Source organism: Plectropomus leopardus, chromosome 12 (assembly GCF_026936395.1).
Source record: "Plectropomus leopardus strain MGB_pleo_1.0 chromosome 12, ASM2693639v1, whole genome shotgun sequence".
NCBI classification, from domain to species: Eukaryota; Metazoa; Chordata; class Actinopteri; order Perciformes; family Serranidae; genus Plectropomus; species Plectropomus leopardus.
In genome coordinates this window covers 21406415-21477582 of record NC_142187.1, presented here as the reverse complement: position 1 = coordinate 21477582, position 71168 = coordinate 21406415, and the positions used below count along the sequence as shown (strand labels likewise).

At 39.2% G+C, this 71168-nt stretch overlaps 5 protein-coding genes across 8 annotated transcripts; all 5 read left to right on the top strand.

Moving 5' to 3' along the window:
• The first annotated feature begins 471 nt into the window (after positions 1–471).
• On the top strand, positions 472–9169 carry LOC121951659 (angiomotin-like 2a). Of its 2 annotated transcripts, none has more exons than XM_088085477.1 (10): positions 472–650; positions 1214–2018; positions 2525–2693; positions 4145–4289; positions 5015–5104; positions 5755–6050; positions 6157–6332; positions 6480–6730; positions 7320–7451; positions 7899–9169. In XM_088085477.1, the coding sequence occupies exons 2-10, from the start codon at positions 1300–1302 to the stop codon at positions 7982–7984; spliced, it is 2064 nt and encodes a 687-aa protein (XP_087941603.1). In that variant the 5' UTR covers positions 472–650; positions 1214–1299; the 3' UTR covers positions 7985–9169. The 2 variants fall into 2 exon arrangements, with proteins under 2 accessions (XP_087941603.1, XP_042354017.2); XM_042498083.2 differs by having other exon boundaries at positions 480–650; positions 6432–6730.
• A 6046-nt stretch (positions 9170–15215) lies between these two features.
• LOC121951841 (uncharacterized) lies at positions 15216–18887 on the top strand. The gene is made up of 2 exons (XM_042498328.2): positions 15216–16095; positions 16843–18887. The coding sequence occupies exons 1-2, from the start codon at positions 15781–15783 to the stop codon at positions 18151–18153; spliced, it is 1626 nt and encodes a 541-aa protein (XP_042354262.2). The 5' UTR covers positions 15216–15780; the 3' UTR covers positions 18154–18887.
• A 169-nt stretch (positions 18888–19056) lies between these two features.
• Positions 19057–24247, top strand: LOC121951700 (uncharacterized). The gene is made up of 5 exons (XM_042498141.2): positions 19057–19476; positions 20919–21018; positions 21118–21217; positions 21304–21568; positions 22675–24247. Exons 1-5 carry the CDS (start codon positions 19204–19206, stop codon positions 23890–23892), a joined length of 1956 nt encoding a protein of 651 aa, XP_042354075.2. The 5' UTR covers positions 19057–19203; the 3' UTR covers positions 23893–24247.
• Positions 24248–24789: 542 nt separating this feature from the next.
• Positions 24790–36216, top strand: LOC121950890 (uncharacterized). The gene is given in 10 exon segments (XM_042496979.2): positions 24790–26393; positions 29351–29546; positions 29665–29869; positions 29952–30079; positions 30735–31033; positions 32313–32412; positions 32504–32606; positions 32703–32967; positions 34196–35482; positions 35484–36216. Coding segments are annotated over 10 exon segments (2925 nt in total). The 5' UTR covers positions 24790–26126; the 3' UTR covers positions 35559–36216.
• Positions 36217–36354: 138 nt separating this feature from the next.
• On the top strand, positions 36355–53670 carry LOC121952003 (uncharacterized). Of its 3 annotated transcripts, none has more exons than XM_088085475.1 (6): positions 36355–37374; positions 43585–43899; positions 45063–45153; positions 45251–45377; positions 45467–45725; positions 46956–53670. In XM_088085475.1, the coding sequence occupies exons 1-6, from the start codon at positions 37060–37062 to the stop codon at positions 48363–48365; spliced, it is 2517 nt and encodes an 838-aa protein (XP_087941601.1). In that variant the 5' UTR covers positions 36355–37059; the 3' UTR covers positions 48366–53670. The 3 variants fall into 3 exon arrangements, with proteins under 3 accessions (XP_087941601.1, XP_042354442.1, XP_042354440.1); XM_042498508.2 differs by lacking the exon at positions 36355–37374 and adding an exon at positions 39247–39592; XM_042498506.2 differs by lacking the exon at positions 36355–37374 and adding an exon at positions 39615–40901.
• Positions 53671–71168: the final 17498 nt, after the last annotated feature.

Genomic DNA, 71168 nt, shown 5'->3' with positions numbered 1-71168 from the left:
GGGCCATTTTGCATAACGAGGACTATGACCTCGCGTGTTTTTAGTCATACTTTGGTACTTTTACGTCAGTTAAATTCAGAGTGCATGTATTTTACTTGTTATGGAGTATATTTTTATGGTGTGGTATTCAAACTTTCACTTAATTAAATGATCTGAATACTTCTGTCACCAATGGATAAGCTCATCAGACAAACAACCTCCAACGCTGAGACTTTTTTAAAGTCTCATAGTGAGGAGATCTTGCGCCAGAAAACAAGACAGATACCTCACAATTCACTGAGCATTAATGCATTTATCCTTGAAGCTCAAATGCCCTATGCTAAACTTCTTTTTAACTCCTCATTGGTAATGCTAAAGCGCATTGCAGCTTCCCTCCTCTCCCTCCCGTGTGGTTTTACGCTTTTGATCCCAGAGGGACCTCGCGTTTTACATTCCTGGCATTCCGACCTCAGTCCCTCCTCGGTTACTTATTATCGCCGCCTGCTCTCTCCACAATCATTTCACAGCGAGAGAGGACCGCGGCAGCCCGTCCGGGGGGAGGAACATGAGACACGTTTGACTCGAGAAAAACTCATGGAAACAGCGGAATTACTCTGAATTTTCACTTCGAGATCGAGATCAACGTTGCGTTATGATGAGAGCGTGAGCTGGTAAGAAGAGCGTCTTTTTTCTTTGCTTTCGCTCAACAGAAGAAAAAAAAAAACGATAACAAACATGATTGAAGTCGCTACATTGTAACTTTTTGCTTTAACTTTTGAGAATGTAAATTAGTTTTGATGGCATTAAAATGTATTTGTAGTGTTTAAAGTCGATAATTGTGCTATGAGATGAAGCTTTTTTTACAATGCGGTTTTGTGCGCTTTTGCTCCCCCGTGAGATTGGAATTTTTGGCGCATGCACTTTTTGCCTGCTGTGGAAAATGTCTCCACATCTCTGTGTTGTCGCTGTTGTTGAAGTATAGACTCAAGGCTACAGTGTTTTCATATTATGCTCTAGCTGAAACTTAATATAGACAGCTTTTATTTGTATTATGTGAAAAGAAATATGTGTACATGATATTAAAGTCTGTGTTGCAAGTGTTTTTGTAAATGCAAAGGCCTACATACCTTAAAAACAGCTATTCCTCTCTTTATAACTTAATCAATAGTATATATTTCAGATATTTAAGTTGTCTGGTGTTTGACTTTCTTCCCTCTATTCTGCCCTGTTTCAGGTTCACAACTACTTTATTTAAATATTTTCACAAATAAGAGAGAGCTTCACTGTCTTTAGAGAAGATAACAGCATACACAAAGCATCATGTCGTCCACTGAAGAGCCGTCTGGCACGGTCCTGCACCGGCTTATCCAGGAGCAGCTGCGTTATGGAAACCCCACAGACACCCGCACCTTATTGGCCATCCAGCAGCAGGCCCTGCGTGGAGGCAGTGGAAGCAACAGTGTACCCAGCAGCGGAGGCGACATGGGCAGGAGCCCACGGTCCTCTTTGGAGAGTCTCACCCAGGAGGACCCTCCATTCCCTCAACTCTCTGCCAGGCAGGAGCCCCAGGGCCAGGAGCATCAGGGCGATTATCACCACTCAGAGAGTGGCTACCAGCTGTACCAGCTGCATGGGGAGGAGCTGCCAACGTATGAGCAGGCCAAGGCGCATTCTCAGTATCTGGCCTCTCACTGGGCCCCTACAGGCCCCATCAGGCAGCTCCACGAGGGGCTCCTGCATGAGGGGGCCTTCCACGAAGAGGCAGATCTGATGGAGATGAAGTGCAGCCATGTGCGGTCGCTCAGTGAGCATCGCATGCAGATATCTCTGGAGAGGAATGATGCAGCTGCAAAAGCAGAGGCCATCAAAAGCACCTCCCACAGCTACCCCGAGCTTCCCTACTACACACAGCCAGGCCCCCAGAGCACCAGACAGAGCCTGGACAAACGCAGCCCGCCTCCAGAGTACTCAGCACCCATCCAGGGCCAAGGATTTATCCCCCACCAGGTCCAGGAGCCAGCACAGGCACAGCAGCACAGGTACAAAGCCAAATTCGAACATCATGTGTGTCATTGTGTGTGCATATTTTTTTTACTTTAAGCATTACATCATATTCTTTGGCATAGTTTTTGTACTACAGCCAGACTTGCAATCATTCTCCAGGACTCGTCATTGTGTTTCACACACGTAAAAACATACTTATTGATGTGAGTCACACCGTAGCCTGCGCACCGATTCGCTTCTTGAAATACTTCGAAAACAAGTCCAGCCCTGTAGGTGTTTGTAATGCCTGGCATAGTGGAACAGGATCGTTTCACATGCTTCTGTTGCCTTGGATGCTTTTACACAAGTATGTTCCTCATATAGGCCTTTACATTCTTCTCAGCCACTTGGAGTCAGCCTGTCTGCTCGCAGATAGATGGGAATAGAGTGATATTTCAGAGCTCAAAAATAAAGTGCACACAGCTTTAACTTAATCTGGACATGTCAAATGACACAAATTCAACTGCACAATTAAGATACAAGTTTGTTTTTTAACTTGTAGGTATGTCCAGTCTGGTCAGCCAGCTGAAGTCCCTTGCTATAGCACATTCACCAGCTTGCCACCTGCTGGTTTGGAGGAGCCCAACCAGGTGGAACTGCTGCTGATGGAGAATGAGAGGCTGAGGCAAGAGCTGGAGGCACACAGGGAGAAAACTGGCCGAATTCAGAAGGTAAGAAGAGGAATCCATGAGAGAAAATGTATTTATTGCAGCAGACATCACTCAAAGGTCTTATTAAAGGAGTACAAACACCCAAACATCCACTTTACCTAAAATCAATACAAGATAAGGGGTCGTCACAACATCCGGCACTCAATTTCAGGGAGAATGATTCCAAACTAATTTAGTTGCTGAGCAGCTAGACATTACCCTCCATCCCAGCCACCTGTCTGTGAAACACAACCCCAGTCAACAGTTGTCTCACCGACGTCCAACTCCAGGCACGCTCCCTCATCTGGACAGGACAGATGAGATCAGCAGCTGCTACCTTCCATACCACAGAGGCACAAACAGAGGTCACAGCCTGCTACTGTGTTTACACACTCCTTTCATTGTGGAGCTGACCTTGTGGAGGCCAGAGAGAATGTGTGTGTGTGTGTGTGTGTGTGTGTGTGTGTGTGTGTGTGTGTGTGTGTGTGTGTGTGCGCGCTTTAGTTCCAGAGAGGCCATAGATTTTGAGCGTAATCTAGGGCTTGTCAGACAGCAGTCGATCGGGTTGCGACCCGCACACACAGCTGATGGGGGTTGGGGTCCATGGCAGGTGGTGGGCTGCTGGTTTAAAAAGTGAAAGGTCTCTTTTGTTTTTCCACCTTCTCTCCTTTTTTTATTGCGTCTTTCACCAAACAGGCCTCAAATAAGCTGATTTTGTTAATTTTTATTTTTTTGTTCAACACGGTTGAAAGGCAGCTTCACAGACATTTGACACCTCAGCCACTCTTTGTAAAATCCACTCTGCTCTCTGCTGGAGTTATGTCACATGGTCCTTGCCTTGTCTCAGCCTTAAAGAATGATAATTGCCGGGGTTGGAAAGTTTTTTCTCCGTCAGGCCGCAGCCCTGAGTAAACATGCCTGTGTGACTGCTATAATGGTGGGTTTCTCTTTGCCGTTTCCACAACCCAGGCACAGGCATGCACACCTTCCCTCCGCTGGCAGCCTTCCCAGACCTCTGTGTGTGTGTGTGTGTGTGTGTGTGTGTGTGTGTGTGTGTGTGTGTTTGTGTGTGTGTGTGAGAGAGTCTTTGTGTGCATGTGCATTGCGGTGTGGTGTATACGTGCACACTCCTGTGCGCTCACACACCTGGAACTAGAGCTATCAGCGCTCAGGAATGTAGATATAAATCAGTCTCACAGGGAGTGGTGCGGGCTTGAATTCCTTCTCAGAATTATACCGCACACACACACACACACACACACACACAGTGAGTGTACTGTACACACATATGTACCCATATTGTACATATCTGTGCTGTAATAACATGAATAAACATTCCAGCTCCTCCCTGGCATGTGAAGTAGGTTAACCAAAAATTCCTCGTCTCCACCTTCTCCTTCCCTGTGCTCCTTTCCTCCAATCCTCCCCCATCCCCTCGCCTTCTTTTCTTCCATTTTCCTCACTTTTTTCAGTTGGAGCAGGAGATCCAGCGTATTTCAGAGGCCTATGAGACACTGATGCAGGGCAGCTGTAAGAGGGAAAACCTGGAGCAGACACTGAGGAAGAGGCTGGTGTCTGAGATCAGGAGGCTGCAAGATTTCAACAGAGACCTTAGAGGTACGGATGTCTGCCACACAGACACACAATAGGTGTAGATTTTGAGGGACAGGGACACAGAAAATCTGTCACTCTTAATATTTAGAACCAGGGTTCCCACAGATCCTTAAAAATGTCTTAAAAGGCATTAAATTCATCAATCTAAAAAAAGGCCTTAATTGACATGAAAATGTCTTAAATTCACCTTTCGAAAGTCTTGAAAATGCAGAAGTATTATATGAATTGTTCTTTCTGACATTGCATTGTAAAATCTCAAGCAATTCGTGAAATTGGTCTTTTCAGCTCAGATTAAAAACAAACAGACAAATAAATAGAATAATAGTAATAAAGAAGAAGAAGTAAATTGGTCTTAACTTTGATTCCGAGTGGCATTAAAAAAATCGTCTTAAAAAGTCTTAAATCCCACTTGCCTTAAGCTGCAGGAACCCTGTAGAACAATAAAAACATGGGAATAGCAGAGGACTTTCAATATGACAAAATTAAAGACATTTATACTTCAAATTGATGCAGAAAAGGCAAAAATTGTGCAAAAAAATCACAAGAATGCAGCAGGTCAAATTTTCCTGGGGAGGACCCAAAACACTAAGGTTCATATGTGAAAAGTTGAAAGCAACATAGACTCTTTGACACACATTATATCATTTTCAAAGTATTCTACCATAATATCAGATCCATACAAAGTTTACAGTGTATTCTAAAAGTTCTGAAACTTTGTCGCATTACAGAAAACTTGGAAAATGCCAGAACGCATGTTGCAAAAGAAGTCGAGGCAGCTGACCACAACCAGCACATCATGGCAAAACTCCTTGAACAAAGTAAGTATGTCATTTAGTTTTAGCCAGACTCCTCTCCCCTGCTCACTGTTTCCCCCTCCTTTGTAATCAACGTGCTCGATTGGATCAGATCGTAGCATAGCAGGGGGCCCTTTTTGTAGCTAAGGCCATCCTGCATGCAGGAATTTCACTTGCATAACCTCAGCTTATTTGGCGAGAAGGCTTAATAATAGGGAATTCAATCCATGCACCTCTTTGCAGAGGGAAACGAGCGGGCTCTAAATCACAGAGCAGTAGTGGAAGCGGTAGAAATGAGGTTCCCCCACCTGTTGTTAGTGTGATTTATGTTGTCTGTTTAAGGGACTGGACTCAAGCAGAGTGGTGGTGTTTGTATGGCCTTGATGAGGAATGCTCTGTGCTATGTGGGTCAAAGGGATAGGGCGGCTTTCTCCCCCTTCCTCCTCCTCCTTCCTCCTCTCAGCATTCCAGGAGTGCTTCGCTAAATGAAGAACACTGGCCACCATGTAGCAACTCTGGTACTTATTACTGTGGTCCAACTCAGGAGGGAGAAATGTGAGAACGAATCTGAGGCAGAGTTGGAATGGTTTCATTTTTAATTTCATAGCACTTGTGTCAAAACTACTATAAAGCTCGAGTCCACATTTTTTAAAACAACTTTTCTTTTCCTTTAGATGAGGAGCAGAACTTTGAGCGGGAACGCGTTGAGCGAGAACTGGAGCGATTGCGATCCACGGCGGAGGAGCAAAGCCTCAAGGCGAAGCGACTGGAGGAGGCCCTGGATGCAGCTCGTGGACGAGGTCGCCAGCTCGAGGAAGAGTTGAGGAGGAAGAGGGCGTACGTGGAGAAGGTGGAGAGGCTGCAGAGCGCACTGGCTCAGCTACAGTCCACCTGTGAGAAGAGGGAGAGTTTGGAGATGAAGTTGAGGACGCGGCTAGAGCAGGAGCTGAGGAGTCTGAGGGCACAACAGGTAAATATTCCTTGAGAAAACTATCAAGAAAGCCTGATTTCTGTACTGTATCATAAGTTGTTCTATGTGCTATGTGTTTCAAATCCTCTCTCTCGCTCCACCACAGAGGCAGTCGCAGCCACCAGGAGTGACCATGAACTCTCTTCAAGAGCGTCTGCGTGAGCGCGAGGAGCGAATCCTGGCCCTTGAGGCCGACATGGTGCGCTGGGAGCAGAAGTACCTGGAAGAGAGCACCATGAGGCAGTTTGCAATGGAGGTGGCTGCCACTGCCGCTGCACAGAGGTAAAGACTGTTGACTTTTGCATGACATCTTACATGCTCGTTTTTTCATCTCATTTTGACTTTGAGTTAAGCCCAGAATGTTGTCTTTTCCTTTTGCAGAGATACCACCATCATTAACCACTCACCTTGCCACTCCTCTAACAACAGTTTCAACGAGGATCTGCCGGTCGCCGACTACAGGAATCAGGAGATGGAGAACAGAATCCGTGCTCTGTACGCTCAGATCCTGGAGAAGGACGCAGTGATCAAGATCCTCAACCAGCGGCTGCATCAGGACCAAGGGCGGAAGGATGAGCAAATTCCCCGCACAAACCTCGTGAACACAGCAGGGGCGCCTCTCAGACCTGCCTCCTCCACCCCCTCCATCAGCACCGCCAAGAACAACACAAGAAGTAGAGGTGAGAAGCGTAATGTTGCCTTTTTAATCAATAATTTAGGTAAAGATGAAGCAGCTGACTTCTTAGATGACAAACACACTGTATATCCCATTCAAATGTAATTCTGATCTCGTGTGAGATGTTTTGGTACATAAAAATGGGGTTTATTTATTTGTTGGTGATAGGTGATTTTTTTTCTTTAAATTGTTTTGGCAATTTCTTTTCTTATAAAAGTAATTAAAGAAAAGAAAAAAAAAATCTTTTTTCCCTTTATTTATTTTTTAAAGAAAACCACAGGTTTGGAAAGCATGTTTAAAAAAAAAAACACCATTGATCCAACCAGAAACTGTAAAAACAGAAATTATTGTTGGATTTTCACATTTCCAACAGTCCTTGAACACATCATTGGGGACATTGAAATTAGGTTTGAATCGAGTTTAAATCCTACATGTTTTTACAACAACAATGCTGGGCAAGTGGGGCGAGAAAAAAAATATTGTGGGTCCTGAAAAGTCATGGCAAAGTTTTGAATAAACACGAAGATGTGTGGGAACCCTGTAAAAATGTCCTTATTTGATGAGAGTTGCTGACTGATGCTGTTCACTTTCAGGTAAAAGTCTCTCAGATGATCAGACTTTGCCAAACCGCCAGTTCTCCGCTCAGTCTGAACCTGGAACGCTAGAGCGGCAGGTGGAGGGAATGAAAGCCAAAGAGGCCATCAGCACAACTAATCTCAAGAGTGGTGAGTGATCTATCAAACATGCATGAGTGTGTTTGTTTACGAGGGCGAGTAATCCATCCCATAATGCTCTCCATATAAAACTTGAATGACAAATTTTGCACACATGGTTAATTTCAGGAGCACAAAACACACACATTTAAGTACACTCTTCATGAGAGGAATTTTGGGCCTTCACGGATGTTCAGATTGATTAACCATGCTGCTGCTTAACTGGCCAATCAGATAGCATCTGTCCAGGTCATGGTTCATAATGTGAGCTTTGAGGAATGTGCATGGTTAGGAAATAATGCGGATCTGTTGACTGAGCATATTTACCAGAGTGGTTTGTTTGAGAGCGGAAAATCTCTGTTAACCTTTAGTCACTGATAGCTGAGCTCTATCTGGGACATTTTTCCACTGTTTTACCCTTAAAGCATTTATATAATTATTCTTTTTTTTTTTCCCCAGACAAGGCAGTGCCTAAGAAGTTGCTATTAAACCCGTTCAGAGGCCTGGATGAGCTGGAGTCAGAGGCAGTGGAAATCTTCATTTAAAGAAGCAAGATTTTGAATGAGGAGAAGAAAAAAAATCTGTGAAGAGTGCAAGTATTTTATTAGAGAGTGGATTAAATATTGGATGCAAGAATGTTGTGGAAAGAGGCCAAAGCATGAAAAAAGAGGACTGTTTTCACATTTTTTAGAGACAGAGCTGTGCTCCGACTCACTTGCTCTCAATAAGCTGGACAGCTGCAGGCAGTCTGCCCAGCCGGGAGAGAAAAGATGAATCTTCTGAGGTACTTGGACAGTATTGTGGATTGTAATAGGGCAACATGTTCTCAGAGAGTGTATGCCAAAATATTTATATAAAAAATATATATAATAATTGCTGCTTTTCCCCCTTTATCTCCTCTCCCAACCCAGTGAATTAAGAAGCTACATATTTATCTTATCTGGTTTCCACATTCCCCAAATATTAACTTATGCTCTTCTAGATAAATATTCAGTAAAAGGTTATCTATCTGACCCTCCTTTCCCAAAAATATGAGTAACCTCATTCCCATCACATGGATCTTATCTGTTTGGAAGACTTCCCTTTGTTCAGTAATTTATAACACATGAAACACTGCTGATTTAAATGCTCTCGCTGTCCGTATCTCTGCAGCCCGAGCAGCCGGCTCTGCAGAGGCTCAAAGGTGTGTGACCAGTGAGATGCATAATATATAAAAGACAAGCTAACCCAGATCTGGAGTTGTTTGTAATTTTGGAAGGGCGTTGCATCTTGGTGTTGATTTCATCTGTTTTTTTTTTTTCTGATGACTTTTTTCTCCTCAAAGTGCGTTTGCATGTGTGATTACAGTATGTGAGTGTGTGTCCTGATGTGGTGAATCCGCTGGTTCGGTCACCACTGTCGGCAGAGTTGAGAACTGTGTGTTTTGTTTGTTTGTTTGTTTACTGTGAGCTTTGAACTAACAAACAGGTTAATTATGATTATTATTATTATTATATATTTTATACAGATGTTTGTATTGTTATTTTAGATAGCGCTTTGAGCAGGACGCCAAAGAGGTTTATGTATGTTTGTTGTAAGTTATGTGCCGACAATCACGGTCATGTCAAGCTGTACACAACCAACCAAGTGTTGACTTCAAACCGACATTTCTGTGAACTTCAAAACAATATGAAGGTTTTTACAGTTGAATTCATGCAACATTTCATAAAGCAATAAAATATTCTAATATACATCAACTGTCTCTTTGACCTTATTTTGCTCTTGGCAAAACAATATCAGTCTATTTTCTCTATTTGCTGATAGAAAGATAATCTCAAATGTGTTGAAAAAAGTCCTCTGGTAAATGTATGCTTCCTGTTTCGCTCCCTCCTCTCTCACATTGTCACTCTATCTCCTCATTCCTGTGCTCTCATTCCACCACAGAGAAGAGTGCTCTTCATTAATGAATACCAGAGCTGCATTCTTTTGGGTTCAACTTTCTCGGGTGGCCTGCTCTCTTGTTCTACTCTTGCCGTGAAGAGCATGCTTGACATAGATCACATTCTCATAGGGACACGTAACCCTGTAAGTGACAAAGACAGGTTTCTCCCAGATTAGCCTCTAATGCCTTTTGAAATTCCTGCACGCCTCTGTCCACCTTTGCAAACATGTGCCGCATTCAAAATGCTTTTATTGCCTCTGACTGAACTCCCACCCCAGAGGTGTTTATGAACTATTTCAGGACGTGCTGTTGGATACGAAGATCAGAGAATGGAGAGCTCTGTTGTGTGGTGTCTGTTTCAAGATGGAGCTTTTCTCTTCCTCAACACACATAAATGTGCACGAACACTCACACACAGCAGAGCCAAAGATATAGTCTTGTACCAGTTAGGGGCGGTTAAGCACCGCTGACAATGAGACTTCACAATACAGCAGGACGAGAATGACAATGAATGTTATGGTGTCATCAGTGTCCACTCACATGTCTCACTGGTCGTTTTACTGCATGCAACATGTGTGAAATTTAAAATATGGCTGTGGTAGAGATGATTTCACACAGTCTAGCTGATAAATGTGGAGATGAGTAGAGCAATTGTGAGACTCCTTAAACCTGGAGGAGCTGCATTACATGTTTGTTTGTTTTTTTTACTTTTGCTTGTTTGCTAATGCTTACAACAGATAACATAAGGGATAGCATCAGTACCTTAAGTATCAAAGGAGCTGTATGTGATATTTTATTTATGATTCAGAGTTGGAACTCATCAGGATAGTCAGGCCTTTCAATATAGAGGTGGCTGAGCCACAGCTAGCAGCTAACAGCTAACGATGCTAGAAGTGCTATCACTGCCAAAAAGACAAGTGCAGACAATCTCTGAATCATTAGCCTCTTTCTAACTTTCTGTCCAAAGCGTAATATTGCGGCATTCTGTATATAAGGTTCAACTGCAGAATTGGGGGACAGAGTTGTCTCTCCTTTAAACAGGTAATAGAGGTAGAAACAGCACCAAATTAGGGTCTATGTGAAAGGGAAAACTGGCAGGATGAGGTCATGGGCAGGACCAGTGTGACATTTTGATGCCGTGTTGTGCATGTGACACACTGCGGGAGATTTCCTAGCATCAGGTAGCTATATTAAAGAAGAAGGACAAATGTAAATGTCCGCAAATTGGCAAAACAATGAGATTCAGGAGCTTCTGTGTTCACACTGGATGCTGAAGTGCCCCCAGTATGTTAATTGTTGCTCCTTTCTAATCACAGAGAGAGCTGTGTCCCTATCTCGCTGTCCCTACTTGCTTGTGCGTCTCTGGCTGTGTCTGTGTCTATGTGAAATGCGTGTTTGCGTCTCTGTGTACCTGTCTCTGTGTGTCTGCTTTTTGCTCTCCCTCTCTGTTTAGACACAACTGACAAACTCTGTTGAAGCATTGGATGCATATTTTATCATTTATCATAATCAGATCATGTATATCATATCTAATGCCCTTTATATTGTTCCTAATAGAGTATTTAGTGTGTTATCCTACCAGACTTGCTTGCAGCTCACAAAAAAAAAAAAATAGACACCGTAACTGTCACAGCAGATCGTCAGCCTGCAGCGTGTGCAGTGTGAATGGTCTGACTGCTCAACAAAAGCACTGAGGGCAAGTGGCCGGTGCACCATAGAAAATCGGCGCGCTTCGTGGCCGTTCCCCATCCAGTGTGATCCCAGTGTTACCCTCTGAGTAGAGAACAAGATCAGCCGCCACATAACAGAAACGATAACAAATTGCTATTGCCGTGTTATGCCTTTGTTATGGTTTCTGCTGATGCTGTTTCATGTCACACTAGAGGCAGACGCTGTTGTGCTCATCATGTTTCTTTTGCTTCTGGGATGTTGGCATGATGTCATGATACTGCTCTCGCTTGCAAAAATGCTAAGGCGGCATAAAGCAGGGACTCTGTGGCGGCTCTATAGTTTGAGCTCTGTAAAAAGAGCTATGGATAGATAGAGCTTAACATTCTTAAAGTCATCTGAAGGCTTATGATTTAAAATAGGCTAACTGGGAGGTATTGTGGTGCCAACAAACGGTCTTTTAAAGTTACCCATTAACATCAGTTTTCTGTGCCAGCTTTGAAACACTTTTCTATTTTTATTCACACCTGAACAAGCAAAAGCTGAGTGCATCCTGTCATAGTGTGGTTTGATAATTGGATGGGGAATATTTTAAAACACCTAAGCATGCCTGGACTTGGGCAGAGAGGATATGAGCTGGTGAGATAGTGCGGATGCTTTTGACAGAGAAGCTTGTATGGGAAAACACAGGGCAGGAACTGGCGGTATGCGCGATGCCATCAATCTTATTTATGAACTGAGAGCTCTTATCTGGCGCACTGACTGACAACATTGTGAAGACTCGCCAACATTCCTCAGCGAATGTGAAAGGCAGCTGACATGTTTCGACTGCAGCTCGCTCTCTTTCCCAGAATTGATATGATGGAGGAGGATAGCACGTAAATGGGAGTCAGGGGTCAAATTCCGTTGTGCTCCAAGAAAATTACATTTTCTGCACTTTTTGGAACAGTTTTCCCTCCTTTCTTTGGTTTGGTCACATGGGAACTTCACATTGGCTGCGGTGGCCATGAAAGGGATGGGTTTGTTGCTGTGTAAACCATGGAAATGATCTTCTCACACTGGGTGTTTGTGTTCACTGACGGGTTTATTGCCACATCATCATGTTTACAGTTTAACATCACATTCCTCCCAAGCTTCAGCCTTTAAAGTTTTAGCACATTCAGCAAACATGCTCATGGTGAATGATGATATCAGAGTAAGCAAGTGTATGGAGAGATGTTATAGTAATGCAGATTGTCCTCGACTCACATTGGTATGGAAATTAATCTGGTCTTATTCTACTTCTGAATAAGGTCAAACACTCATTAAGAAGAAAAACTCTAATTCATATTTCTGTGGACTAAATGACAGCTACTGCTCACACATGATGGAACGAAACACAAGGATGTGAATGTTTAGGCAGTGTGATGAGATATTGATCGACTGGCCTCTTCAGGGCAGATTTAGCTCTGATTAATGGACACATGGAATAACTTGTCAGATATGCAGGAAGCAGACATCCTCCCAACGCCCAGCGGGAAAGTAAGTCAATCCACAAAGAGCATATCATCTCTTTCTCCTGTCGTAAAAGCCCTAGCATGTTTTGGACATCGGTGATACATGTGTCATGCCCAGAGGAACACAGGAGAGTAACTTGTCACCACCTGCTACATAAGCCTGCTGCAAAAGGCTGCAGTTGTGATTGGCGTTCCTGTTTGTTCAGCGGCTGTGTGTTTAAACCCACAGACATGACCCAGAGCACATATTTCAGCCACACGTCCCTGCTATGGGCTTTAGTGAAAAGAATGTATTATAGGATGTAATGGGAGGCTAGGATGTCAACTGAGTTTTAATTTTTTTTTTTAGTCATTAGCAGTTTTATTTATTTCTCTAAACATAATGCAAAATAGAATTTATCACTAAATAAATCACAAAGTAGTCATACTTACAAACCCCCACGCTAACCACAGAATTTAAAAAAACAAAACTAAATATATAAACCATTGCAAAACAAGGAAATACAAAACAAATACCTATTTGTCATTGCATAGATTACAGTAAGACACTAGACGCACAAGTGTGACTCACCAAAACGCGTGGTACTTCTCAGGAAGTTTAAGCATTTGCCCCAGTTTTTAATAATACTGATTTTCTTTTTAAGCAGTTCTGACAGTGGTACTAAATTCAGAATATTATTTCAGGAGTTTAAAATTAGGCCAAATGACATTTGTATGCTTCACAGTGTGATTTGTCGGCTAACTTCTGGGATTCCTAACAAGTTGAAAGAGGGTAGTTATACGCACATCACATAGGTGCAAGGCTATCAAAAAACAGCTTACACAAGGAAAAAGGTAACACCTGCACACTTAATCTATGCCACACATGTTTATTGAAGACAACATTTTGATCCTGTTCAGATCTTTGTCAGGTGAAATGTTTAAAAAGATGAAACCCCACCTATATTTATACATAAAGCAACCCAAAAGGCTGACGAGCTCTACGATTGCAGGTGTGGTTAACCATCTGAACCACTCAGGATAGTAAAACAGCTGACAATCAACAATCAAATAAATTACATAGGAATTACATAGAAAAATTACATAGAGAAGGAAAACAGTGATGTCAAGGCTATATTACAAAACATCAAACACATCTCAACTGATAAAACCTTGATATCAAGAATTCTTTATGTAAAAAATCCTCTTAATATCAAAATACTTTTGCTGAAATATAAATCTTAACTAGTTGAAAATCATCTACATCAAAACATTTAAGAAACCTGCATGACTGGACACATAGGCTACAAAACGTGTCAGTCAACAGAAATGTTTTCTGACCCCTGACAAATGGCCCTACAGACATTAAATAGCTAAAAGACAGAATTCAATGACTCTCTACAGTTACAGATCCCCTGAGACAGATAACATGAGGCATGCACTGTAGCTACAGTATGTGATCCACCTCCTGGAAAACATGTGTTCTTTGACTTGGGGGATTAGATCTGTTAACTGCTTTACAAAGCTGCACACACACACACACACACACACACACACACACACACACACACACACACACACACACACACACATTCAGGTCATCTTTTGGGAATGTGTGACTGAGGAGCTGGGGGGTGGGGGGTAGATTGTTGTGTATTTTAACAGAGTAGCACACTGGAGATTGCAAGCGTCTGCTTCTGTAGTTAGGTGATAGCCATGTAACTCAAAGAGCAGTGAAGTCAATGCAGTGTTAAGACTGTTATATGATGTCAACATTACTGAGGCAATAATTTCTATTTTCACTTTTATTTTATTTGCCAAAATTATATTTAGTGTTCAGTTTAAAATGATGTTTTGGTAGGCGTAGACAGAGAGATGGTAAGATCTCTTGCAACTGAGATCTGACTCTCAGTGAAACTTCCATAACAGGTATTGAAGTGGTAAAACCTTTCATATATGCATATGATTCATAACGTAATAAAATAAATAATCCTAACAAAAGTACACAAAGAAGAAAGCCTTCAAGTTACCCCAATGTTTTGTATCCAAACGATTTTGTTTGTAACTGAGAAGTGATTTTTATTATCACTGTAATATTGACAATAACTGGCTAGTCAAAACTTTTAAAGCTGCACAGCGCCATCTGCGGGAGAATTTGCACATCTGCCTTTGGATATTATCTGTCGTGAAACTTTTCAGGACCAACTTTAGACTCTGGTTTATTTATTACATACTCACTCGTAAACAGCAACTGCCGAAACAGTGAGCAGGCAATAAATTTATATTGAAAGTTGATTCTTTTACTTTCTTTACTGTGCACGTGTTCACTGGCAGATATACAAACAGAGAAATAGACAACAACACGTAAAATGAGACAAGAAAAAATCAAACAAACAAAAAAATAATAAAAATAATAATGTTATAATGCCAGAGTTTGTGTTATATGCGTCATATTGTCTTGTTTAATAACTTAAAGGTCTTAATAACTTTTTTATATTAGATAAGATGGTATTATATTTTTGTATTTTACTAATTGTAGAAAAATCGCTTTAATTTCTGACAACTTTTTATTTTAATTTCATAAATATAGAATTTTCAAAATAATTAAAATACAAAAGTAGAATTCATAATCGGCGCCCCACAAAGTAGCTATAGAGTTACATCACTTGTAGTTATGCCAACATTTATCTTAAGTTTCTTTTATAGGAAGATGGCAACATGGATCCAAAACATTCAAGTGTAAACCAGCAACTTGTGCCCACACATGGAAAAATAAGTGAGAAACACTCTCTTTTTCCAGTTCACAGAAATCACACTTACAATACTTAGCTCTAATATTTCGAACACTAACTTTACCTGGTAAATTATATGTAATATCTTGAAAGATATTCCTTAACACTGTTATTTGTAGAAAAGCCTGTTTATCCCAGTTTTCTTATGCTGGAAGGTTTGTCATGCTAGTTTAGAATGTTAGAATGTAATTTTCTCCGTAACTAGGCAACCGTCACCTTGGGTCTGCTTGGTTTTCAGAGCTCCTTCTTTTCTTCATACATGTGACTCTCACAGTAAAATAGGCTTACCTTCGCCGGTGTACGCCAGACAACAAACCGTGCGTACCTGTCCACAAAACCCCGCCCACTTCACGTAGCCGCAACGGCTAACTACATTAGCTCAGTGCTGTAGTTGAGGTAGTAAGATGGCCAAACCCATCTTGACTCGACTTTTTGTGAACAGTCCGAGCACGTTAAGAGCTGCAGGGACGTAACTTTAACCCACAATGTGCTCCGTCGTCGGCTGTGATTCGGGTCGTCGCGATGCGCAGCGGTTCAAGTTACCTGAGGACCCTGAGAGGAGACTGGAGTGGGTCCAGTTTCTCGCTACAGTCAATAAGCAGCGATTTAAAGAGTCGTCCTGGACAGACATTACAATCTGCAGCGAACACTTCAAATGTGACTGTTTTGACGACTTGACACCGAGCGGTTCAGATTTGGCTGACACGGTCCAGCTAATGCTGAAACCCTCTGCTGTCCCATCACTGAGTGTCCAGTCAGAGTCAGGGGGACCTGAGACAAATCTGAAGAGCCCAGAGGAGGTGAGTCTGCTTTGACAGCTGTAACCGCTGCCACCATCTGTCACAGTTACACATTGCATCCCACATGGGACACTGTGCATGAGTTGTTTGTTTTTATAGTCTCACTTTTCATGAAGCCCAAACTAAGTTCACTCAATTATTTAATTCTATTCAGTTCAGTTCAAATCAGTTAAATTAACTCCAATCAATTTATTTGTCACCTGAAATCAGTGACATACATCAACAAATGAAGCGATATGTCAGAGTTGCAGATCTGGTCAAAGGTGACCGTGACCTCGCAAAACATGTTTTTGACCATAACTCAAGAATTTGTTGCTAATTGTGACAACATTTTGCAGAAATGTCTAAAATGATAAAAATGATGAACTGATTACTTGTTATATCCAAAAGGTTAAAGGTCACTGTCAGTGTGACATAATGTTCTGCAAAAACACTTTAGTGGCCGTTACTCAATGTCATAACTAAAGTACAGAAGGGAAGACGTTTGGTCGGATACTGAATTGGTGACACTAATCTGAGGCTTTTAAAGTGTGATGATTGTATAGATTTTCTGTGCGACTGGAGGAAAAATGTTTGTGAAGCATCGATGTTTTCACAGACGTTGATGTAAACTGTAAGTGCAACTTGACGGATTTGTGAAGGCGTACAACTGCGAGGCGGTAGTGCTAGTTTGGTTGTAATGTTTAGATCAGTCTGCTGTGCAGGTTTTAAAATAGCTTCATACCAATTCTTGTCATTGTATCACAGGCAGCATCAACAGATGGCACCCGCATCACAGGGGTCTCTGTGGCTGATGTTGTTATTGATGACGAAAGTGATTTCTTGGATGAATCGAGTGAGCAGGATGACATGGACTCAGATGAGGACTGGAAGCCAGCAAAGCATTTTTTGCATAAAAAGACTCCCAATGACAAAACCAAAGATGAAGATGGTGATCATCCTCCACCTGGCCCCAAAAACAGTGACCTCTGCACAGAGTGTGGAGCATTTTTTAATAAACAGAAGCCTCACACATGTGAGCACAAAATCAAACCCTACTCTTGCAGTATTTGTGGTAAGAGGTGTGTTACTGAGACCGCTTTAAATACTCACAGCAGAATCCACAATGAAAACTATGAATTTAAATGCAAATTTTGCCACGCTACGTTCAAAACAAAGGCTGGAAAAATCACACACGAGCAGATTCACGTAACTGAAGGAAAACCCTATAAATGTCCCGACTGTTTAGAGACGTTTGCCTCAAATAAGGAGCGCAGAATCCACCTGGAGGATCACAGAGGCCGCCCACAGTTAAAATGTCACATCTGTGGGATTGAGTTCCTCTGGCCACTTTCTCTCCAGAGACACTTAGCTGTGCACACAGGAGAGAAGCCGTTTAAGTGTCCCGAGTGCCAGCGTGGCTTCAACCAGGCGAGCCACCTGAAATCCCACATGCGTCTCCACACAGGAGAGAGACCGTACAAGTGTCCGCATTGTGACAAATGCTTCAATCACAACGTGAGCTTGAAGAGTCACGTCCAACGTTACCATACGTCCAAATCTGGACTTGAACAGAAGAAGGGTGAAACTGGTGATGCTTGGGATAATGGGAGCAAGAGAGGTGCAGATTCGGGGCTTGACAATGTAGAAGAAGAGCAGGACACAGAAGAGGAAGTACAGGAGAGAATATATAGATCTAAAAGTAAAAGGAAAAGTACTGGTAGACCCATTGGAAGACCTAAGAGCCATGAATCAGGCAACTTAGTGGAAAGCCATTGTTCAAATGCCAATACTGGAAATCTACAAGTGCAAAAGAGAACACCATGCAGTGATGAAGAAAGTGAGGACAAGCCAAGTGACAGTGGCACGGCCTTTGATTCAGCAGAGGCAGAAGAGGAGAGCAGCAAGAAGGTGAGGAAGAGCACAGCAAGATCAAGGGGAAAACCTAAAAAATCTGATAGTGACTCTGATATTGACCCTGAGGAAGGAAAGAAAAAGAGGTACAGCAGCCAGAGCAGTGATAAAAGCTCTGGGAAACGTAGGGGACGACCACATATAAGTGTTACGGACAAGTCTTAAAAGGAGCAAAAGAATCTTTTTTTAGACAATTGTGGAAACATATATAGATATAAAATTGATGTGGATACAGAGCTGGACTGATTTTCTAGAAAATCACATAATATGACAAAGAATGTACACTTAGGCCAAAATGTAAGTCACATTTCACTGTCTTTTACCGTCAAGTGAAGCTTGATTTCAGTGGTGTTGGGAAGGTTGCTTTTGAAATGTAGTAGTTACAAATTACCCTGTAAAAATGTTATAAGTACTGTTACCATTTTAATTACTTTATCAAAGGTAATGTAGATTACCTTTACTACTTCTATTAAATGTTTTAAACCAGGCAACAAAATTGAGAAGTTATAGACAAATATAAGGGTAGAAATGTTGCACTAAAATTTGTCCTTTGTCAGCATAGTCATGAAATATGTCAAAGATGGCAATCTTACAGGGTGACATGATGCAATATCAAACTTTAAAATATGTAATTAAAAACACTCATGCAAATCCTTGCATAAGTTAATGGCCTTATTATATAACTTGTTAGGTAAACCACTGTATGTGCTAATACTTCTGTCTATTTTATTTTATTTTTGTCCGTTTGGTTGTTTCATTATTTCCATTTGTACATTTTTGTATTAATCACCGAATGAATTGTTTTTAACTGTTAGCAAAAAGTTTTTTTAAAATTCCATCTTTCCTAAATGCAAGCACACAAATAAAACTATCAGAGTTTTTTTCCCTATAATACAGCCGTGATTCTTTATATACCGTTTGTGTTTTTTAGAATGACGAAAGGTAGACTCGCCGTACTCTGCCTCTGATTGGCTCAGTCCAATATTCTTACCCCAATTTTAACCAATCACACTCCTGATGCCCAACGAAGGCAGCGATTGCTAACCAATCAGAGGCAGAGAAGGGCGGGTCAAGTCACCGCGTAGCAGAGATGGCGAGCTGTGTTAGCTTTTGATTGTTTTGGACGTTGTGCTGAGAGTCTACGCCGTAAAAATCAAACTGCGCGGCAGTTTTTTTTTTATTTTACAAACTTTAGGGACAAAGTTTGAAACCAGCATGTGCTCCGTCCTCGGATGTAATTCGTGGCGTCGCAGGACACAGCGGTTCAAGTTACCGGAGGATCCAGAGAGGAGGCTGGAGTGGGTTCAGTTCATTTTAGAAGTAAACGATCAACGACTGAAAGAGTCGTCCTGGACTGATATCACCATATGTAGAAATCATTTCACAGAGGACTGTTTCATAAACCAGACTGAGACTGGGACGATCCAGCTGAAGTCCAGTGCTGTCCCATCTCTGTCTATCAAGTCAGAACCAGACGAACCTGATCAGGTGAGGCCAGATTAATATGTGGTGACTCTGCTTTAATTTATGACTTTAAGTACACAAAAATACACAAGTTACACATCCCTACTTACACAGTATATTATCTAAATGCTACAACCGACTGCTGAAACCATATTTTCTTCCGGGTTTGTTTGTTTTGATACACACGTCCTGCTGAGCGGGCGGAGTGGATACACTATCCAATGCCTTACTTAATAACGGTGCTCTAACTGGCTAGTAATTGCTTATTTAATTAACACATGAGTTAAATTAATCATTAAAAAGTGTGACAGAGCTACAGTACATGTATATTTCCTTTGTTTAGATGATTATTAATTTATTAATGACAGTAGTACATCAGGGTTAAATTTAGGGATGCATATTGGATTATTGCCGATATCAAAATAATCTATTTGGCAGATAACCAATACCTATATCAATATATTCACGTTTTCCCCACCTAATTTTAATGATCATCAAGTCATCTGAAGTGGAATTAATGTCATATTTTGCATACTCTTATCGTGATGGCCCACCAGCAGATGGAGAAAAAGACAATGCTTTACAGTTCATGTAACAGTCATTCATTGTGCAAAATAAGAGAAATACTTCACTTAGAGTTGATGATTTTACATGATCACTTTGTCAATTAAAAAAAAAAAATCGGTTTTGTTATTGGCAGATATCAGCTTGTGGGCCGATTTCCGATATTTCATTTACAAACCAATATCTTCCCATGTCAGTGATGTAGCAATATTATCATGCATCCCTGGTTAAATTCTCGTGTTAATTCAATCAACATCACAAGCTGATTTTATTAGAGTTTTGATGTTATTCCCTCTTCTAGGATCAAAGACAACACAACACAAAAAATTGATTCATCCCATCAGAAACACAGATTAGGAGTCATATTAGGGTGTGCTCTTTGCAACATGTTGAGTACAGTATATAAAAAGATTCACATTTCTGCACTATGCAGTGTCCAGTGTCTTTGTTGTAGAGACAATAACAAGGGATGCAGGATAATATCAGCACGTCATCGGTATTGGCCTATAATGGCTTTAAAATGAAATATTTCAATTGCCCAACATGCTGATTTCTGCCAATATCAAAGTGAAAGATACATTTTTTCTTACTGACAAAATCTACAAAACATCAACCCAAATCTTAAGTAAAAATAGATATCTTTCATTCCTAATAATAACATTTACAGGAATATTGAGTCATTCATGGTTGATATGGACTGTAAACTTTTATTTAATTTCATACAGAATATAAATATACTATAAAATGAATTAATCATAAAAATAAATCATGTAGCACTTTAAGGTAATAGAAAGAAATAGAAATCAATAAAACAGAAATATTGGTGTATTTTTTGTGCATGTTGGTACAATTTATAGAGTCTATGCTACAAATAATAGTTTTACATTTGTTACTTTGCATAGGAGCCTATAGAGACCAAAGAAGTTGCTTCTCAGTGTGATATACATGAAGCATGTGATAGTCCATCCTCCTATTCTGATGAATCAGGAGAAACTTCAACAGGTAAGAAATGTGTCATGTTTGTGTTATTACAAATAGAGTTGGATTTAACTCAAATGTTTTCCTTTTAAGTGCATAATAAGCATTGAATTTAATTTGCAGCTGCCCAAGGAAGCCCTGCACCAAGTGAAGCTTCAGATGTTTTCATGTCTGATGGTCGGACGCCACAAAACATTGTGAACATTGACATGATCATGAAAAAGTAAGTTCACCTTTCCTAACAGTTGGACTTTGATTACACCTTTAAAAGCTGTATTTTACTTTGTTTTTGTTTATCTTGTTTTTCAGAGCTGCACTTCTGCAGATAAAAGGGAAGTATGTTGTGAATGAAAAACGTCTCCTGGAGTTGTTCAGCCACAAGTGTCCATTATGTGGCTCTAAAGTAAAGACGGAGAAGGTCACCTTCGGAGTGCTCATTATCTTGAATCAACAGTGCATCAAGTGCAAATACAGAAAGCACTGGAAAAGCCAAGTTAACGGTAGAGTTCCAACTGCTGAAGACGAACACCTGACAGAAGTCGTAGAAGTTGACCTAACTCCAGAGACCCAACAGGTATGACTTGTAGTCAGATATACCACAAGATACCCAGACACACTGCTATGTTAAGTTAAAGGGTAACTCCTGTATTTTACAACCTGGACCCTACATTCCCACATTTTAATGCCTAATTTGTGTCTATTTGATACATCTACATAAAATGTTTTTGCCACTGACAGATTCAGATTGTTATTATAAGTGAGAGATAGACCTCTTTGTTAAAGGGTAAAATCCCTTTTGTTAAATCAGAAACAGCCCCAAATAATGATCACTAACCCCACCACACCCCAAAGTGAACAGTAACTTTTGTTTTAGCGTGTATGGAACCAGCATATTTTCACATCTAACTGTCAGTTCAACCAAACCAGCGATTGTCTTTACGATGATAAAATTGCTGTTTATATATAAGTGGAGTTTGGTGGCAGCAATCTCGAGGCTGTTCCTGGTTACACAAAAAAGATTGACATAAAGTCAACCCTTTGTATGGATCCTTTCTATAATATTGTCATATACTTACAATAATAACCTGAGCCTGTTGGTGATAAAAACAAACACTTTCACTCTCTGTAAATTGACGGTACTTAATTTCCCCTAAAGCTGCCAGCTGCAGCAGTCGTGCTTAATGGTGGAACAATTTCAGAAATTTATGTTCCTATTAGTCACTTACACACAAAAATATGGTAAAATAGGGTCCATATTAATGATAAATGATTAATGATCCTAATTTTTATAAAAAATGTATTATGTTATCATAATTTTGTGCAATTCATTTTTGTGCTGGTTATTTCACCATAAACAGGTAGAGCTGAGAGGATCTGGCGATTTATCAATTAGTAGATTGACAAAAAACTTTTTTTAAAGCAACCAAATGTTGATAAAATGATAGTATAATTAAAATATTTAGGTTTTGGACTTTTGGTCAAATAAAACAAAATGTTACCTTGGACTGTAGGCTGCTGTAATTGGCATTTTATACATTTTTATTAAGATTTCATAGACAAAGTGCTTGATTGATTGATTAATCATCTATTTTTTTGTCTGGCAGTGATATTCATTGTGTGCAGACTTTAAAAATGTTACATTATACTCATAGCCATTCTTGTCATTTTTATCTTTCACAGACAGGGTCAACAGATGACATTCGCAGCACTGTCACAGGCATGTTTGAGATTGACGCTGTAATTGATGAGAGGAGTGATTCCGCTGATGAAACGGAGGAATCAAGTGATGAAGGTGACATGGATTCAGACGAGGACTGGAATCCAGCGGAGAAGCATTCACTGGCTAACAAGCGTCATGAGGAATCTAACCAGGAAAGCGAAGATGAAGAGGAAGATGAAGAGAAAAGGGAAGAATATGATGATTATCCTTCACTTCCCGTCAGATACAGTCAGCTCTGCACAGAGTGTGGAAAGTTTGTTAATAAACATAAACCTCACACGTGTGAGCACAAAATTAAACCCTATTCTTGCAACATTTGTGGAAAAAGATGTGTTAGTGAGGTCGCGCTGAATTTTCACAGCAGAATCCACAATGAAAACTATGAATTCAAATGCAAGTTTTGCCACGCCACTTTCAAAACAAAGGCCGGCAAATTCACCCACCAGGAGATTCACGTGACTGAAGGAAAACCCTACAAATGTCCCGACTGTTCAGAGACGTTCGCCACAAATAAGGAGCGCAGTATCCACCTGGAGGATCACAGAGGGCCCCGACAATCGAAATGTCACATCTGTGGGGTTGAATTTCGCTCGCCGCCTTATCTTCAGAGACACTTAGCTGTGCACACAGGAGAGAAGCCGTTTAAGTGTTCAGTGTGCGATCGTGGCTTCAACCAGGCGAGCCACCTGAAATCACACATGCGTCTGCACACAGGGGAGAGACCCTTTAAGTGTCAGCACTGTGACAAATGCTTCAATCACAACGTGAGCTTGAAGAGTCACGTCCAACGTTACCACACACCCAATTCTGGACGTGAACAGAAGAAGGGTAAAAGAAACAAAACTGTAAGCAGCGCTGCTGATGCTGAGGATAATGGGTGCCAGAGAGGTGCAGACTCTGGGCTTCACAATGTTGAAGAACGTGATAAAGCAGTGGAAGTGCAGGAGAGAATTAAAAAACCTCTAAATAAAAGTAGAAGCACAGGTAGGCCCATAGGTAGACCTAAGAAAAAAGCAGACAACTTGGTTCTGGCAGGGGAAATGCAGGGCCGGTGTTCAAACACAAAGACTGCCAAAGTAAAGGTACGGAAGATAATGAACACGCATAGCAGTGGCGAAGAAAGTGAGGACGAGCCAACCGAGGAAAATAGTGAGACTGTGACATTGAGCACAAGTTGATCAAAAAAAGGGCAACGAATCGTGACTCTGATTTTGACTCAGGAGAAAGAAAAGGCAGAGGACGACCAAGAAAGAATCAAATAGTAAAAGACAGTTAAAAAAATATTGAGATGAGCTTTTATTTAGAGATACATAATTTAGATAGTCATACAGAACTGGATGTTTTTTAAAAAAATGATATATTTAAACAATTTAACATGAGAGCTAAATGTGAACACTTGAGCTAAGGACAAACTCCATTGCTTTTCACTGTTAAGACATCATGTCACTTTGATTTCAAAATACTGTTGAATCCTGTTGTGAATGCCATGGAATCAAACTGGATACAATCAGATTAAACTGTGTTGATGTCAAACACCAGTTTTCTTGAGTTGTGAATGTTCAATGACTTTGTGCTGTGAAATACTGTATATGAGGCCAATGCAGCGTTTACTTTGAACAGAAAGGGTCTTCACTGTAGGACTTTACATTACTCTGATACAGTACTTATGTTAATTATAGTGGGTAATTCTAATCCCACTTGGGCTGGGCAATATGTTGATATCGCGATATGAGACTAGATATCGTCTTAGATTTTGGATATAAGTGTTTTCTTTTGTTGGTTTTAAAGCAGGCATGTCAAACTGGTCCACAGGGGGGCCGGTGTGGCTGCAGGTTTTTGTGCCAACCAACCAAGAGCACACAGTTTGACCAATCAACTGTCTGAAGACGGAGATCAGTTGATTAAATGAGTCAAGTCTGGTGTGCTGCTACTTGGTTGGAAACAAAACCTGCAGCCACACCGGCCCCCCTGTGGACCGGTTTGACATGCCTGTTTTAAAGGCTGAATTACAGTTAATTGGTTCAATTTACTCAGCTTATTTGCTTTTTTTCTACTTCGTCAGTATATCCACATTATTGATGATTATCAAAAATCTCGTAAATATTTTGTGAAACTACCAAACTTAATCATACAATATCTTCGCAGTATCTTTACTGATATATTTGGTAAAAATATTTTGATATTTGATTTTTCCATATTTGATTTTTCCATATCACCAAACTCTAATTTCCTCACACAGCAAACTGCTTGAAAGTGATGTAACTAAATGGAATTCAGCCATGAGTAATTACATTGTATTTAAATCTGTGCTTTTCCGACAATGACATGTCAAAATATCTTTTGTGAAGGCTGTTGCCCGAAATGTATGTTTGACATCCAAAGGAAACTTATAAAAATTGTGACAGGATTTTGAATAATCCTTTACCATAGACAATAGATAGGCAAATAGAATGCAGTAAATATGTAAAAATGTCTGGCTTCAAACCAATGTAAAGGGAGTGAAAAATGAAAGATTTATGTTGCTGAAATCATTGAGAAATAAACCCACTAAATCAAATCAAACCTTAATTTAAGATTCAAGAAACTGGTTGAGGGAGACCCTCATTATCAGTGATGCATGAGCAAAAACATTCAACAAGCAAACCTAAGATAATATGCAAACCCGTTAAAACAAAAGTGAAATTGTGCAAAACAAACAATACCAGCAATGTATAATAGTTTTGACAGTATATAGAGATATATCTTTATATTCAGTCTATGGTATTTAAACGCTACGACTGTTTTTTTTGTTTTTTTTTAATTTACTGAACAATGACATCAAACAATCAAAAAGACACATCTCGAGCAGGATCATAGATCACATAAGCTTAACTGAGTGTCAGAAGCAAGCAGACAAGTAAAATGTCTACAACCTTAAATTATAAAATAAGTACCGAATTCATGAGGAAACATAAACGGCAGAAATACATAATAAAATTAAATAAATTAATAAATAAAATGTCACGTGAAAAACAAAACACACGAGGTCAATCAGGAATTAGAGCACATAAATATTTTACAGATGCTGGGCTTTTATATACTATTATCTCATTTAGAAAAGCAACAAATATCGCGAGAGGTCTTGAGAAAACGACATTTGTGAATGAAACACTTTGCCAAGACAATTAAATTATTATTTCCAAATTCTTTTTTTTTTTTTTTTTTTTTTAAAACCAAACATTTAAACCATGGATGTATTAAACCTATAATAAAATCATGATGTAAACTGAGCGACGCAGTTTGCACGACACTTGTCATCTCTTTATGGCCATCCTGCTCCATGCTCGGTCTTATCTCTTATCCCGCCCACCGCTCCTCACCGGCCTCCTTGAACGCCTCATAGCTGAAAGCGTTGAAGTTTTTGCAGGCAGTTATGGCTCCAAGAAAGTGTTTTTACCGCTGCACAGGAAATGCCACCTTGTTTAGCTTCCCCACAGAGCCAAGCGTCCGGAAGAAGTGGATCGACTTTGTGTTTGCCGGAAAACCACAAAAATACGCCACGGTGTTCATTTGTTCACGCCACTTTACGGACGACTGTTTCCTCAACAAGGCCAGGTATGACACTGGGTTTGCGGTTAGGCTGACACTAAAGGAAGGCGCCTTTCCATCGATACAAGGCCTTCTGCAGGACCCCATAGCTGTAAGTAACATTATATCAATGTTTTTCTAGGTTATGCATTGTGCATAACACACGTTGCCAAAGTTTTCTGTGTCGAGGCCGGATTAAGGCATTGGCACGAGGCAGCAGTGCCCATCAAAATGTGCCTCGTGCCCAACCAAAACAGGCATATTTAGTCCCGAGTAATTTACCCTTTGAGTAGTTATTGTCACTAAAGAAAACGGTAGTGTTGTAATTTCGCATCGTCTGTGAACGCAACAAGAGCAAGACCTGACCAATCAGAGCGGGTTTACAGGACTCCCGTTTCCCCGTCCAGTGCAGGGATGTATCATTACAGCCTGCAGGCAGCAGTTCATGGATGCAGCAAAAAAAATGCAATGTCGATTTTCCCTACGAGATATTGTAATGTTTTTAATTGTTCAAATAAAGTTTGTGGGAAAAAAAGTTCATGGATGCAGCAGCGCAGATTTAGGACCCTCATGTTGGCTGATAGTCACCAGTCGGTGTAAATAATTTGTCATAGTATGTCACAATTTCTGGAACACTGATTAGGAATATTGTGTGAATTTGGGATGTGTTTACAAATTGTAAATGACTTATGAAACACTTTTACGTGTTTAATTGTGTATGGAATATATCTGAGGACTGCTACAGTGACACATTGTAAAAATGCCTTGACTTACAGATATATTTTTATTTTACTAATATTATGTTTTAATTGTATTTATGTATGTACCCCTTTTCTTTTTATGTAGTTTTGTTTTATTACTAGCCTTGCAGTTTTTGTTGAATCAGAATATACAGTTTAAGAATGCAATACAGATTTTCCTACTAGATATTGTAATGTGCTTAATTCTTCAAATAAAGTTTGTTAAAAAAAAATGAAAAAATGTTTCACGACCCTCGTTTTTCGCAACAGCGCCACCCAGTGATTGGATGAATGCAAAAATACAGGATACTTTAAAGGTTTATTCCACCAAAATATTATTTAGCAAGTACCACCAAAATAGTACTTTATAAGGATACACTCTGAATTGAAATGACCAAACACACCAAAACCAAAATGAACATCTAACCGTACGGCATTGTGTAATGTTACTGTTAAACTAACTATGACGGTACCGGTCATGACATACTTTTATCTTTGGAAATTTTCGTAGGCTGCTGGAAAGAATTAACCTAATTAACATTATTGTTACTAAATCAATAATTAATATATATGGTCTTGGCAAAATAAGGCTATGTCTTCATTGAAGTACTTTAAACTATTGTACCTATTTTTTGTGTCTCATTTAAACAAATTTAACTTAATTCATATTCAGTACTTACGGTCTGTTCATAGGTCATCTTCAACATGTGTCAAGTGAATACAAAGCCGATACCTGAAGTCGAGCAGTATGCATGTACAGATAAAACGAGGGTCCTAGATCTGTAGTCCTGAAAGTGCTGCCTGCAAGCCTGCAGATACAACTTTGTCTCCAGAACTGCAAAACATCAGGACAAACTGACTTCATTTTTTCATTTTTGGATTTTGAAATTAATATAAAGTAACTCTTTTTTGTTTGTTTGTTTGTTTTTTCCATTTCTGTTTCTAAAAAGAAACTCCAAAGACCAAAGAGTACACCAACTGGCACACTACAATGCATCAACTGTGTCTGAAAATAGGCTATATGGGTAAAAGAAAACCATTTTAATATAACAGTATACTAACATACAGCTGTGGAAGAAGCACTCAGATCTTTTACTGAAGTAAAAATAGCAACAGTGCAGAAATACTCTGTTTTAAACCTTTTTTTTTATTTCTTTGTTCATTGCATATTCAAAACAAACATTTCAATCAATCAAAATCAATCAATAATAAAACCCTTCATTCAAAATATCATTAAAGTAAAGGTACAAAAGTGTTACAATTAAAGTGTACTTTAAGTAGCCTACCAGAAGTAAAAGTATTCATTATGCAGAATGGCCTGTTTCAGATACTATAGCATATATGTTATAATTATTTATGCATTTTTGGGTTTAACACTTTAATGGAGCAGCAGGCAAAAGTAAAGCTCGTTTTAAAGATGGGCCTATTGCAATAATTAAACATTATAATTTTATAAAAGTTGATTTATATTTTGTATTCGTAATCTGAATCAGTAACATAACTACAGCTGTCACATAAATGTAGTGCAGTAAAAAGTTCAGTATTTGTAGAAGTAGCCCACAAACGAGCATAAAATGTAAATACTAAACTACATGAAGCATAAAACTGTACTCAGGTACAGTATCTGAGTAAATTACTTAATTACATTCCAACACTGTTAACATAAATACAACTCTTTACATGTGTAATGATAATGGTACCCCCAGTTTTGACACTTTCCGAAGTATACATTTGAACTTTTCTAAGATTAAGATGTGTACTTTGAATGTAAATAAGGTGCCAGAGTGCATAAAAAACATCAAATTATAGCTTGTTAATCAAAAGATTTTCCTAAATGAAGATAAACCTGCACATTGTAATACAGGCATGCTACATGTAACATGCTATTTTTCAACCATGTTTTATCAACATTTTCTCAGCTGCCGAGGTTATGTGATCATCCCCCAAACTTGTTGCATGACTGTGTGCATATTACAAGCTATCAAGTGTTAAATATGTGTTAATTCTGTGCTAACTTGGAAATAGAAAACAATAGAGCACAGTGAGAAGGGAAAGGTAAAAAGTAATTACTTGTAATATTCCATTGTTGTCATTGATATTTCAGGTAGGAATTAACTGATTTAAAACAATATTAGCTTTTTCTTTTTTTTTTTTTAAACATCCTGCTAAAATGTGCTGCAAGTAATGACGCAAATAAATAAAATATATGTGGTTTAGCTCTTTCTTTTGCCACTAAAAAACATTTTCATGTGGACCAAAGTTTTTTTTAAAGCAAACACTCTGTTATGTTTGTGACTAATTATTGTTATCATTGTGTTTTTCCAATTAGAGCACGTCAACACATGTGCATTCAAAGTACATAAACAGGGCTTGCCAAGTGGACCCTGTGCTTACAGTGTGCCGTGAAACGCAGTGCTGCCCTCACATGGCATCTGTTGGGACACAGGTGTTCTGGCATCCTTCAACAAAATGTGCAGCCACACAGTTGTCCTATAATACATTGAAAGCACATGTAAGAAGCAAAGGTGTGTATGAAATATGGACAATAAATGATTATTATTTAATGCAGGAGGTAAAATCACAAAGAAATGTCCATGCATCACAGTATCAGAAACTAAAACTACTTTCTTTGTTTCTAATCAGGGACACAGGTTATTGTGTCATGCCTGTCTACCCAGCAAGACACAGGGCTTGAACTGTCTTCCACATCAGCAAAGGGTTTGCCCCTTGCACCTTCAGGGAGTAGACCAGCAAAGAGACCCCGTCATGAAGGAGAGGAGGAGGCGGTAGAGCCGCACGACTGTACAAACCAGCCTGGTGACTCTGTGACAGAGCCATCTGAAATTAGGTAGGATGCTATTACAAATTAAAATTTTCAACATTATGTCTGGATATAAATCATTAATTGAGATGTATGATATTTTCACGAGGCATGCCAAGAGTCTTCCCAAACCTGCCATAATCGATCCACAGAATAAGGATCAGCAATCACTGTCTCAGCAGGTCCAACAGAAGGACAAAACTGCAGAAGATGGAGATAAGAGGACAGACGCACCAGGTAAGGAGTCAAAGATTATTAATCAATAATTTTACATTTCAGTATTATGCTTGGTGAATGTGGAAGAAAAATGAGTGTCTTTGTAAAAGGGCTAATATGTGGCCGTTTATGTACATTTTTCTCCATACGTTTAAGGGCACTGCTCATCGCCTTCTTTCCATGTTTTGAAAGAAATCAAGCCAATTTGCTCAGGTTTCAAAGGGTTAATTTGCTCTGCTGATGGTGCCAGTCTTTATGTCACCTTACAAGTCTTGTCTCAGTTAAGAGTAATTGTCTCAGTTAACAAAATGTCACTTTTCTTTAAATGTCACTTTTCTTTAAATATGGAATTAACAATAATGGATGCCAATTACTTTTTGTCAGTGTGAAGTTATTTCAGAGAAAATTGTTGGTTCTTCTGTTTTCATGGAAGGGTACCAACAAATTTGTCCACATCTGTGTGTGTGTGTATATGTATGTATATGTATATATATGCGGGATACGCCTTTAAGCACACCAAGCGCTCCCAGCCACAGAGCCCCGCCCACCACACAGCCATGAGTTCACCGTTAGCTTATCACTGTTGTTAGCATCGGGAACCAGTGGACCCAGAAAGTCTATCGTCCAGTTCATTTGTAGTAAACATGAAACTATCCGACTATTTTTAAAACTTTAGGGGCAGCTCCTGAAGCCGGCATGTGCTCCGTGGAGGGCTGTAATTCGTGGCATCGCTGTGTGCCACGATTCAAGATACCGGAGGATCCAGAGAGGAGGCTGGAGTGGGTCCAGTTTATTCTGAAAGTCAACGATCATGGAGTGAAAGAGTCCTCCTGGACGGATATCACCATCTGTGGGGATCATTTCACAGAGGACTGTATAATAAGACTGACTGAGACCGGGACGGTCGAGCTGGAGTCCAGCGCTGTCCCATCCTTGTGGATCAAGTCAGAACCAGAAGAAGCTGAGCTGAAACAGGTGAGGCCGGAATAACATGTGGTGACTCTGCTTTTGAATTTAGGATTTGAAGTATTTAAACAATGTATTAACCAAATACTACAGACTACTGCTGTTGTCATATTTTCATATTTTCGAGTTAGTTTGTTTTTATACACACATCTGTTCAAAGTTTGCCTTTGCTTTTACATATTATTTTTATTGACTGAAGTGGCTCATCGACCAATATTGGTTTTTCATGGTCGATAACGATTATTAGTCGTTAATGAGACTGATAACCGAAATTTGGAACTAATATGCATTTACAGCAAAACATGAAAATAATTGTCAGTATTTAGAATTTTGAATATAACCAGCAACAGAAAACTTTAAGTAAATGCGTTCAAAATATGCAGCAAGATCCCAGCAACTTTTTTTTTATAGTCACATGAAAATTTAAATAATTAAAAGTACCTCCTTGAGGTTTTACAAAGTAAAGTTCTGACCATGCTGACACTTTCTTTTCACTTTTTAATTGATGCATTTTAGCGGTAATCATTAAAATAAAATGCCAATTCAGATTATTGGCCTCAATAATCTGCCAGGTTAATAATCTGTCAACGCCTATTATCAGTTAAACATAAAGTCAGAGCCACAATACAAATCTAATTATTTACTGTAGTGATTTTAGTACTTGTCAGAGAGTCTGGGGGATACTACCCTGACCCTTTAATGCCCATTGACCTTAATTTACACTCAAATTAAAAAAAAAAAATCCCAGTGTGAATCAGTTTCATTCAATTAAGAGACCTGGCACCACTTTGGCGGGCCAGATTTAGCCCAAAAGTTGGAAGTTGAGTATCACTGCTGTACATATTTCCACATCTCTCTATAGAAATAACTAATATATTCCATAAAAACGCATACTAGGAGTTGTGCTACATGCAGCCTGTAGAGTACAGTATATGAAAGTGGATCATATCTGCTTATTTTTATTGCTCCAGTTGAACTGTTTGCACTGACAGGTGACCATTGTGCCTTCATCAGCCTGGTCCTATAGAACACCTGATTCTGTATAATGGACACTTTCCATGTCTTTTGTGTGGAGACAACAACATATATATGCACATTGAGACATTATCATTAATATGGACAGTAAACTTTCATTTTTCTTCTAAGATCATCATAATCATGTAGCACTGTAAGGTAATTAAAAAATCACCCACACATGCATTTTGGTGTATGTAAATTTTGGTACAATTCAGAGAAAGTCGACAATGCAACAACTATGAGCTTTTTTCCTTTTCGTTACTGTGTGTAGGAGCCTGAAGAACCCGTGGAAATTGCTCTTCAGTGTGATCTACCTGAAATATGTGAGAATCCATCTTCCTCTTCTAAAGAATCACAACTAACTGCAGCAGGTTATACATGTCATTTTGTTATGCCACATTTAAATATTCATTCAAATGTGTTCTTTTTATGTGAATATTCAGTGTTAAATTTAATTCGCAGCTGCCCAAAAAAGCCCTGCGCCATGTGAGGCTTCAGAGGATTTCATGTCTGATTTTCTTCAGATGCTGCAAAAAGTCGGCAACATTTCCGTGATCAGGAAAAAGTAAGTTCATCTCCCTTCAGCAGTTCTCCTGTGATTACACCAGGTTAGCTTTTTAAAGATGTATCTGAAAAATGTGTTCTTTAACCGATTTTTCAGAGCTGCACTCCTGCGGAAGAAAAAGAAGTATGTTGTGAATGAAAAACGCCTCCTCCAGTTGTTCAGCCACAAGTGCCCGTTATGTGGCTCGAAAGTAAAGACGGAGAAGGTCACCTATGGGCTGCTACTCATCTTGAACCAGCAGTGCATCAAGTGCACGTACAGAAACCAGTGGAAAAGCCAAGTCAATGCCAGCAACCCAGCAGCTGAAGATGAACACCTGAGAGAAGCAGTAGAAGTCGACCTGACTCCAAAGACCCAACAGGTGAGACTGACAAACTACAACATACACAGAGTGTTATCTTAAGAGTATAGTCTCCTTCTTACTAGAATTTTGCACTCAAGAAAGGTTTTTTTTTTGGTGATTTACTTTTTAACAAATATAAACAGAAACAGTAACAGTGCAACGAAAACAAGTGGAAGAGGGGGAAAAAACTACAAAAAACAAAACACATACACAAGGTAAGCAGTGATTTTAACAGACACAATGCTGTCACTCCACACTGTCTTGACCGTATTATCCCAAAGTGACAAACAGGCTTAATATATGTCAGCACAAAGTCTTTACTCAAGTATTCAAACTTAATAATAAGAATAATAATGATAATATATTTTATTTGTAATGCACTATACATTTGAAACTAATCTCAAAGTTCTACATGATAAAATGATTTAAAAAAAACAAAAAACAAAATAACAGATAAAAAAGAATTAAAAATAAAATCTGATTAAAAGTCATAAATAGGAGCATAAAAGCAAGAAGAGCAACCAGCAAGAAGTCTGTTAAAGGTCAGAAACTTTTGCGAAAAAGGAATGTTTTGAATCAAATTCATTTGTTGCCTTCCCATCTAAGTAAGTAATGCCATCCCCATGTGCAATAACACCTTGGTGTGCACCCATCATCCAGTATGACACACAGCATAAACTGTCCTTTACTAATTTAGATAGTAACCTACTATCAACATTTTTTAAAATAAAATAATACACAGTCAACACCGTCCTACTATTTTTATTTATTTTTTAAAATTTCTTTACAGTTTTGTGAAGACCTTTGTAAAATATATAAGTAGAGCTGTAAGGCAGATCACTATAGTCCCAAAAAATAATTGGCAACTATTTTGATAATGGGGGTTTTCAATTGAAAAGTGGCAGATAGTATCCCACAGCTGGTTCAGTGGCATGAGCCAATCTCTGGACTGGGACGCTGCTCGTTTTCCACTGACACATACAGTTTCCTAATGGCAGATGCACCTGTCAGACTGTCAGATAAATGCTGCCTCATGATGCTGTGCTGTTGATGTTTATTTTTTCTGCCTTTATTGACAATGTAGCACAACATAAGCACGAGAAATAAAGGAATCCATCATTTTAAATCAAGTCATACATATATATATATATATATATATATATATATATATATATATATATATATATTTTTATTATTATAATTTTTTTTTTACTCATAGCCATTCTTGTCATTTTATCTTTCACAGACAGGGTCAACAGATGACAACTGCAGCACTGTCGCAGGCATGTCTGAGATTGACGCTGTAATTGATGAGAAGAGTGATTCCATGGATGAATCAGAGGAATCAGGTGATGAAGGTGACACGGGTTCAGACGAGGACTGGAATCCAGAGGAGGAGATTTCACTGGCTTGCGAGCTTTTCGATGAATCTGAAGAGGAAAGCGGTGAAGAAGGGGAAGATATTCCCGTCAGATACAGTCAGCTCTGCGCAGAGTGTGGAAGGTTTTTTCATCACCAGAAAACTCACACATGTGAGTACAAAATTAAACCCTATTCTTGCAATATTTGTGGAAAAAGATGTGTTAATGAGATCGCGATGACCGCGCACAGCAGAATCCACGACGAAAACTATGAATTTAAATGCAAATATTGCCACACTACATTCAAAACAAAGGCGGACAAAATCACACACGAGCAGATCCACGTAAATGAGGAAAAACCCTATAAATGCCCCGACTGTTCAGAGATGTTTGCCACAAATAAACAGCGCAGAATCCACCGGAAGGATCACGGCGGCCCCCGACTGTTTACATGCCACATCTGTGGGATGGAATTCACACGTAAAATTTCTATTAAGAGGCACTTGCTTGTGCACACAGGGGTGAGGCAGCATAAGTGTTCAGTGTGCGATCGCGGCTTCAACCAGGCGAGCCACCTGAAATCACACATGCGTCTGCACACAGGAGAGAGACCTTTTAAGTGTCAGCACTGTGACAAAAGCTTCACTCACAACGTGAGCTTGAAGAGTCACGTCGAGCGTTATCACTCATCCAATTCTAGACGTGGACAGAAGAAGGGTAAAAGACACAAAACTGTGAGCAGCGCTGCTGATGCTGAGGATAATGGGAGCCAGAGAGATGCAGACTCTGGGCTTCACACTGTGGAAAAACATGATAAAGAAGAAAATGTGCGAACGGAGACAAAAGGAAAAAGTAAAACTATTTACAAAAAACGTTACAGGAGCACAGGTAGACCCTTAGGAAGGCCCAAGAGAAACACAGCAGTTAATGTGGTTCTGGCAGGGGAAATGCAAGGCCAGCATTCAAACACAAAGACTGCCAAATCAAAGGCGCAGAAGTTAAAGAGAAGACGTGGCGGTGATGAAGAAAGTGAGGACGAGCCGACCGAAAGCGAAATGTCATTCGACTCAGCAGAGGAGGAAGAGGAGGATAGTGAGAAAAAATCATCGAGCACAAGCAGATCAAGAGGAAGGGCAAATAATCCTGACAGTAACTCTGATTTTAACCCAGAAAAAAGAAAGGAAGAAAAAGAGAGGCAGCAGCCAGAACAGTGGTATAAAAAAAAACATGACAAACAAGAAAGAATAGAGTAGATGAAGACACTTCAAAAATCTGAAAATATTGAGTTGAGCTCACAATAGAAATCAAAAGAGAAATACAGTTCAGAGTGTCAGATAGAACTGGATGGTTTTAATGATATATTTTAACTACTGAACATGATAAACTAAACATGCACACTGAGGGTGGGGACTTTTTCAGACTTCACTAGGATACTTCATAATCCTGTTCAGTAACGATCAATCTAGATAAAATTTTATTATAGTGGGTTGATGTTAAGTTTCTGCTTCCTTGTGTTGTGTTCAGTAAGTTCATCTAATTCCCACATATTTTCATTGGCAAAATTTCCTTTTCAAGGAACCATTTGATTTTTTCTTCTTTTTTTTGGCATTTTGAAACATATGATTCAAAATTTATTCAAACATAATTGGAGAAAATAAAAAAAAAAGTTCATGATAGCAAAGAAGACGTCACAAATCAACACACAATGTGAGAGCTATGATAAGTCGACATACTACAGAAAATAAATTTGTGAGATGTAACATTATGTTTTTACTATTTCCATTACCTTTTCAGGCCTGGAAAATATGATTTCCATGACTGTGGGAACCCTGTACAATACTTCTGTCAGTTATGGTGGATTATTCTAATTCTGCACAATAAACTGCTTGAATTTGAAGTTTCTTAACGGAATTCAGCCATTATTAATAGTATTACAATTACGCTTATGCTTTTCCTAATGTGACCATCCAGATGACGCTTTAGTAAACTCTGAGGGGATTTTAAATAATGCTTTATGAAGACAATAACCAGGTAATAAACACAGTATGCAAATCAGTTGTTTCTATCCCAACCCCAGTATAATGGGAGTAAAAAGAATTTGATTTATATATGTTGCTCAGCATTGAGCAAAAACACTAATTCAGTCATTATCTACTTATTTTTGTGCAGATGTAAAGTTGGGGTGAAGTTTTATAGTCCACAAAACACTGCCAGAGTTTCACGCGGAAAAGCATTGCATTCAACATTTAATTTTCTCGTAACTTTTTTACTAATTTCTTGCTTATTTTTTGTTCATTTCTTCTTCTGTTGCACACTGCCTTCTTCACGTGTTTTTGGAAGAAATCAAGGTAATGTGTTTACGGTCCAAAGGGTTAATAGTTATATTCACTTTTTAAAGGCAATCGGTTTCCGGTTGGTTTACTTTTTAAAGTAAGATCGACTTGTCAGATTTTACTGTATGAGGATTAGTAGATGATGGCTGTAATGTCAATTTTGAGTGAATTTTCCCTTTAAAACACTTCCGCATAAACAGTCTCAGCGCGCCTGGGCAAGCGCGTGCGATTAACCTCTGCTCGTGCGTGCCTCTGAAATCCCAGCTCGTTCATTGGCCAGGAGTTTCTGCTGTTGCATCACGTGATGTAAGCAGTGAAGAGCATGGCATCTGATCTGTCTGCAGAACAAGTTTGATCAAAGTTGATCATCGGCTATCGATTAAAGAAAGAGACAGGCTCGTGACCAGGTGGGGAGCATGCCACGTGTTTGTGCATACCCGAGATGCTTCAACCAGATGAAGTCCAATTCACCCGTGATGTTTCACAGACTGCCATTAGGAAACCCCGAAATGCTACAAATGTGGCTAACAGCTATGAATATGAACATAGCGACCACGACGACAAAAAACTTACGGTCGCGCTCACTTCGTGTGTGCAGCGATCATTTCTCCGCAGACGATTACTGTAGCGTTACCTTTCCAGGGCGAGGCCAGCCGACGAAACGCCTGAAGCCCACCGCTGTGCCATCCGCCTTTATTCTCTGCAGGAGCGAGCTACATGCAGATGCAATGGTAAGAAACGGATTTGTTGTTTTGCCGTCAGGCTGTCAGTGCACGACGTTAAACGATGTAGTAGCGGAGTTCAAATGCACGCGCTTGCTCAGGCGCGCTACTTGTCCGTGCGCGAGTTTGCTCGTGCGGAAGTGTTTTATATAACATCTGTGGAAAACATGGTATGGTAGACAGAGGCGATTATCACGTCAAGACTACACTTTTTATGCGGATTACATTTTGTATTGATTCTGCTGGCGGAGTACATCATGTACGCAAATACTTTTATAGTTACTGTGTCAGTCTTTATGCTGCCTGACGGGTTTTGAGATTGTCACAGTAAAAAGTAGTATTTCAGCTGTTATTGACCTTTTGTTTAAGAAGTCTTAATTCATTGTTTAAATTAAACCATTAATTTACGTTGTACATACAATGTGATTTTAATGTTTAAGAAATGTAAAATGTGTTTCTGTAAGTGTGCATATGCATTATATTTTTTTAATACGGATAGATGTATGTGTGTAAATAAAAAAGGGGATATATAGTGTTTTATGAATTATTACTGCTGTCAATATTACAAGGCATTAATATCATGTCTCTGTGAAACTTCAGTGTTTCTTGAAACCCACTTTTTACGTGTTTGCGATTCATAGTTGTTACGATAATGTTGTTCCCGTTGTTTGTATGTGTTTAATATGTCTAAAATCTTGTTTACATTTGGAAAGTAGTCTATAATACTTTACGGATGGGTAATGTAAAAATAAAGGCGAGTCAAAATTTTAATTTTATGCATTGCATTGGCCCTTCAAAGGTATTTACACGGTTAAAAATGACTGGAGTGATTACAATTAGTCAAATAAAACCCCAAGAATTAAGTCTAGTCATTTTGAGGCAGAAGCAACCTTTCAGTAACAAGATAGCAGCTGAAATCACTGTTTGGCATTTTATTTGTTGCATTAGTGTTTTAAAGGTATTTAAAAGGGTAAAAGAGGACTGGGTTGGCTACAGTCTGTCAAATATATTCACTCTGAATGAAATCAAGTCAATCTGAGGCAGAAACAACTTTTCAGTGACAAGATAGCAGCTGCAATCATTTTTTGGCAAGTTGAAAATTTCATTTAATAAATTGCATTGGTCCTTTAAATGTATTTACACAGGTAAAAAATACTGGCGTGATTACAATTAGTCAAATACAACCCCCAAGAATTAAATCTAGTCATTTTGAGAGAGTAACAACCTTTCAGTAACAAGATAGCAGCTGCAATCACTTTTTGGCAAGTTGAAAATTGCATTTTATTTGTTGCGTTGGTCTTTAAAGGTATTTACACAGCTAAAAAGGGACTGGGTGAGCTATAATATGTCAAATATAATCACTAAGAATTAAGTCATTTTGAGACACAAACAGCCTTTTAGTGACAAGATAGGAGCTGCAATCACTTTTTGGTAGTTTTTTATGTGTTGTATTGGCTCTTCAAAGGTATTTCAACAGGTCAAAAGGACTGGTCATAATTTCGGGCACATAGCAGGTAATACAATGCAGGCTCATGTTTAACACATACAAACAACGGGAACAACAATATTGTCAATAATCGCGTAAATGTCATGCCTGACCAAACTATAAATCGCAAACACGTGAAAACTGGGTTTCGAGAAACATTAGTTTCATAAAAACATACCTATGCTTTTACCACGGACATAAACTTATGTGTATTTACATGCACCGACTGTTTGATCCATGTGAGAGCAGCTGAAGACGTGGACACTGCGCGATACAGATTAAACAGGCTGCGCGCGCTCCCGCGGTTGGCAATCAGTCTCGTGCAGACGATCACTTTTTGGCACGACACCGGGATACGCCTGATGGCAAACCGAGCGATCCCCAACCACAGAGCCCCGCCCATTCCGTTACCACCACACAGCCACGAACTAGCCGTTAGCTTATCACTGTTGTTAGCATTAGAAACCCGTCCACGCAAAGGTCTACATCCCACTTTACGTCTGGTAAACATTAAGTAAACTATCCGACCACTTTAAAGCAGCAGAGACAAACTTAAATCCAGCATGTGCTCCGTTCATGGTTGTGATTCGTGGCGTCGCAGTGCGCAACGGTTCAAGTTACCGTAGGATCCAGAGAGGAGGCTGGAGTGGGTTCAGTTCATTTTTGATCCAACGGGAAACGACTTAAAGAATCGTCCTGGACGAAAACAGGATAATGGCAGGATCTCAATGTAACAATCATGTACGTAGTCATGAGTTTTGCGTGTGTACTTTTCGTACAGTAGCCTGACGTTTGGTCAACAAGCGTGTAACGTTACTTTGTTTACACTAACGTTACAGTCACACTTCATCATTCCATGTAGGCTAGTTAACATCATTTCACCCGAGGCACATGTTTGAGTAACACCCTTTAAGAGTAACTTGGACGTTTTACAACCATTTTCTTTTGTGTGTGTTTGTTTAAGTGGTCGATGTGAATAATTTTTGACGTTGGCCCATTAAAAAGAGAGATGTCTGCAGCTGTCAGCCATGCAACGCCCGCGGGTTAAAACACACGAGGCAACTGTGCACTGTATGTCACACGATTCAGTTTTTATTTTTTTTTTTTGCAGAATAGTTGATTGTGATTAATTGCATTTTTCATCACATATTTTAAATTCCATTGTTTTGATTCACATGTCTGTCAGTGGGAGAGTTATGGGTATCCACAGAGCTTATTTTCATTCAGATATCAGAAAGGTCAGAGGTCAAGGGGCTACTGTCAAATAGACATGCTATGCTTAACATTGCCAACATTTATCTTAACTTTGGAGCATTATTTAGCCCCCTTTTTTGAGAAGCTAGCATGACAGGGTTTGTACCATGGTTGTTTCATATGATGCCAGTATCATCGCACTAGCTTTAAAACTCAGCCCGGTATAGCCTTGTGTCAGATGTTAATTGACATGATGGAAAAATAATATTGCGTTATGTATCGACCTTAATAGCTGACCGCCCTTTTTAAAAGGACTTTAAAAGTTGTCAGTTTTCCCACTGACAGGCTCAGATTGTTACATATCTGAAGTAACCCTTTACCTTTTGCTTGATCCGGTCTGTTTTGTTCAAGTCTCTCTCAAAGAAGTGTTGTTCTGAAATCACATGGGATGTGACTTGTTGCAGGAAGACAACACGGGAAACACGAGCAGGAGTTGGAGAGTACTGCATGGTATAGTTTGTTGTGGTTGAGCACAGAAGTTTAGAAAAAGAAAAAAGCAATGGTTCGTGGTTGCGCATTTCCGAATTGTAACAACAAAATGTCAAAAAACACTTGGCGCAGCTTTCATAGACTCCCTTTGTTGGATAAGGACTTGCTGAAGTTGTGGCTAGCTGTGCTGCAAATGGATCTCAAAACTCCGGTCCATACGCTGCGCCTTGCAGACCATCGGGTCTGCAGTGACCATTTTGCCCGGGATGACTACTGCCAGTCAAAGAGGAGAAAGAATCCCAAGCACATTTTCCTAAAGAAAACAGCTGTTCCAAAAGTGGAGATACCTGCTGCAGACAGAGTGGAGGTAATTTTATGAGCTAAAGTTATTATGTTGACCTGGAATAACAATAAACACCAAAGCACGGCAGGATACTGACAAAATCAATCAATCAATTAATACATGATTAGAAAGTATTCTAATCATTTTATAATATTATAATCATTATCATTATATCATTATTCTAATATTATATAAGATTCAGAAGTGATTATAAGAAAATAAAATAGACTTATGTAATTTTCTCACCCATTGAAATTCATAAAAACTAAGCAAGTCATATCAAAAAGCTGACATTATCTGTGTGACTTGTCAAAGTGTGTGTGTGAAATGACAATATATTTATGCTTAGGTATTATGCAATCTATAAGACAAATTTAATGCGTACATTTGCACATCCTATAAATTAGGAGATACAGAGGCACGTAAAGGCAATAAATAATGATGGTAACACCAGTTATTCCAAAACCCTCATTTGTTTATAAGTTATTTCTAATAAGATGAGATAATCACAGTCTGTTGTCCACCTCTCCTCACCTCAGTTAGTAAGAGACTTTCATCTGTATATTGCAGCTCAAATAATCAGCTAAATGATGGACCTGTTTTCACAGCAGACAATCTGACTTGTCCTAGTTGGAAAAGCACAGGTAAAAATTATAACATTAATCATGGCTCAGTTCCATTAAGTGTCCCAGTAAGCTGTCCCAGTAAGCCTCCTTCAAGTGGAGATCAGTGTTACTGAATCCAGCTGTGCTTTTCCTGATATTACATGTCGAAATGTCTGCTGTGAAAAGGTCTGTCATCCATGTCATCGAAAATCTTTTAGATAATACAAAGCCACACTTTGTGCACTCCCTCTGACTTGCGTTTCGGGTGCTGTCTTCCTGCAACAAGTCATTTTTTGTGAGATTTCAGAACGAGAATGCTCCTTGAGCGAGATTTAGATGCTATAACAAACAAACTGGATCAAGCGAAAGGTAAAGAGACAATCTGAGGCTGTCAGTAGGTGGATTTCCATTACAGATGTGCACAAAACTTAACCGATATTTTTCAAAATGTCAAGAAAACACAACTGCGAGATGACTGCGTTTCCACTGAGCGATGTTATGTGACTTCTCCTCTCGCGTTAACACTCCAAGAAGCATGGCGATGGATGTTCTAAACATTAGCAGCTTTATTTCTTTTGCAGCCACCGCACTAGCCGTCATTTTTTCCAGTCGAAGGTGACATGAGCGTGTTATGCTCGCAGTAATGGAAAGGCAAGCCTCCTATATGTGGGAGCTGTTACATATGAGGGATTTCTGGGAGGTGATAGTTCAGGATTTCAGAGGAATTGTGGATTCAGAATTTCCAGATGATCTTCTCAACTTTTGAAGAGTTAAGTGATTCAAAAACACTTCTTGTAGTGCCTGCTGCATCATGCTTGAGGGAGCCAGTTCCTACAGACAAGTGTAGATCCGTGGCATCATGTGACCTTTAAAAACAGAAAAAAATGTTTCCATTGCAGTTTTGCAAAAAGCGTAAAAACCTTTTGCAATAAATGGGAGTTGTTGTTTTTTTGAATTGACGTGCTTCCATTAGGCGCATTTTATATTTGCAATTTTAATTTGTGAAATTTGAGGCTAAATGAAAACCCGCTTTGTGACAGTAATAACCACTTTTAATGGTTGTACAGTGATGGTGCACTGTTGCCTTATCACAGTGCGGGTATTGCATGGCTGCCAGCTGCAGGGCTGTTTCTCAGCAGTGGAACAATTTAAACGACTGTTCAGACTCACATCAGTCACCTAAACAGAAACATTGGAAAATATAGGTAGAGTTTAAAAAAGAAATTACCCTTTAAGAGTCATAGTAATTATGCTCTTTGTGCATTAAATAATCAACATGCTGCATGGCACAAAAATCACAGTAAACTGTTCAAATCAACATCCTTCATTTAGTAGAGATAAAACAAAAACAGTCATTTAGTCTATGTGAAGAAAATCATGCCCACTAATTTAGTGGGCTTGTGCAGCTCAGTTTAAATGCTGCTTCTGCTAACAGTGCTGTTGTGCAGGGATGCACAATATTATTGGCATTTTCAGTATTGGCAGATAATGGCTTTAAAATGAAATATCGTTATTGGCCACCATGCTGATTTCTGCTGATATCAAAAAACAATATATTTTTCAAATGATAGTGACAATGTGGAAAACAAGAGTCCTAAGTTTAAGTATTTTTCTTAGTTTGCACAGTGAATGATTATTACATACATTGAAAAGCATTGTATTTCTTGTCTCCATCTGCTGGTGGGCTATCATGATAACAGTCTCTATAATAGGATGTTAATTCGGCTACAGAAGAGACTTGATGATCACTAAAATTAGGTGGGGTTAAAAGTGGATATGTTGATATCGGTTGTTTTCCAAATGGGTTGTTCTATATTTCAAAATTCAATGTTGTGCATCCCCACTTTTGAGGTGACACACACAAAATGAGTACTTATCATGCCACTGGTGCCCAGTCTGTGATTTTTTTGTTAAATCTCTGCTCACTTCTTCAGGCTAATGTAGCTGTTCAGCCTGCAGGTGTTCAGTACACACAGCACACACACACAGCTTTGACTTATTTAAGTCAAAACGTGTTCATGATGCTGTAATGTGCTCTGAAATCTAATATTAATGTGTAGTTTTTGTTTAACTACAAGCTTTTACTTTTGTCATTTATGTAGGGAACCACAGGTGCTGCACCCAGGATGTGCTCCGTCGTCGGATGTGATTCGTGGCGTCGAAGTGCCCAAATGTTCAAGTTACCGGAGGATCCAGAGAGCAGACTGGAGTGGGTTCAGTTCATTTTCGAAGTCAACGGGCAACGACTTAAAGAATCATCCTGGACTGATATCACCATTTGTATTGAACACTTTACCGATGACTCTTTTGAGCACCTGACTCCAGCGACTGGCACGGTCCAGCTAAAGCCGAGCGCTGTCCCATCACTGTGTGTCAAGTCAGAGCCCGAGGACCCTCTGGAGAGCCCACAATATGTGGTGAGTCCGCTTACACAGCCGTAACATCTGTTACTGTCCCCGTCCTACCTCCTCAACACATCACCGGATAGCATATGTCAAACAAACCAGGTAAATGGTTTATTTTCAGTTTAACTCAGCAGCACACTGTTTCTTATTTACAGAACCTGCTTTCAGTAGCTATTAATCTTTGTAAATTAATACATAATAAATGATGCCATGTTTGCTTTTTGGTATTACAGCCTAACAGTAGATAAACAAGTTTGTCGTTTGCACTAAAAATATTTCTTTATTTCATATAATGACCCAATTTCATTGTAGGTACATTTTTGAGATGCATTAAGTGTCCCAACCATAGTAACTAGGGCTTTATTATAGTTATGTGCATTCAAATAAACAATCAACATGCTGAGTGGCACAAAAATCTCAGTATACTGTACAAATCGATATCTTTTATTTAATTAAGTATCCCACTGAGTGTATATTTAATACATTCTATCACTTCCACGCACTGTATAAGTAGGCCTGTTATTAGCTTATTTATCACATTTTGTTTACTTTTAAGCTACATGTGATGAGCTTTTTTCATGCTTGTCATTAATGAATTATGGATTTAAGTTCAGATGCCACTGTATTATAAGCTCCAAAGCATAAAGAGTTAACACTTCAGTAATACTTGCAGACCTCGGCGAAACGCCTCCTTCCTGACTGACGTGTCATAAATGACATTAAAACACACCCTCTCGTGTAATATTTGCTTAATTATTGGCTGCTTAATGTTACGTTACCTAACCCAACTTTTAAAGTTACAGTTACCATATGCTGAAATATTCAAATTGTAGTGCTAACCCCGGTGTTATCAGCAGAGGTTAGGTGGCTAATTTAACCCTTTAAAACCAGAGCAAATTGGCTTCTGTTTTCTCTCTTTTTTAAATCATAGGAAGAAGGCAATGAGCAACTTAAAGAAACCCAAAACAAGTGGGAAAGTAAAAATAATTCTGTAAAAATACTTAAACATTTATAACTATGATCGCCATGCAGTTATTCAGTACACGTTGTCCACTCAGTGCACAAACACAGCTTTCATTTATTTGAAGTCATCCTTTGTATTTGTGATAACTACATACTAATTTTAGTTATTTGTGTGTAGATTTTGTTAAACTTTAGTTTTGTCATGTGTGTAGGAGCCTGTGGAAACCAAACATGCTGATGGTTCATGTGATGATCCTAATCCACCAACTTCCCGCTCTAAAAAATCAAGAACTACTTCAAAAGGTAAAACACTCGACTTGCGTCCGTCCAGATTTCGATAAAGACAATATGTATTTGTTAAAATATTTCTTTATTTGTGAATATTGAAATTATTTTGCAGGTTCTCAAGCAAGACCTTTGTCAAGTGGTGTTTTAATGTCTAAAAGACCGAATGCTTCAAACGCTGTCACTTCTGGGTCTGACCTGATGCAACAAAAACTCCCAAATATTGAGTTAAACAGTGAAAAGTGAGTTCAACAGCTCAACAGTTTTGCTTATTTTCTGTTAAGTTTACATCAGATTGACTTTTTAAATCTTCTTTTTAATTGATTTTCAGAGCTGCGCTTCTACAGACGTCAGGAAAATATGCTGTGAATGAAAGCTGCCTCCTCCAGCTGTTCCGCCGCAAGTGCCCGTCGTGTGGCTTTAAACTCCTGTTTGAGAAGGTCACCTATGGGGTGCTCATCGTCTTGAAGCAACAGTGTCTGAAGTGTGACTATAAAAACCAGTGGAAAAGCCTCGTCGATTACACTCTTCCAGCAGCTGTGAATCAACACCTGACAGGAGGCACAGAAGTAACAACAGAGACCCAACAGGTAGGACTTAAATACTCAGACGTACTACAGCATATTCAGACAAGCTGCCTGTATTATAATGACCTCAGAACCTACTCGATTCCACAGAGTGCCCAAAAAGACGACACTAGTTTGTGTTTAGTTTTGCGTTCTCAGTGATCAGTAGAAAAGGCTGAGTAGTGTTATTAATTATTAAGGAAAGTAGGCTAAGTTGTTATGATTATGGCTGCAGCACATTAGTTCTTTATGGGTGTAACACTAACTACACGCAGGCGTTGTTCCAGCCGAGAAACATACATAACTTCTTTGAATGATGTCTTACATTGGTGCTCTGTCCAGATGGAGGGCAGGCTACTGGATGCAGAGACTACCAACACTACTTAGATGTCTTAGATTTATGCTGTTTCAGGCTGTTGCAATCAGCCACTTTAGATTACAAAAATAGTGGGACGTAAAAAGGGTAGCAAAAAAAAAAAAAGTATTGCAAAACAGTGGCAGATGTGGATCAAAACCTCAGTCCTCAGTGTGGAAGAGTAGACTCAACTAATGTCAAACATTAACGTTAAAGCTCTCTGTTAATAGAGTGTGTTGTAACAACAAACACGGACAAAAAGACCAACAGCGGAGTCCATGGCTTTACTGAGCATAAATGTGACGGTGGAAATACATGATTTTGACTCATCAAAGCGAAAGTGACGTTGCTATACCAACTGCTGGCCGGCTTACAGACCGTCACTTCAGCGTTCCTATTTGTGAGTGAAAACACACACAAAAAAAGCCCTTGAAGACATGTAGTTCTCGGGGAATAGTGGGATATTACTCTCAGGGAGTCCTCAGAACTTTTGGTCGGAAAACACCAATAGATTGAACCACAGATCCGAGCAATAAGCATATCCTCCGCCACAGCTTCAAACATCACAGCCAGGCAGAGCAGCTGCAGCCGCGCTCACAGCCAGTGGCCGTCGGAGCTCGTTACTGTGAAAGGAATAATGAGGGATAAATGCATAATGCATAATGTCACATCATCTCTCCTTTTTGTAGTATCTGCAGAGCATTTCCCCAAACTGGCAGTCTATTATTGCCTGCATGTGGGCTTATTGCTCATATAGAGTTTATTTCAATTATAATAACAAGTCATAATGCTTCCTCTGCCTGTCTCCTTTTTTTGGTAACAAGGCTTTAATATTCTGTGCTGTATAGACTTGGAAAAGTCATGCCAGGTTGTCATTCTTGTCATTGTATTGTTCACAGGAAATGCCAACAGATGACAACCCCAGCAGCACCGTCTTCTCTGAGATTGTAACTTTCAGTGATGAAGAAAGTGATCTGTCAGATGAAGGAGAGGAAGGTGATGAAGGTGAGGTGAGTTCAGACGGGGATTGGAATCCAACTGGAGATATTTTGCTGGCGGAAGAGCTCGCAAAGCAGTCTGAAGAGGAAAGCGAAGATGAAGATGAGCTCGAAGAGGAAGAAGAAAACTCTGATACCCCGGGTGGCCTCAAAATTAATGAGCTCTGCACAGAGTGCGGAAGTTTCTTTAATATTCTGAAGCCTCACACTTGTGAGCACAAAGTAAAGCCCTTTTCCTGCAATATATGTGGCAAAAGATGTGTTACCGAGACGTCTCTGAAAAATCACAGCAAAATACACGATGAAACGTACGAGCATCCCTGCAAATACTGTTACGTTACCTTCAAAACGAGGGTGGACAAACTTAAACACGAGCAGACGCATCAAGACGAAAAAGAGCCCTATAAATGTCCTGACTGTCCAAAGACATTTGCCAGCAGTAAAGTACGCAAAGTACACCTGGCAAATCACAGAACGGATCCAAAGGTGTACAAATGTGGAGTTTGTGGGATTGAATTTAAGGATGTTCATCATCTGCGGAGACACTCTGTCGTGCACACGGGATTGAAACCGTACAAGTGTTCAGTGTGCGAACGTGGCTTCAACCAGTCAAGCCACCTGAAATCTCACATGCGTCTGCACACGGGGGAGAGGCCTTTTAAGTGTCGGCATTGTGACAAAAGGTTCAATCACAATGTGAGCTTGAAGAGTCACGTCCAGCGTTATCACTCATCGAGCTCCGGACGTGAACAGAAGAGAGATAAAACAGATGAAAATGCGAGTGACACCGGCGATGCAGAGGACAGCGGGAAAAAGAGAGGCACAGACTCTGAGTTCGACAATACAGAAGAAGTTAGAGAGGAGACGGTGCAGAGGGAGATACCAGAAGTGCGAAAAAGCAAAAAGAGGACCACAGGCAGACCCAGAGGAAGGCCTAAGAGAGATGCAGCGGGCAACTTGATTCCAGCAGGACAAACCGAAGGCCAGCGTTCAAACACCAAGACTGCAAAATCAAAGGCGAAGAAGTTCAAGAAAACAGGTTCCAGTGATGAGGAAAGCGAGGACGAGCAATCAGACAGTGACATGTCCTTTGGATCTGCAGGAGAGGAGGAAGAAGAAGAAGAAGAGGAGACGGCGAGAAAGATCACAGGGAGATCAAGAGGGAAACCAAAAAATGACAGTGACTCTGATTTTGACCCAGAAGAAGAAGCAACGAAAAAGAGGTACGGCCGCCAGAGCAGCGGTAAGAGCTCAGGGAAAGGAAGGGGAAGGCCAAAGAAGAATTCAGAAGAAAATGATGAAAATGCTTAAAACAGAACTCAAGGACTAATTTAGTGTGAGGAAATAAAAGAAGCGGTAGGACTGTTATCTCTTGAGTAGAGATATTAAAACAAATTTAAAAATGAGAATCAAAATATTAGCACAGGCCAGCCTCTTTCAGACGCGTCTACACACATACAGGTATTTCTGAAAATGGATATTTTTCCCTTCTGTTCTAAAATATAATTCTGTCCACACGACATTTGTATTATAAAGTAGAACACAAAAACGGCTCCAAAGGTGCGCCGACGTTAAAGTGTTCAGACTGCCTTTTTCAGAACACCTACTGGAGGTCTCATCCCAGCTGATCCCCCATGGACAGACGGATGATTTTTTCTTCCGCTCCTCAGCGACAACAATCCCACTCGCAAAATCGTCCCACCCTCTGCTGGTTCGACCGGTCCTGATAATTCAGAACCTTAATTTCTGCGGGACTTAAGCGCTGACGCTGAGGTGGACTGAATAAAAGGCGGCAGCAGCAGACACCTCCACCTGTACGTGAAGCGGTGCAGCAGCGCTGAGTCTCATCAGACCGAGCAGTGCGAACAAGATGTAAACAAACCGGAAGTCCGCCGTTGTTGTTACTGTTTCTGTCTCATTTTCATTACACAAAGCTACAATAGGCATGCACGAATTAGGAGACGGTGCCATGATTATTTTATATTATATATAATATATTATTTTATCGGTCTGTTTTACATGTCTACACGGAAAGACGATAAATGTAGTTTTGAAAAATCTGTACCTCAGATGCCATTTTAGAAACATTTCAGTTTTAATGACCCAAAGCTCTGCTTGTGTTTGGACAAGAGGCCATAACGTAGAGGAAAATATACTTTTTCATCAATATAGGTGTAGACGACGCATAAATCAAATCATCTTTTACCGTGCAGTAATGGGGGGTCAGGCAGTGAGTCAGTTGAGGGAAAAATATCAAAGATGATTAATATAAAAAGATGAGTAATGGGTGCATGATAAGAAAGTGACTATCAGTGTAGGGTAAGGTAATTGCAAATAACCTTTGGATAATTTGGGTCAACAAATGTAGGAGAAAATGGTATTACTGATGGGAAATATGTACTATAGTCATGTATTGTACAAATAATGTAAGTTTTAAGCTAAAAAAAAAGCACCTTTATACTGAGTTCAGTGCGCTACGGCACGGCCAGTTTTCTTTTGTCCTCTTGTCTTTTTTTAATCACTGTAAAGCTGCATAATTATGTGAATTCAGTGATTTATCACTTGATGGGGAATCAAGAAATATTCAGAAAGGAATTCATTGTTACATGCTTTGTTTTTGTTTTGTTTTTTTAAAAAATCGCTGTTTCATAATTTTACCTGTTGGTTAATAGATCAGTTTTGCTCAATGGTAATTTTCTTTTATACAATGCCTTCAAATTTATGGAAACATAAATTGTTGAATACGTGGAAAAACATCTGAGCTTCAGTGATATTCAGTGTAGCCTCAGAGAATATGGACCATACCTATTGTTAAACCAATTAGTTACAAATTGATAATTTTTAACATTGCTGCTGACTATTTTGGATTATTTTGCTGCTTTCTCGATACAAATTGGTTTCAGTTTACTTTGAAAAAAAGCTTCAAAAATCAGCTTGCAGATGGTTGAAACTAGCTTGAGATACAGTTGCTGAATCATGAGTGAAAAGAAGTTTTGATAATAACACATTTATTGAGATGGATTGTTTTGATACTCATCACCTTGGCACATTGAAGCACCTCAGAGTTTCTCTGAATGCACCACTGAGGAAGGCTTTGCAAAAAGCCGGCTTGTATTCAAACACAAGTATATTAGGCTATTATTTGGAGGCCGAGTCACGGTCTCTGATCCCGTGCACCACTTGAGATATGACGCATGCGTGATGTAACTTAATAGTGCACCAGCTATTCAGCCTTTCTGTAAGTGCAGATCAGATTTTGCTGCATATTATGCTGTAGCCCAGTGATATGATGCAGTACGACTCTGTGACGACTTCTCTTTTTAACCACCTTGAAATATGCGAGGGAGTAAAATGCAGGTTAATAAAGAAAGAAACAGATTACTGGAGATTTCTTCACTGTTTTGAATTACCTATCAAAAGTAAGTTTCAAGTCTCTGCAGGTGCACTGCCACACTGGCCAGAAACTTACTAGAACATGTTAAATTAATGTTATTTGTAGAGTATGGTATAAAATATGCACAATATCCAGTATGGACCTTTGAGAGATTGCAGAGTTTGTTACATATATATATATTTTTTTTTAAATGTGTCTTTGAGAGCCTGTCATCTTAGCTTGTGCATTAGTTTATTGAGTGCGGTGAGGAAAGATTCATATTTTTACTTAAAAAAAAGAACAAACAAACTCAAACTGGTCCCTGGGGGGCTTCAGTGGAGCTGCGGGGGGTTTAGTATCCCGCCGAAGGAGAAACAAGGATTTGACAGTTGACTTTTTCCCCTAACTCTTAATGCTTGAATTTAAATGTTGAAGTGTTGAGAGTTCCCACTTTGATCGTAAACCCTGAATGAATCTCCCCCGCTCACTTGTTTATCCTCTCCCCCTCTCTCTCTCTCTCTCTGAGCTGGTGCTTAAGCTGGCTTCAAGGTCCATCAAGTTTTTCTGAGTGTCTGAGTCGGCCTGTTGCTGGGTAAACCTAACGCTGCTGAGTGGATTAGATGTGCCGACAGTTTGCAGGTCTGAACGTGGACGAATGTTACGAAAACAAAAGTAAAAAGGAATACATTTTAGCTTTTAATGAGCTACTTACTGACTCGTTTCAGAGCGACAGGATGTGTGCACAAGAGGTAGACAAATCGTTTTGAGGTCTCTCATTCAACTAGTTGTGTAAATCAGATACTTGACAATGTATTTAAAGCTGAGTGTTTACAAGTCCTCGATGGAAAAACCGCCACTCAGCTGCAGTTTTTGTAAAGGTCAACAAGACGAAATGCAAAGCGAGGCTCCTGCTTGGTCTTATCACTGAGTCATTTATCAGAAAATTTGACAATCAGTCACAGAATTAATTAAAGACTGTAATTCTGTGGAATCATTTTTTCAGATTGCCCTTTGGCTCATGAGTCATCGAGGTTTGATGGGTTTGAAGGACGGGCTGTTCGTGACTGATAATGAGGTAATTTGTTCAGTGTGCATAATGGATTTATTCAGCAAACTGTACTTTTCACTTAGTGACCTCTTGATGGTGCATATTGTTTAATTTCACAAACAAGATAGCACAGTTTAACCGTTTGAAACCTGGAGTGACATCAGTTTTCTTTTTGCTGCTTTTCAGATGCCTTTCACAAGTATTTCAGCCTTTGTATCTGAAGCAGTTTGGTGTGATTTTTTACAAAAACATTAGAAAAATAGGGCAACTTGGTAAGAAATGTTCCACAAATGGCAAGAAATTAGTAGATTTAGAAAATTATTTGTAAAAAAAAAAAAGACTGCGAAAAATCTCTGAGAAAAAATATCTAATTATCATATTTACATATTTAATTATGTTACGTTTTAAGCACTTTTCTCCAAGTCTTGTTTAACATGCCGTGATTGTAATTTCACTATATATTTCTTCTCAGTAACTGTAACAAATTATATTTATTTTGTCATTTAATTAACACAGTTACATAAAACTAGTTACTACCCACCACTTGTTATTGATACTTATCCCAAAATGTGAGAGGGACAGTGCAAGATGAGAGCGCAGTTGATCATTGTAGATTCATCACATCATAAAACTGTTAGACCAAGTGGACACACTGAAACCATGTTAGATTACCGTAGGTATACTCAACTTTATTTACCTGGGGGCCAGTTTTGCAAAATGACAGAACACTAGGGCCTATTAATAATAATAATAATAAAAAAAACCCTCATTTTTATCCTACAAAATTATTAAACAAGGCAAATCCAGTCACAGCAGCCCCACACATACTCCCCTGGCACCTTTTTTCATAAACAAGCTTAGCTTAAATGCTTTTTTAATGCACTCGGGCCCCTTATTTACATTCAGAGTAGATCAAATAAATTAAATCCTAGTGTAAGTCATGTTTTTTAAACTGTGAATTAGGAAATGGGCAGTGGGCCACTATGCACCCCATCACAGGCCAGATTTAAGATGAGTATCATAGACCTACAATATTTATTTGTCCAGGCGTCCATCACCAGGGTGATGATAATGTCCTGCTAGTTAAAGAAACACCACTAGATGTCCTCCTTGTCCTTCAGACTCATTTTGCAAAACAAGCGTGACCACAGCCAACACAATTACTATGGTAACAGTTACTCCTGCCGCAGTACCTGAGCTTGCTTTTTGAACGAGTCAGGGATGTGATCTCTCCTTTCTCTTATCTGTCTTTCTCCTTCATTTTCTCCCTCTCTCTTTGTCCGCGTACCTGAAAACCAGTGTATTAGTGCAGCATCATTCCCTCTACACTTGTACTCTATAGGTGACCTCGAGCTTTTGCAGGTATCCTCAAGTCACCCCTCCAACAGTATCTAAGACAGATAGGAGCTAAGACGCCCCGCTGCAGCTGCTGAGGCTTGCAGAATTAATGTGCTCTGTCATTTACAAACGCCACAAGGACAGCCATTTTCTCGACTTCTTTCTGTTTTGTTTTTTACTAAGTGTACTATTATTTTCCTGGTATAACTCTCCCTCTGTTCCTCGCTCTGTGGGTCTGATGATTTAAGCTGATGTCAGTTAGATTACTGGAGCTGCTCGCTGTTGACCGAAGACCGCATTGATGCTTTTTGCAGACTTGATATGAAGAGTGCATTTAGAGAAAATAACTGTCGTGGCACCATCAGTGTATAGACAATATTTATTTGGCACTATAAATTCACTCAGTAAGATACAGTGCAGATGCTCTAGGTTCATTTTAAAGAGACGAGGACATTAAGAGGGAGCAGAGTGGTGAAATAAGATGAGCTGAGATTAGAAAGTAAGGGCCATTTCCAAAAGCAGCTTCTTTTATGGTTTCGGCATTTGCTTAAGAAATCAGATTGAAAATGGGTTTCCCACACGGGAGCTCAAATGCCTACCAAATGTCATAAGCCAAACAGATTGGAGTCCACCTGGGCCAAATGACATTTTCTTGCTCACCAATTCCCAGGCAACATTGCTCAGTTGTTTATTGAAATGCATTCGGCCTTTAGATTGTTCTGTCTCCTGCTGTCTGTGTTTTAATATCCACAATTTGTTTTCAGTAGTCTGTGTTTGTTCATAAACTGCGTGACGCCTACAAAATGTATTTCTAATCACTTCTTTATTTCATTTTGATATTAAAAACACCTGACCTAAATTTATTGATATATGCTTATTTGCTTTTTTTGACCAGAGTTAGATGAGAAAATTGTTACCGTTCTCATGTCTGCTCAATGTTAAATACAAACATACTCAGCACTGTTTTTGTCAGGTTATGTGCACATTTTTCTAAAAGCTTATGGATACAGATAAATTGAAAGAGTAAACCATTTGTCTGAAGGCCGATCAAAAGAGCCAGTCTCTCTTTGATGATATCACATTTTGAATAACGAATCTGTGTTGACAGCAGGAGGAGAGGAAGATAACGGTAGCGCCACGCAGCCAGTGACCGCATCCAACAGATTGTATTGTATTGTAAGCTTTCTTTGGTATTTGGCAAAGGTAAATTGTAACGTTTTCATGCATGCCCCTGGGCGCTCCTAGAGGGTTTGCATCTTTGTCATCTTTTTCACCCCAGATGAGTTTACACTCCTGGAAATATAAAGCCTCAGCAAACAGCTTGTTAGCTTAGCTTAGCATTTAGACTGGAAACAAGGGGAAAAGGTAGGCTGACTTTGTCCAAAGTCGTGTAAATTCATCCTTTTTTGAGTTTTGATACTTTTTGCAAATTGTATTGTCAAATAGTATTGTCAGTGTCCCTGTGAAACTCCATTATAGCTCGTGCACGTTCAGCAGCCAGCGCAGCCCACCCACAAAGCTTCTCTAGAGTGAATTACCAGTTACCATGTACAAGTGTATATAAATGAAGATAAAATATTAATTTTAATGCATCTGTTCTTTTAGGGGCAAGCAGCAGACGTTAAACTTTGAGAGAGCGGTTCTTTTGAGACGCTTCAGTCGCTTCTTGTTCACATACTGTAGCAGGCAGCGTCAGCAGTATCCCACGATAACAGTGAGTAAGTACGTCAGGGGTTAATGAGCACTCTAACATTCAACAGGCTGACCAGGTACATGCTACAAACTACAGAGTCATTTTAAAAGATCTGTTCGTTTATGCTCACCCACTTCACCTAACTAGTCAACAAAATCAGACAAAACAGCACCTCTAAATCTCACCAGTTTACAAATTATATGTTGAATATTTCTGCAGAAGTTTTCACAGAAAAGCAACAGAATAATTTTTATTCCATGGCATTCTTAAAGAGTCCATTTAGATAATCCTATCAGTGGAATAGTGTGATATTTTGGGATTTTTGTTGATTTGCCTTGTTGTTTTAGAGTTAATAAATCAATTAATTAATTGTCCCCTTTGGACGGGGACATGCCAACTGTTTCCCTTTTGCACTCTGTTTGCAGACTGTTTGCAGTCTTTGTGCTAAGCTACATTAACCAGCTGCAGGTTGTAGTTTCACATTTATTGTACAAACAAAAATGTAGTATGATTTTTTTTATCTAATTGTCATGAAGAAAGCAATTATGTATGTTTCCCAAAATGTGAAACTATTCCTTATAAATGGGAGGATTATCCACCTGAACTGTTTAAATGTTATGAAAAAATGCCATGTTGTCTGTCTTTTAAGGGTTGTTTTTGCAAAAATGTTTCTCTGTATACCTCTCCCTCTGCAAAGTTTCGCTGCAGTAGTTGTCATTGTCATTCATTGATTTAGAATGGCCTCCTATTCCCCCGACTTTCACAGGGACGACATAGTGCTGTCATACGGTATTTATCAATCACGCAGCATTTGTATTCTGTTATTTACCGTAGCCCCCCTCTCCTGCCACCCCCTATCTGTGCAGAATTACCCCCATCAGCTGTGCAATCACTTGTCTCCTGCTATCCAGCCTGGCTGACTGGCAAGTATTAGTTTGCTCCCTCTGTCACAGCGCGGCATCGTCAATCCAAAACAGCAGGGACTGAGTAGTATGTCAAGGATGTCTGCGAGTTTTCTCCCTGAGTTGGAAGATGTGTTAGATCTTAGTCAGAGATGAGCATAAATTTGATGGGAGAGGGGCCAAAAAATCCATACTGTTGTCAGTTCTGAATTTAAATCCACGAGTTAAGGCAACACTCAACCCTTTCACAGCATCTGTGTCAGTGTCAGATGCTTAACTGTATTGTTTACAGCAGAGATGCACATATGTAAATGTAAATGTAAATGCATTCAGCTTCTGTGCAATTCAATGAAGTTAAACACGAGGGAGCAGATTTGATTTGCAGCAATGGCAGCCTCCCCATGAAACATTTATTTAAGTATTTTTAGAGCAGATCACACTGACTAAATGCTAACAACATAGCAACATGGATGGATTACTGAACGGGTCTAAAAGGCAAGTGTTGGGAGTCCCCCTGGCTATCGCCTGCAAAATGTAATTCACATTAATATAAACAATCAAGAGACTCAAAATGACCCTGAAGAGATGTAAAATGACCACAAAGGGATGCAAAAAGCTGCAAGGAGACTAAAATAGACTCACAATAAATAGGCAAAACAATCAGAAAGAGATGAAAAATAACTAAAATAAGATGTAAAGAAACTACAGAGATTCATAATAATAATAACCTACAAATAATCTACAAAGAGACACGAATGAGAGAGAGCAACTACAAGATGCAAAATTACTACTCAAAGAGATTCAAAATGTCTACAAAGAAACACAAAGCAATTATAAAGAAATGCAAATCAACTACACAGATTCAAAATAACTATGAAGACACACAAGATAACTACAGAGAAGCAAATCAACTACAAATAGATTCAAAATCACAAGCGACACAAAATAAAAACAAAAACATGTAAAGCAACAACACAGAGATTCAAAATGACTAAACAGAGATGTAAAATGACTATAAAGAGGTGCAAAGCAACTACAAACAGACTCAAAATGACTAAAGGGGTTAAACAACTAAGGCACAAAAAAACTACAGTCACAAAAAACCAACTACAAAAAGAGGCTAAACAACTATAAAGTGTGTGTTTTGCTCCTGTGTAGGCGAGGTGGTGGGGCCTTTTACATGTCTGTGCCCAGGGGCCCACTGTCTTGTAATCCGCCCATGTATAGTAAGAAGTATTGATAGCCAGCAGCAGTTGACAGCTCTTGTTGCTCTCTCGAGCTAATTTCATGCCTTATCTGATCTGTTCACGTCACTTAAAGTTTAAGATTTTTAACCACAACAGAGAGATTGAATCAGACAAGGGCTGTTTTTAGCTTTATGCTGTGTATTTGAAGTTCACATGGACCGCTGAACAGTCAATTTTCTTGGCTGGCAATTTTCCAGTGTAAAATAAATGATTCCTGACAGATAATATTAACACACAAGATCTCCAGCATATTGAATTCATTTGGCATCCTGTTGCCCTCTTTAGAAAGAACAAAACCCTCAGATAAAGTAATGCAGTGATGGAAATATTTAGCATACATTTAGCACTCAGTGGCTTGCATACTAATGCACTCTGACTTCAAGTGATAAAGAAAGAGAGACAGAAGTCATTTGAGTTATAACTCATGAATGATGATGACAAAACTGCTGAGATATCTGTCATAGGAAGCACATTTTCTGTGTCATATTATTTAAAGTGTGCCAGATTCTTGGCATGTTGACTTGCTGCTTATTCATAATTTTAATGTTTCCTCATTGGATATGCAGCTCAGTGAAAATAAAATGTCAGCTCCTTTTTGCACAATAAGTAGTGCTACAAAAATGTGAGAAATCTTGAGGAAAAAATCTAAAATGTAAATAATAAAAGACCTTATTTTCTGAAACTCTCACTTTAACTTGCCTGGATGTAGGAAGATGGATAGATAGGAAGAGAGAGAGAGTTGTTGATGTTTCCAAGACCTGACATCTGCTTCCTGTTCCCCTCCCATTCCCGAGTTACAGTCATTTGAATCAAATTTTTTTAATCAACCCCTTAAATGTTAATCACTCCGTTGCTCACAAGTACGCACATGCAAAATGTCAGTCTGTGGAAAATCAGAGGTGACAGAAACCCCCGAGTGGCTGTGACATTGCCAGCCTGAGACAGACAGTTATCTGTACACAGCGACTGTGTTTCTCCAAATCGACGCAAGCGTGTTACATCTCCACTCACCGCAGATTAAAACGTCCCTCCAGGAGCCATATGCACACAGGCACTGTCACTTCTCTGAGTGCAACTTTGTTTTGAAATATTAATAAACTGGAGATAATTCATTCACTGATCTACATGTTTCCCACAGATGAAACAGCATGATGTCACTTGTGTGTTTCATAGCCGTGTCAGAAACATGAATGTGGGATGTCGATGTCGATCTGATGGTAAATCAGTCGGTCCACCACTGATTTATTCATTCCCCAACAGTCCAGACTGACATCCCTCAACACATTTTTTAGGACAAAATTGGGCAATATTGTAATTAATGAATATTTTTAATTTAAGTTAAATTATTATTATTATTATTATCTATTTATATATTTTTTTTGGTTTCTTTTTACTTATTATATTGCCGTGTGTCTTGTTGTTTTCTTTGTTTGTTTTTTTTACCGATGCTTTCAGTGGACGAATTAAGTTTTATCATATTTTATCTTTATTCTTGCAAAACTACATTCCCCAACATTCCCATCAGTCTAGTGCATCATCATTAGACGTCACTAAAGCTTCGCCGGGGGTCACATGACCTTCTTGATGTTGAAAGGTATAAGAAAACTTTTTAAAAATATGCATAGTAAGCCTAATTTTATCATTTCATTCATTTTCTTCAGGAATTAAATTGTGAGTTCAGTTCATTCTTCAGGATAAAAACTCACAAAATAAGGACACAGTAAAGACCTGAACACAGGCTGTATTCAAAGTCTTTGGCAGCGGCCTGGTTTTGAATCCAACCGACAGCCACTTGTTGCATGTCATCCCTTCTCTCTCTCCTCCTTACCTGTCATCCTCCAGTTGTACTATTAATAAAGCAATGATCAAGCAAAAGCCCAAAAAATAAATACATAAACAACCAAAGCTGATAGTAAAATGGCCAAGCTTGTTGCATGTTGCTTTAAAACGACTATTAAGTACATTTAATTGTTAAATAAAAAATAGACTACATAATACAGACAGAATCATATAAAAAGTCTCTAAAAATGTATAAATACTGAATAAAAGAAAAAGATATAATAAAAATATAAAACTCCTTTCTGATGCAATATTAACAGGAAATAATCTGCTCAAAATGCATCCAAATTGCTGGCTTCAGCATGAGTCAATGACACTGTTATTTTTATACATTGATTATAGTATATAGGATAAGATATAATACATATATAAAAAAGATGGCTAAACATTTTGCAGCCCATCCACAACAGTACTAGCTTCTGTGGCAGTACTCCTGCCTGCTTCTTCAAACTGTGAGTGTACCTTTGTTAGCAATACAATGACTGTGGATAAGTACCTCATACAACCCCACTTTAAAAGAGCTGAACTTCCCTTTAAGCTTTATTCAGACTAGATTTATTTCTCGAGGGGAGGTGGAGTGATTTTAACATTACATGCTCCGGTCAATTTTTCACCTGCACCTTTTTTTCATCTGCAATAACCTTCCGTTTGTCAGCAAACTTGCTGGCCCTCCTGTAATTCAAATCCTTTCTTTCTCATTTAAAGTGGATATCCAACCTTTTTCCACAGGAAGAGCTGCTTGACCTTCTGCTGCATTTGTCAGCTCGATGTGAAAATTGACTTTTGCGTGAAAATGGAGGAATATGTTTTTGCTAATCGGATTCATGGAAACACGTCTGCATGTTGTAATTTTGTGATGTAGCTCCTTGTTTCTATTTGGCCCCAGAATTGATGTCATCTTTCCTTATAGCCTTGACTTGAATCTACATGCCCTCTGTGATATCTTCACTACTTCCCTGTTTCCTCCTGTGTATTACAAAATGCAGTGTAAGTGGGGCTTTTATCTAGCTTTACACCACTGAAATTGTGTTTTTATTGTTCCATACATACTGTCTTTCAAGACTGTTTCCCTTCTTTGTTCTTTGTCTAATGGTCTGTGTCCCCTTTGATCTTTACCTGTTTTTTCACATATCTTGAATTTCCTCTTTGCCATGTCATTCATTGTATAATTTTCTCTATCTGGACATAATTCTACCTTTTATGTATCCATCATTCCCGTCCTTCCTTCCATGTTCTATCAGCTACTCAACAAGTAATTGTTTTTGATTGAAAAAATAGACATTTGTTTGCTCCAACACTCTGAGGCCACATGTTTTTCAGATCAAGGTCCTGTGTGTGTGTGTGTGTGTGTGTGTGTGTGTGTGTGTGTGTCTGTGTGTGTGTGAGAGTGTGTGTTAGAGACTGTACTTGCTGCAGATGAGATTCCAAGGTCATGAGGCATAGGATACACCATGGGAATCATGAATATGTATAAAATATCAAACGCTTTCAAAGGAGGGGTTTACGGGCTAAATACCTCCGCTGAGTACAGATAACAGTGAAGAAAGTAGTGCAGTTATCTTTCCATCTAAATGCAGTCGCTCAGATACATGTTGTGCATGCTAACTGCTGCTACTGACATTTTGCTACTAGTATTAATACTTAATTCTTATTATCATAACAGAGGTCAGCAGGCGTTTCTAGGATTTGAGGACAATGCCGGCTTAGCCCAGACCTCTGTAAGATGGATCTGGGGGGATCCTTCCTTGAGAATATATACTATGTATATATATACATATATATATATATATATATGTATATATATGTATGTATATGTATATATATGTATATGTACAATGAACAAGCTATATTTTTATGGTTTTTATGCACACTGGTATGTTATTTACCTATACTAATTACATTATGAATTGTGATAAAAATGATAGTTGTTAGTAAGTAGTATTGAATAGAACTGCTATTATGGAAATTTAGAGATTTTTTTTTAAAAGATTATTTTTGGCCTTTGCCTTTGTAATGCATAGTACAGCTGAAGTGTGAAAGGGAGAGAGAGGGGATGATATGCTGCAGAGGGCTGTGAGCCTAAGTCAGAGTTGCACTTGCGGCCACTGTGGCGAGGACACAGCCTCTGTACATGGGGCGCCCCAAATATTTAAAGAATTTATACTTAAGAAAATTTCCATTTTGTTCTACCTTTTACTTATACCCTTTTCCACCAAAACTGGTGTGTGCACATGAGTTTTTTAAACACAGGTAAACCTGCTAAAAATACGTTATAGACTCTGCCCATGCCAGTATAGCAGAGTTGTGTACACGGCTTTACTGCAGACGAGTATGCTTTTCTGTGTGTGTGTGTGTGTGTGTGTGTGTGTGTGTTCAATGTGTCATTTAGAAAGCAGCATGGTTGGAGGTCTGTGATAACTTTACAGTGGTTTCTTCTCTTACGTATCTCTTCCTATCTTCTTTACTCGGCACAGACTAATTTAGAGCGGTGTTTTAGTGCTGCTTCAGAGGAGACGGTATGGCGGCTTGTCATTACATCTCGACGGTTAAGAGGCTTTGACCCAGGTGTGAATGCTAATTGCGTGTTTTTTGTGCAGTGAAAGTGACTTTACACAGGAGATATTGTCCTTTTTACTCCACTACATTTACTTGTCTGCTTTAGTTACTTTGAAGACTGAGATTAATCATTCAGAATAAAATCAACAAATAAATGATGATGTATTATTATAGATTAAACTACCCCGCAGTACATGTATATAGCATTTAAAATATGCTCCATCTTTACCTGCTGTGTAAAGGACACAAAATTATTAGACCTGTTTTGTTTTTTTGTTTTTTTAGTATTAGGCCTAATCTTATTTTTGAAGTGTGTATAATGCACATATATTTCAATAAAGTGTTATTCATAAAATATTCGGGACTGAAGCCTTGGATGCCCAGGCCTAACAATCCCACTGGTTAGCAGTATTTGGACATGAGGGAACATGACACCTCCAAACAAATGTTCCCTGTTTGAGGGGTACGATTGAGGCCGTTCCTGGCTAATATGACTGTGAATAATATTATTAGTATTGCAGAACACACATATGTACGTTGTAAATATTGTTGGCAATAACTGTTGTCAAAATTGCCCATTTCCATTGCCTCCTAAAGTCAGTTATATATCATCTCCTGAAGGTTTGTAGAAGTCATGAGTGATATGAACAGCTTGAATATTATTTATTCTCAAACGACACGTCTTCAAGGTCCATGGGTTGTTTCCTTGTAATGAACCCCGCTGTAGAATCACGGTGATGACCTTATAAGTATACATGCTGCTGCTCGGCCGGATGGAGAACGACAGAGAGGAATATGATACTTCAGGAACATAACGGCGTCTGTGGCAGTGGCTCTATCAACGTACAGTGCCATTAAACCAAGGACATAGTGGACATCCTCTCTGGGAAGTCCATTCACAGATCATATAAAAGGATATATGGTGTGTGTAATGGCGTTTGATAAGCACTCTAAAATGATTATCATTGGCCCGGCTTGACCTTGTTGGCATAACACTGGTTTCCAATGCACTGAACTCAGGTGAACTTGTACTATAGAGGTGCTTTAAAAAACGGAATAGATTTAGTAAGTTAAAGGGGACCTGTTGTGCTTTTCATTATTGTTGATCAGAAGTAATTTTGCAATGCTGGATATTAACATCAAGGTGGACTAAGTTTTTAAATAATGGCGTAAATGTGGTTAATCCCTTTAAGCAAAAACTTCAGATTCAGACCTCTCTTAATACTCTGTTTCCAACCTTTTTCACTACTTTCGAAACAAGCTGAGGAGAGCTTGTGACTGATTTCTTTATATGGTTATCTGCTTCAGGAATCTTACTGCAAGTGTTTAGCCTACTCTGCTACTTGTGCTGCATGCTAACGTCAGGTAATATTGGTTGCCGCTGTTAATTTAGTCACAATTTGTGATCAGATTCTTGCTAAAACAAGTCAGATGGTGCAGATTTGGTTTAGAAGCTGAAATTTCTTTTTAATGGTAGTAAGAGCCACTATGCTCTCTTACAGTCATTTCCTGGTGGCAAGTACATTGCTTCATGTAGCGACATGCTAACATCAGGGACCAATGTCATTTTGGATGCCAATGTTGTTAATTTCTTTTCCGTTTTGAATCATGCTCCAGCTGGAACATGTCGGGTTGTGTTAAGATGCTTTCACTGGAGATTTTCACAATCAAAAATGCCCATGTTACAGTCATTCCCTGGCTGCTAAGTAGTCTACACTGCTACATGTAGCTACATACTAGCATCAAGGAAACATGTAATCTTGTTTGCCGTTGTTGTCGATTTTACCCCAGTTTTGGATAATTTCCTGCTAGAACATGTGTAGTTGTAAAGATTTTGTTTTAGAGGCTGTTACAGGTGATTTTTCCGGGTAGAAAGTGCTGTTGATCTTTGTTACAGACATTCCCAAGTGCGCTGCTACATTCTACCTTTAGGAAACATGAAAACTTGGTTGCCGATGTAGTTCATTTCTTCCCAGTTTTGGATCATATTCCAGGGTTTCAGAACATGTGTGGTTGTTTGTAGAAGCTTTCATTGGTGATTTTTCATGGTAGTCTCTGTTACAGCCATTCCCCAAGCTGCAATGATGGTGTAGAAACATGGATGTATACAGAGAAGTGGATACAGCGTTGAAGGCCGTGCCCCATTCATTGTTATGAACATTGCTCAGTGGCACATGAGGCCAAAAAACAGTTTAACTGCCTCTTATAAAATTGGCACTGCTTCCGCACTATGTGGCCCATAGATCAGGTGTACCGAAGACTTCTGATGGCCGATCCGGTACTTCAGGATCAGCACTCTGCTAACATTGAATGTTGATGAAATGATTTAATCATGTTGCTCTTCTAGATTTTCCAAATGTTAATCGGACCGAGTGAATCAAATTCTGATTGTGAAACCAGTCATTTAGCTGAGCAGATGTCCCTTTTATGATGTAAGTCTGTAAGAAAAACTCTTTTCGGGCCACATGATGGACAAAATTTCAATGTTCAGCCAAAATCAAGATTGGCTTCAAAGCCTCCCTTGGGGCTTGTGGAAGGGTTGAAGGACCTGGAAATGAATTTTGGGGGGGAGTGAGGCTTGAGATGGATGCTACATGGAGCATTTCAGCCACAGGGTGAATACAGGTGTTCCAGCAGAGACAGTATGGAGAAAATAAAGTGTTTTTGAACATTAAAAAATGTAAACGTGTTCCAGTAGAAACCCAAAATACAAGTATTAACCTGAAAATGAGCACAATAGGTCCCCTTTCAGAGGCTAAGTGACCACGTCTTATTCTACACAGACTGTATAAAGTGTGTAGATTCTACACTACAGAAATATCTGCTTCATCCTCCCAGTTCTCCGTCTCTTTTACTCTTGCAGGCAATATTATGCTTGAGTGTGTTGCATAAACAGGATACAGCACCCAGTGGCATAAAATGCACTTAAAACCACATCTGTTCCACTGTAACTGGACCAGTTAACTCAAGATATAGACAATAAAGCCTCAGCCAAGATCCACTAACTTGTTTTTAAGACCGGGAGATGTGGTTGAAAGACAGCAAGTCGGCCTGCAGTTCAGATTTCAAGGGCAAGAATGCATTTATTCAGACTCAATAATGGGTTTTGGACACTACAGACACTAAACCTGAATATATTTTCCAGCTTTCTGTATTTTAAATATGAAATCATTAACTTACAGAAAACTGCTAAGTTAGAAATGATTGAAATTATGTTTTCGATGGTTGGACAGTAATTCCTCATTGCAAATCTTTAAAAATGCAGCATTTAGCAGCATGTGACATTCTATTGGCTTTTTTAGATGATGTTCAGAGCAGTTAAGTCAACATCTAAATACCCCGACTCTTCCTCTCACAGCACTGTGACGTTTACATTTGTAATTTTGAGTGAAATGTCTAGACAGCTATTGGACGGATTGTAATTACATTTTACACAGACATTCATTGCCCCCTCAGGATGAATTGTAATAACTTTTCTGTGATCTCAGACTTACATTTCAAATATGTATCAGCAGAAGTTTTTAATGTGCCTGATTTTTTAACCATTTTAATTAAACAATATGCCAGTTTGAAACATTCATGATTGAACTGATGAGCAATGTAACACGTTGCAACACTCTTTGCAATACACTCAAATATTCATTCACTAACACTGTGTTTGAAAAGAGCACTTTGTAATGCATGTGTGGACATAACACAACCCAGACCTCAACTTTTTAAGTTGTGTGTAAGATTTAGGGGGGTTTAGTGGCCATTAGTGGTGAAGATTGCAGATTGCAACCTGCTGAGACTTCTACTGGTTAGGATTCATTTAGTGTTTACTGTTCTGGAAGTTTTTATCAGGAGCCACATTATCAGCAGAGGTCTCTTCCTCTCCAGATCAAATAATCTTGGAGGTTTTTGACCTGTAAAAACACTGAATAAAGCAGTTTGATGGTACAGATCTGTTTCCCCGACGCTGTTTGGCAAGTCAGAGACAGGCTGTTAGTCCAGCACTTGCTAATGTCTGCAGTCTATCTATCTATCTGTGTCACGCCGTTTTTTAACTTGTGCACTGTGAATTACCTTCCAAGGCCAACCACAAAAAGCACCACCAAGACTTGCCAAATAGACACAGGAGCCTACATTTAGCACAAATTAAGCAGAGCTGGCAGAGAGGTGACTTGAAATGTCTGTGCCTATGTTATATAAAAGTCAGTGTTTGGTTTGTCTGTCCTGGGACACTGTAGAAACATGGTGGTGCAACATGGCAACCATCAAGGACGAGGACCCGTTCCCTATGCAGATATAAACAGCTCATTCTAAGGTAACGAAAACATGATACTAATTTTCAGGTAATTATACACTCAAGAAAACACACTTACTATATTGTTTTCCATTTCTGCCAAAACATCCCTTTTAAATCCTACACACTGGTCCTTTAAGGGACAATATGCAAAATATGTCTCATCTTATTTTCACTCTTCTGTGTCAGATTTCAGTCCTTCCATAAGTGATTGACAATACACCAAAATGACTTATGAGTGTGTCATCAACGCCTCCAGCAGCCTCAGATCTCATCCTCGCAATGTGCAAGTGTGGATTCGACTTGAGGCTGAAGAGGTGAGAGCAGCAGAGGAGAGGAGGGATGAGAATAACTGAGAAGGAGGAGAGAGGAGGGAGGGGGGATAAATGGAAGCAGTGTTTGAAATTATAATTTAGCTCTCCTGGAGCTCAGCGCTGCTCACAGTTTACTATTTGTTACTCTGTCGCTCTGTGTCTCTTATTACAGGGCTCTTATGATAAATCCTGAAGGTAAATCCCTGTCTATTAAAGCCGCCTCTAAAGCTCTGTGTGTAAGTCATGCTGATGGAGCTGCTTGTGTGTTGCATTTATACGTGCTGATGATATATCTGTGCGTGTCAGTGTAAACTGTCTCCATAGTTTATTTTCTCCACATTGTCACTAGAGGGTTGACATTTTTGATAAGAGGCATAGTTTCCTTTTTTTTTTAACCCTGTAAAGCCCAAATATAGAAAAAAACTTTTTTAATGCCTTTTTGACTCAGGAGGGTTTTTATTTATTTATTTTTTTTATGTTTAGTTAAGTTTTTAGGAAAATTAATATTGCAATGTTGGGTCTTGTTCTTGAACAAATATACAGACCAACTAAAGGTTTATTTGCAGGGGTGATTGCTTAATTAGCACAACAGTAAATATCATAAATAATAATAACACAACAGTCATTTATTCATTAAAAAACAAAACATGATAAAGTTGTATTGACCCAGTGTTCAACCATTTGCAATGATAATCTTTAAGCTGGCTCTTTTTCTCTGAAAAGCAAAGACAAAATTTACATTTTTGCATTCACACATAAAACCCCAGTAGTGTGTGTGTGGAGGGAAATCATCATCATCATCGGTGATATTTGGACCAGAAAAATTACAATTGGGCCCAATTTTTCAGTCACAGATACCTGACAGGGCATTGTGTGTGTGTGTGTGTGTGTGTGTGTGTGTGTGTGTGTGTGTGTGTGTGTGTGTGTGTGTGTGTGTGTGTGTGTGTGTGTGTGTGTGTGTGTGTGTGTGTGTGTGTGTGGTTGATGCTAAATATCCACATAATATCCCCAGCAGCAGATTTGTTTTTAAAAATGACATTGTAATTTTGCAACAGTGGGCCCTACAGGGTTAAATTTAAGATTATGCATATTGTCGGGGGCGGAGTGAATGATCCTTGACAAGTTGAAAACTACTAGTGGGTTTTTTAACTGGCAAGGAAAGGAAAAAACATTAAGTGGATTAAGAGCTTGTTATCATCAAGGAGGAAAGAGTAGACGGGCAAAATTAAAAGATTTTAAAATACTGCTTGGATTCGGCTTTCGCATAGTGTCAGGTTGAGAAGTGAAGTGTATTCTCGCTCTCTCACTTTTTAAAGCTGGCCTTTGGCTGCAGCACATCCTGCAGGAATATCTAAGATTTATGTTCAGCTGCTGCCGAGGGCGCAGTATTAACTGTAGAGCATGTTGTCTGCCAGTCAGAGAGGGAAACGTTACAGACCGGTCTGTGGGGAGACACTGTGAAGAAGAGAGGAAGGATGAAGGAGGGATGAAGATAGAAAGAAAGAGAAAAGGAGTATAAGCTTCATCTCCATTACATCCCATTATCTTCCCTTTAGCAGAAGGTCCCTTCAGGACGCACTCACACACTCTTACACCCACAAATACAGACAGCGTACTGTAGTGTCACTGCTGCTGAGCTGGACATCAAGATTGATGAGCTCCTTTCTGAATTCAGAGGAGGTGCCAGGGGCATTTAGGGCATACATACTCTGTGCACCTCTGTCACACACAGACTTTGCTCCATTACCTTAATGGTGAACCAGCTCTGAGAGGAGAATAGGGAGACTGTAAAGAGCGAGACAAAGAGAATTTTGCACAGTAAAAAGCAGAGAAGCAAGGTCACTCTTTATCGTGTTATTTCATGATCACTCGGGTTCTTTTAGAAAGTGTAATGGAGCTTATCAGCACCTCAGGTCACCCATGTAAGTGCCTGACAGGTTGTTCATGGAGCTGACGTGACACTCATGTAGTCAGGGTAAGTGAGGATGTGCACTCAGTCCACTGTAGCTGCTAGACTGAAAGTGCTCTGTGAGAGTAATGTAATAAAGGACGTGTGACCTCTGATACCAGTTCAAACCAGTTTGATTTTCCCTTTTTAGATGTTTTCATTTGAATATTTTTTCAATACTGTACAGCAGTGATACTCAATTTGTGGGCAGAGAGCCAAACCTGGCACATGAGGGGGTGCTGGATCATCTGCAAATCATTCTCTAAATCACAATGAAAATAAATTGATTCACACTGGATTTCTGAAAAAACTTTTAGTGTGAATAAGGTGCAAGAGTGCATAAAAAAAAGCTTCAAAATACAACAAAAAAAGAATAAAAGAAAAAAAATGAAGAAAAGGGAGAATTCCCCAGACTCCTGATAGAGATGGCTAATTATTTCTACATAAATTATTCATGTTTTTTTATTAACTGGCCTTTGGCCTCCTTTCATTTTGTAATTGTGGCCCCCAGGCAATGCAAGTTGAGTATTCCCCTTTTACAGTATTAAAAAATATAATAAAATAAATGTGGAGTCAGAAATAAAAACATAATTTTCTTTAGAAGTTTTTCAAACACTTATTTATCATCCTTTTTTATTTTTGAGCTGTAAAACTAAAGCAGTGTCTACTTGACCCGTCATCTTTGTTTTTCAACATTCTTCCAGTCAGGGCAACAACCAAAGATTGATTTTTTCTTCTTAGTTTTATTTGATTAATTTTAAAAGGCCTGAACATGATTCATGCTTCCCAAGGAAAAAAAAGATTTAAGGAATATCTGAAGGAATTTGGTGAAGTTTAACTGAACCTGCATATCTGATATTAATGTTGATTCAGCAGCTTTTCTTTATAATAAGTAAATTGCTGATAAAAATATCCCAGTATAATTATGTTGGCATGAAATGATCTTCTTTGTGCAACTTTTCAGTTCTTAAATTCAATTAAAATGTAAAGTACTTGAATTAATTTACATTACAAGGCTTGATATATAAACATATTGACATGTAAATAAATTTAATTAGTTGAATACTAAAAAGTTATTCAGGGGCACCTGTCATCCATACTTTTATACATAATATATTATATTATATTATATATATTATACAAACGATCTGTGATTTCTGTTCATGGTTTAGCCTTCATTTTCCTTAATTCTAAAGTAAATTAGCATTATATCATTTTGCTGCTGAGCGATTCTGTCATCCTCAAACTCCATCAATAAATCAAAAAACATCACAACAGCTCTCACTGCAGATCAACCTATTGTCAGAGCTTCACATTTTATGATGAATGTATTTAGTCTTTGTGACTGCAAAACATCACCATCAGTCACAACATGCACTATTGTAACAGAAAAAGAAATTCCAAATCTCTGAAATTCAACAAAAATAAAAAGTTTATCTAATTCTTCATATTGATGAATCAACATCTGAACCAGTCAGCTGTTCCCTCCGCTGAGAGTCAGGCCTTAGCAGTCAGCAGAGAGCAAGAGCGTCACCTGGCTCTAAAATCTGCGGCCGCATTGACATCGCGAGATTATCGCTGTCCATTTATTCATAACGTCAGAGCAAGTCGGGCTCGGCCATGGATTAGACTCAGACATTTGTATTTTTCTAGAAGAGGGAAGAAACAGACTATAAAAAAGTGTTCATCTTGAACTTATTTATTTTGTTGGGAAAACATTTCATCCACAAATGTAAATGGAAAAACTCTCAAAAATACAATTCAAAATAGGATTAAGTAAACTGAAAGAACATCGTGGAAATGATGAAGTTTGGACTTTAATCAGATACATCTATGTATATATGGATATTTGTGTATATGTACATAGCTGTATAGTATATAAACTGGCGTTTTTTTGTGTGTGTGTGTGGGGGGGGGGTTGCTTTTTTCCTGGCTGCACTTTCTGGTTGTGGTGGTGTGGTGTGTAACTTCGTCTGTAATGTAAAAATGTAACACAGAATTAACCGGCATGCATTGGTCTTCGATCGCCGGTGATCGGCTCTGCACATTAGCGGTAGGCTCTTACAAACCTATTATTTAACCCGGAAACTGTGATAACATGGTGTGTTTTGAACGTGCCCCTGGTCACGTGTTGCTTCAGGATCACAGGTGTTGGAGGGAGGGGGATTTGTTTATGGAGGGAAAAAGTAAAAATGGAGACCGACAGAGGAGTTTTGTGAGATCATGGCTGTCTCCAATGAAGAGGGACACGGCGTTTAACCTGTTTTTCATGGAGGGACCTTCTCCATATGAAGATCTGAGGACTATATTGAGCAGAGGACTGGACATCTACTCTGGCTGAACTACTGATCCCCAGTTCTTCCTCGGGTGAGTCTGATGCTTCTGTGTTGTTGTTTTTTTTTTGCAATGCATTGCTGTTACTAATATATATATTTACATTTGAGGACAGAGCATATATTTAAATCTTCTTTTATGGACATTTCGGTTGGATGCAGGCTGTGCCGACTCTGCTGCTGCTCCATAAACTGGATTTTTGTAAGACAAATCTGTTGGACATTCAAGTGGGTTCAAGTTCTACACAAGAACAAGACACAGATCTTGTAGTGGTTTTTCATTAGTTTGTAGTCATGTTGTGTCTCTTTGTGGTTGCATTTTGTGTATCTCTGCAGTTTATTTGCATCTTTTTAGTGGTAATTCTTGTCTCCTGATCAGTATGTGTTAATTTGAGTGACATTTTGCAGCTGAAGGGTTTTAAAGGCACCGGGATACTTAGAATTTCCTCATTTGAGGAAATGTTGATTAATAGGTCACAGCAGCTCTTGAATTAAGATTGCAGGTAGCTATGGGCGGATTATGGGATGGTGGGTCCCTGGCTGCAGATATGCAAATGGTCCCACCACCTCTCCTGCACAGGAGCAAGATGCATCTGCCTGGTGGTGGTTTTTCATGACTTTGTAGTTATTTTGTGTCTTTTTGTGGTCATTTTGAGTCTCTTTCTGATCGGGATGTGTTAATTTGAGTGACATTAATGTCCCAGGGCTGAGCTGTGCCCTGTAGGCCTGTTCACTAAACCAATCATGGGGTTAGGCTTAAACTTAAGATAAGTGTTATAAAGTGTAGAAACCTATAACTCTTTTTGAAGTGAAAGTAGATTGAGCCAACATAATACAGAACTTTTGCCAAAAAAATAGTGTTTTACAAAACAAAACATAAGGGGTTAGTATTTTTTTTGCAGGCAACACTTATTGGTTTGTAAGACTTGTTTTGGAGGTTTGATATGATTTGCATTTGTACTCTTGCTACTTGACATTTTATCCATTTTAGCTATATTTTGATTTCTCTATTTGCTTGCTAACTAGTTCTTACTCACAGTTGCAGCACATGGTGTTGAAGTGTTACAAATAACTCAGGTTGGTGTGAGAATTATCTCCCTCACAGCATATTTGGAATCCTATTTCTGTGTTTTTCATCTTCCAAAACACTAATATGTGGCTGTATCTATCTACATGTTATATAAAAATGGTTTTTTAATAATCAGCAGAGTAACTCCACAATCTTTCCACATTCGCTC

What these genes read in the sequence shown, in the direction of transcription:
- LOC121951659 (XM_042498083.2), top strand. Translation starts at nt 1,300, where the DNA reads ATGTCGTCCACTGAAGAGCCGTCTGGCACGGTCCTGCACCGGCTTATC. An exon ending in GCACAGGCACAGCAGCACAG is followed by an intron (nt 2,019 to 2,524) that starts GTACAAAGCCAA and finishes TTTAACTTGTAG; the next exon opens with GTATGTCCAGTCTGGTCAGC. An exon ending in CACAACTAATCTCAAGAGTG is followed by an intron (nt 7,452 to 7,898) that starts GTGAGTGATCTA and finishes TTTTTTCCCCAG; the next exon opens with ACAAGGCAGTGCCTAAGAAG.
- LOC121951841 (XM_042498328.2), top strand. Translation starts at nt 15,781, where the DNA reads ATGTGCTCCGTCGTCGGCTGTGATTCGGGTCGTCGCGATGCGCAGCGG. An exon ending in ATCTGAAGAGCCCAGAGGAG is followed by an intron (nt 16,096 to 16,842) that starts GTGAGTCTGCTT and finishes ATTGTATCACAG; the next exon opens with GCAGCATCAACAGATGGCAC.
- LOC121951700 (XM_042498141.2), top strand. Translation starts at nt 19,204, where the DNA reads ATGTGCTCCGTCCTCGGATGTAATTCGTGGCGTCGCAGGACACAGCGG. An exon ending in ATCAGGAGAAACTTCAACAG is followed by an intron (nt 21,019 to 21,117) that starts GTAAGAAATGTG and finishes TTTAATTTGCAG; the next exon opens with CTGCCCAAGGAAGCCCTGCA. An exon ending in TAACTCCAGAGACCCAACAG is followed by an intron (nt 21,569 to 22,674) that starts GTATGACTTGTA and finishes TATCTTTCACAG; the next exon opens with ACAGGGTCAACAGATGACAT.
- LOC121952003 (XM_088085475.1), top strand. Translation starts at nt 37,060, where the DNA reads ATGCCACGTGTTTGTGCATACCCGAGATGCTTCAACCAGATGAAGTCC. An exon ending in TGGAGAGCCCACAATATGTG is followed by an intron (nt 43,900 to 45,062) that starts GTGAGTCCGCTT and finishes TCATGTGTGTAG; the next exon opens with GAGCCTGTGGAAACCAAACA. An exon ending in ATCAAGAACTACTTCAAAAG is followed by an intron (nt 45,154 to 45,250) that starts GTAAAACACTCG and finishes ATTATTTTGCAG; the next exon opens with GTTCTCAAGCAAGACCTTTG.